Raw genomic sequence first — 58,957 nt, 5'->3', positions numbered from 1 at the left:
TGCTGGACAGGTGACAAAGAGGTTCCAGTTCTCCTGACGGCCTTGGCGGCAGAGGTTGTGGGAAGAGAAGGGCCCAGCCGAGGAGTAGGAGCCTGAAGTAGCCGGCGCGAGTTACGGACACCCCGTCTCCTTAGAGACGCGTCTCTAAAACGCTACCCGACTTTGTGGCGCGGCCGGTCTTCAGCCAGTTTCCGGCCATCAGACCCCCCTGAGGCCCAAAGCTCTCTTTAGAGCTCGGAGGTCGCCGTAACTGACCGAGGGAAGCGGGGCGGCGGGGAGCAGGGGTGCTGGCTCGCTAGGGGAAAGCGCGTCTTCTCAGGATTTGGCTTCTCTCGCTTCTTATCTCTTGGTTTTCTCGAAGAGGTGGTGAAGTAGCCAAAGTACTTGCAGAAGATTACACCCGTCTCATCTTGTTATCCACTTCACTTGGGGAATTAACGCTTATTATACCTTAAAAAATAAAACAACTTCTTGTGCTTCCGGAAAGTTTGTTTTGTATTTCAGTGGTAGCTTATTACCTGCTGCTTGAAATTGACCTTCAGAGGAGTTGCTGGAGAGAGAAACAGTAGTATCTAATCAAGCAAAATAGGCTCAGCCAATGAATGTCTCACCCATGGAAACTTATTTGTTATGTCACAGCGCTTAGGATAAGTGTTTCCTCCTATTCAACGATTAAAGTACATCAAGGAATACACTACTGTTTTCTTTCTATAAACGTGAATAATTTAATCACTGAGACATTTCAGATTTTTTGTGTAGTGAGAAAATCCACATATAATTTGCTCTAATTGACAAATAAAACATTATTTACTAAACAGTTTAAATCACTTTACAAAAATGTACAGGGTGCTTTAGTAGTTTATTTAATTCATACAATAGATGTAATAACTAGGGTTAAAAACCAAGGTTTAAATTCTGGCTCTACCACTTACCTTTGTATTCTCCACCACCACCCCTCCCCACCCCCTCCTGCAAGCCAAAGCCATTTAAACTTTGCTGAGCCACTGTTTCCCCATTTCATAATGAAGTAATAAATCTATCCAGAATTTTTTAAATTTAATTGAAGTATAATTGACACACAATGTTACATTAGTTTCAGGTGTATAACAGTGATTTCACAACTCTATTCATAATACTATGCTCACCACAAGTGTGGCTGCTGTCACCATACAATGCTATCACAGTACCGTTGACTCTATTCCTCGCTGTACCTTTTAGCCCAGAGACTTATTCATTCCATAGGTGGAATCTTGTACCTACTACTACCCTTCATCCATTGTGCCCATCCCCCCACCCTCCTTCCCTCTGGCAACGGTAAGTTCTCTGTATATGGGTCTCTTTCCGGTTTTGTTTGTTCCTTCATTTATTTTTTCGATTTCACGTATAAGTGAAATCATATTGTATTTGTCACTCTTTGATTTATTTCACATAGCATAATATTCTTTAGGCCCATCCGTGTTGCAAAGGGCAAGGTCTCATTCTTTTTTAGAGAGGAGTAATATTACATTACTGAATGATATTCTGCATGTTCTTTTTTTTATAACTTTTTAGTGTTATTTATTTTTGAGAGAGAGAGAGATGGAGTGTGAGCAGAGGAGGGACAGAGACAGAGAGGGAGACACAGAATCCGAAGCAGGCTCCAGGCTCTGAGCGGTTAGCACAGAGCCTGGCGCGGGGCTCAAACTCACAAACCGTGAGATAATGACCTGAGCCGAAGTTGGATGCTTAACCGACTGAGCCACTCAGGTGCCCCTACATATTCTTTATACATTCATCCATTGATGAATACTTGGGTTGCTTCCATACCTTGGCTGTTGTAAATATTGCTGCAGTAAACATAGAGGTGCATATATCTTTTCAAATTAGTGTTTTCATTTTCTGCAGCTAAATATCAGGTAGCAGAATTACTAGATGGTATAGTGTTTCCATTTTTAATTTTTGAAGAACCTGCATACTGTTTTTCACAATGCCTGCACCAATTTACATTCCCACCAACAGTGCAGAAGAGTTCCTTTTTCTTCACTTCCTTGCCAACACTTTTATTTCTTGTGTTTTTGAAACTAGCCATTCTGAGGGATGTGAAGTGATCTCCTTGTGGTTTTGATTTGCATTTCCTTGGTGATTATTGATTTTGAGGATCTTTTTATATGTCTGTTGGCCATCTGTGTGTTGTCTTTAAAAAAAATGCGAGTTCAGGTCCTCTGCCCATTTTTTAATCAGATTGTTTTTTGGTTATTGAAGTATGATTAACATACAATGTTATATTAGTTTCAGGTGTATAACATAATGATTCAACAGCTTTATACATTACTCAGTGCTCATCACAATCAGCATACTCACCATCTCTCACCAAACAATATTATCACAATATTATTGGCTGTATTCTTATGCTGTACTTTTTGTTTCCATGACTTATTTTATCACTGGAAGTTTGTACCTCTTAATTCCCTTTATTTCACTCATCTCCCTACTGTCCTCTGGCAACCATCAGTTTGTTCTTTGTATTTAAGGGTCTGGTGTTTTGCTCATTCATTTGTTTTTTAGGTTCCACATGTAAGTGAAATCATATGGTGATTGTCTCTCTCTGTCTGACTTATTTCACTTAGCCTAATACCTTCTAGTTCCATTCATGTTGTTGCAAAGGGCAAGACTACATTCTTCTTTATGGCTGAGTAGTATTCAATTGTTTATATAAACCACCTCTTCTTTATCCATTCATCTGTCAATGAACAGTTGGGTTGCTTCCATATCTTGGCTATTATAAAATAATACTGCAATAAACATAGGGGTGCATATATTTTTTGAATTCATGTTTTTGTTTTCTTTGAGCAAATACCCAGTAGTGGAATTACTGAATCATATGGTATTTCTGTTTTTAATTTTTGAGGAACCTGCATAGTGCTTTCCACAGTGGTTGCACCAACTTACATTCCTACCAACAGTGAATGAGGGATTCTTTTTCTCCACATCCTTGCCAACACTTGTTCGTGTCTTTTTGATTCTAGCCATTTATATATGTGTAAGGTAATAAATATCTCATTGTGGTTTTGATTTGCATTTCCCTGATGATTAGTGATGTTGAGCATCTTTTCATGTGTCTGTTGGACATCTATATGTCTTTTTTGGAAAAATGTCTATTCAGATCATCTGCCCGTTTTTTAATTTGATTATTTGTGGGTTTGGTGTAGAGTTGTAGGAGTTCTTTATATATTTTGCATATTAACTCCTTGTCAGATATGTCAATTACAAAAAAAAAAAAAAAAAAAAAGAGAAATCTTCTCCCATATAGTAGGTTGTCTTTTCATTTTGTTGATGGTTCTAATGCTGTGCAAAAGTTTTTTATTTTGGTGTAGTCTTAATAGTTGTGGTTTTTTTAATAATTTTTTTAAAAAGTTTATTAAATTTAAGAGAGAGAGAGTAAGCATGAGCAGCAGAGGGGCGGAGAAAGAGGGAAAGAGAGAATCCCAGGCAGCCTCTGCACTGTCAGCACAGAGCCCTGATGTGGGGTTCGAACTCTCAAAACCTCAAGATTATGACCTGAGCCAAAATCAAGAGTCAAGATGCTTAAGCAACTGAGCTACCCAGGTGCCCCAGAGCTTTTTGATTACCAACTGAATTTTGTTACTAGTAATCAGCCTGTTCAGATTTTTTATTTCTTTCTGATTCAATCTTGGAAGATTGTATGTTTTTCTATGAATTTATTCTAGGTTGTCCAATTTGTTTGCATATAATTTCTCATAGCAGCCTCTTATAATTCGTTGTATTTTTGTAATGAAGCTTGTTATTTCTCTTTCATTTCTGATTTTATTGAGGCCTCTCCCTTTTTTTCTTGATGAATCTGGCTACAGGTTTATTAATTTTGTGTATCTTTTCAGAGGACTCACTATTAGTTTCACTGATTTTTTTTTTCTTCTGTTTCATTTATTTCTGTTCTGATAGGATTTCCTTTCTTCTCTGGTTCCTTTAGGTGTAAGGTTAGATTGTTTGAGATTTTTCTTGTTTCTCAAGGCAGACCTATATCATTATAAACTTCCCTCTTAGAACTACTTTTGATACATCCCCAAAATTTTGAACCATGGTGTTTCCATTTTTATTTATCTCTTGGTTTTGATTTCCTATTTGATTTATGACTTATTGGTTGTTTAGTAACATGTTTTCAAATCTCCACATTTGTATTTTTTCCTTTTTTTTGTAATGATTTCTAGTTTCATATTCTTGTGTTCAGAAAAGATGCTTGATTTTATTTCAGTCTTCTTAAATTTATTGAGACTTGTTTAGTGGCCTAACATGATCAATCCTAGAGAATGTTCCATATGCACTTGAAAAGAATGTATATTCTGCTGTTTGGGGATGGAGTGTTCTGTATATATCTGTTAAGTTTATATGGTCTAATGCATAATTCAAAGCCAGTCTCTGTGTTGATTTTCTGTCTGGATGATCTATCCATTGATGTAAGTGTGGTGTTGTTAAAGTTCCCTACTATGATCATATAACTGTCAATTTCTGCCTTTATGTCTGTTCATATTCTTTTATATATATTGGTACTCCTATATTAGGTGCACAGATATTTACAATTGTTATATACTTTTGTTGTATTAATCACTTTATCATTACATAATGCCCTTCTTTGTCTCTTGTTACAGTCCTTGTTTAAAGTCTATTTTGTCTGATATAAGTATTTCTACCCTAGCTTTTTTTTTCCCACTTCATTTGTGTGAATATCTTTTTCTTTCCCTTTACTTTCAGTTTGTGTCTTTAGGTATGAAGTGAGTTTCTTGTAGGCAGCATTTGGAGGGGTTTTTTTTTTCTTTTTTTTTTTTTTTATATGCGTTTTGTCACCCTGTGTCTTACCTGGAGCATTTAGTCCATTTACATTTGAAGTAATTATTGATAGGTATGTACTTACTATAATTTTCTTCATTGTTTTCTGGTTGTTTTTATTGTTCTCTATTCCTTTCTTCTTCTCTTTTTTCCTAAAATTTTTTTTTTTCAACGTTTATTTATTTTTCGGACAGAGAGAGACAGAGCATGAACGGGGGAGGGGCAGAGAGAGAGGGAGACACAGAAACGGAAACAGGCTCCAGGCTCCGAGCCATCAGCCCAGAGCCTGATGCGGGGCTCGAACTCACGGACCGCGAGATCGTGACCTGGCTGAAGTCGGACGCTTAACCGGCTGCGCCACCCAGGCGCCCCCCTTTCTTCTTCTCTTGATCTCTTCCCTTGTGATGACTTTCTTTAATGTTCTCCTTTGTCTTTATATTTGTGTATCTGTTACAGGCTTTTGGTTTGTGGTTATGAAATTCATATACAACATCCTAAGTATATAGCCGTCTATGATAAGTTGATGGCTGCTTAAGCTTGAACACATTTTAGAAGCATGACATTTTTACTCTTTCCCCCTTCACGTTTTATGTATATGATATCACATTTTTCACCTTTTTATTTTGTGACTTCCTTAACTACTTTTTTTTTTTTTACATATAATTAATTTTACCACTTTTGATGTTTAACCTTCATACTAGCTTTGTAAGTGAATGATTGACTACCTTTACTATATGTTTGCTTTTATTAGTGAAATTATATCCTTTTATAATTTTCTTCTAGTTATGGCCTTTTCCACTTAAAGAAGTCCCTTTAACTTTTCTTGTAAGGTTAGTGGTGATGAACTCCTTTAATTTTTGTTTGGGAGACTCTATCTTTCCTTCAATTGTGAATGATAACCTGGCCGGATATAGTATTTTTGGTTGTATTTTTTTTTTTTTTCCTTTTAGTGCTTTGAATATATCATGCAACTCCCTCTGGCCTGCAAAGTTTCTGCTGAAAAATCAGGTGATAGGTAGCCTTATGGGGTTTTCCTTGTATGTAACTACTTGTTTTTCTCTTGTTATATTTGAAAGTCTCAATCTTTAGTTTTTGATGTTTTAATTATTAGGGGTTTGATGTGGACCTTTTTGGGTTTATCTTATTTGGGATTCTCTCTCTGCTTCCTGGGCCTACTTCTCTGTTTTCTTACCCAGGTCGAGGAAGTTTTCAGCTATTATTTATTCAAATAAATTTTCTGCCCCTTTCTCTTCTCTTTCTGGGATTACTACACTGCAAATGTTCGTATGTTTGATATTGTCCCAGAATTCTCTTAAGATTTCCTCATTTTTAAGAATTCTATTCTCTTGTGGCGCCTGGGTGGCTCAGTCAGTTACCAGGCTGATCACGGCTCAGGTCACGATCTTGCGGTTCCTGAGTTCAAGCCCTGCGTGGGCTCTGTGCTGACTTCTCCGAGCCTGGAACTTGCTTCAGATTCTGTAACTCTCTCTGCCCCTCTCCTGCCTACTCGCTTGCTTGCTTTCTCTCTCTCTCTGCCCCTCCCCCACTTGTGCTCTGTCTCTTAAAAATAAATAAACATTAAAAAAATTTTTTTTAACTCTTTATGAAATAGGTTTCTTATCTTCATTTCATTTAGTTCTTTCTGTGGTTTTGTTTTCATTTAAACAAATATTCCTCTCATTGAAACCATATTCCTCTGTCTTCTCATGTTGTTTCATTTTCTGTGTATGTTTCTATGAATTAGGTGAAACAGCAATCTATCCCAGTCTTGAAAGAATGGTGTTGTATAGGAACCATCCATGTGTAGACTGCATGTGCCTGGTGACTTTGGCTGGCTGGCTGGAGCTGGAGTGGGCACAGACTGGGAGTTTTGTAGCATGCTGCATCGGGGCCACCCCAGTGGGATGCCTAGAGCTGAAGTAGGCCAGGCTGGCAGTACCCTGGATTCTCAACACCAGATCATCAAGTGTCAGAAATTTTTAAGCTTGATTTTTAGTTCTGCTGCTTACTCCAAAATGATTTTTGGAGTAATGCAGAGAAAGTACGATAGGTCGTTCTCTTTAAAGTACAGACCAGATCAAAGATGACAGGTGATATATCTACCAGCACTTACTTCCTCTCAAACCCATAATTGACTAATGATAATCTATTTTTGAGAATTCTGAATCTTGAGTTCTCCCAGTTCTAATTTCTAAGGTCTCATCTTTATATGCAATGCCATTTTATTGTCCAGGATTTAGTCTTCAGCATTGATCCAGTCAGAAATGACAAAATGGAGGTATCATTCAAAATATGGCTTCTTTGCTATACCTTTAGAAGGGATAATGTAATGGGGCAGTTTACCTGAGGACAATATTAAAGCAGGTCTTGGTTAATGACTTGAGTTTGCTTAATTAAAAATTTGTTCTGAATGAAAATGTCAAGTTTTTTTTTAATGTTAATTTATTTTGAGAGAGAATGTGCACATGTGCACAGGCCCGTGCTGTCAGTGCAGAGCCCATCTTGGGTTCCATCTCATGAACCGTGAGATCATGACCTGAGCCAAAATCAAGAGTCAGAAGCTTAACCAACTGAGCCACCCAGGCACCCCAAAAATGACAAGCTTTTAATGCATGCACAGAAATTAACAATCCCAGCCTCCCAGTTTTCACATCAGTAGCAATTTGCATGCCCATGGACTGTAATTCTTATAGGTTATTACAAATAATTTTTATATAATAAAGACATTACCATATATGTATCTGAGTTGTGTTTAGGTTCATAATATAGGCTGATATTAGTACAATGGCAGAAAGAGCCTTTGGGTAGGTATAGAAATGGAAATATCTAAATAGTTAAAAAAAATACTAATGTAATTAAAATAATGTTTGAGATGGTTAAAATAACAAAACATTTTAAGTTTTAATTATTGTAAGAAATTTGCATAGGAAGTAATATGTGAAACTAACTTGATTTAAAAGATGTTATGTCCCAGGATATAATTTTTTAATTTTGATACCATTAGAATAATTAGTAGTCTCTGATATGATTTCATAGAGCTGTAATCAATACCAAATAACAGAAATTTTAAATTTTGTTGCACTTACTGTTTTAATATAAATCAAGATTGTACAATGCTTTGAAATCTTGAAAAGGCTTCTGTTCTGGTATTGGTATCACATCGTTTACTTAAGGATTGTCCTACTTTGATAATTCCTGTTTAGAGTAATTCAGCTACCTTACTTTTCAATTTTTATTATATAATTTAAATGTTATTGTGGATTCTTGTAAACTGTTTTAAATCCTCTGAGAACAATACAGGAAACAACACAAACATAGCTTAAAGTACTTAAAAACTGGCATTTTCATCTGGAATAATTATTCATGTTATATTTGAGATATCCAAGCCCAGGAAGAAATGTTTATGGTAAAACAGTTTTCATCATTCTATAGCCATTTGCACAAATTTAGTCTTTATACTTCCAGAAACATATTTCTACTTTATATAAAATACCATATATATTTAACTTTAATTTTCAACCTTGAGAAAATTAATTGTTTAGAATAGTAAAATATGCCCTGGTCGCAAGTCTTTTATAATGTAATTTAACAATTTATTTAGTTGTATTGAAAATATATATATATATGTATGTATACATATATAGATGTGTATATATATATATATGTATATACACACACACAGACTTACTAGTAATAGGTCTTTTTAAATTATGAGATTGTGTACATTCCTAAGTTTTCATTTTCAGTGTATTTTAAAGCCTTTTGTGTTTTTCTTTTCACTTTTTGAATGAATCAGAGACCAGAATTGAGTGGAATGCTATCTTAAACAAGTCAAAAATCTGTTATAACCTTTACATATACTACTTAAATGGAGAAAGGTAAAACACCCCACAGAATTCCAACTGATAATCACCCTATTCAGACACTGGTGAATATGTCCCTCAGTCCAAGCCGACCTTCTTCATCAGAGGTAAGAAAATCTTGTAAACTAAAATATAAGAAAATATAAGAAAAGCTTGCTTAATATTGTTTTTGAAAAGTTCTGAGAAAGCAAAATATGGATTATATAAAGTGTTAGATATTAACTCCACTGTGTATCCCATTGTCTGATTACAATTATTTTATCCCAGTTCTTTTATCTGTAGTTCATTTCCTCTAAGTGCTCTGATTTTATTGGGTTCCCAGTGCATTGATCCTATCACCTGTTTTTTGTTTTTGTTTGTCTGTTTGTCTTATTCATCAACTTTTGATGCCCTCCGCGGTTTAAATACCATAGAACGATCTGGATTACTCTCTTTCTGATACTTTTGACTCCTTGGCCCTCTCTCATTTCATTATACTGCTTGGCAAAACAAAAACCCTGGTTAATCTAATTCTTCACCTATGCTATACCTATGCCTACAGTGGAATGTGGCTGGAGAAAAATATACCAACATGAACATTGTTCTCACTTTAAATTCAGGACCATGAATCTCAACTGGAACCTTTTGCTGGTAGGCAGACTGTCTTCCACTCACTCATTTACTTTTCCACTGTTCTAGACAACTATTTCATACCTTCTCAAACCCCCAGTACCTTCTCTCCATTTTCTCTTTAAACCAGCTCCAATCAAGTTTTCACTCCACTACTGCACCAAAATTGCTCTTGTTAAATTCACCTCTACATTACTAAATCTGTTGTTTAATTCTTATCCTGCATATTTTTGGTCTGTGTGCAGCAGTTGACACTGTTGATCAATCATATTTAACATAATTAATTCACTTGGCTTCTAGCATACACATCTTGGTTTTCCTCCTGCTTTCCTTGTTCATTTTCAGTCTTCTTTGCTGGGTTTTCTTCTTCTTCCTGATCACTTAATAGTGGAGAATTTCAGGGGCCAGCTCTTTGTTTCTTCTCCATCTGCACTCATTCCTTGGTGGTCTCATTCTGTATAATAGCTTTAAATACCAACTTTATTTCCCAAATTTCCCAAATTTATATCCTCAATCTAGTCTTCTTTCCCAAACTGCAGATTCATATTTTCAGCTTCCATCCCACATGGATGGCCAATACACATCTTAAAATTAGCATATCTCAAACTGAACCATGGATCTTTTCTCCCTCCCCTAAACATGTTCTCCCCATGACATTCTCCATCTCAGGTGATAGCAAATCCATCCTTTGAGTATCTGTGGCCACATGCCTTAGAGTCATTTTTGTTTGTTTGTTTCTCAAACTTCATTTCCAATGGACTAACTATAGCTTCAAATTATATAAAAATCTGACCATTTCCCATCACTTCTGCTAGTACATTGGAATGAGCCACCATCATCTCACACTTTATTCAGATAGCATCATAACAGGTTCCATTTTCTTGTCCCTTACAGCCTGTTGTATTAACCCTTTAATAGTTATTGAATATAGTAAACTTTGGAAGTAGAACATTGTACGTGTCCTGTTGAAAGGCAAAATGAAATACAGGGCACCATTTATAAAGTATTCTTGCCCCCAGCTGACTAATTTGTGTCAGTTGAAGACTATACACAGTTAACTGTTTACAAGAGGGAAGTCTTTGTTTCAAAAACGCTTGTTGAACAAGGTTGGCTGGGAAGATGGTAGAGTAGGAGGACCCTAAGCCTGCTTCATCCAAGGATACAACTAGATAACACATCATTGTAAATAACCAAGAAAACTACCTAAGAAAGACTGGAAGAACAAACTCTACAACTAAGGTAGGGAAGAGGCCACATCGAAGGAGGTAGGAAGGGCAAAGACAGGGTCTAGGAGCAAAAGGGACTATGGCCATCTTTGGTGGAGAAGGAGAGGTGTAGAAAAAGGCAGAAAACAGACTTTCACACTGGGGCACCTACAAACAGGGAGGATGAATCCCCATAATATTTGCCTTTGAAAATGAGAGGGGCCAAATTTCTTGAGTTCTTACAACCAAAGGGACTTAAAGCCTGGAATTTTAAAAAATCAGCATACTCTACTCTGGAAGAGTATAGAGGGCTGTAGAAAGCCCCACCCATAAAGAGCACAACGAACAGTCCATGAAGACACAGGGTAGAACCAGCTGTTTGAGACATGTCAGGGGAAGTGGGAGGGTGAGTGATTTGTCATCACAGAGTGTGACCCAGAGAGACAGGGATTGCTGAGAGATGCCTCCAGGAAAAGGAGCAGACAGGCACCATTTCCCTTCCCTGTTCCCCCTCCTCTGGAATAAATACTGGCCACCTGTGGGAACCAGGGTGGTGCCTACACTCGTTACCTAACTTGCTTGCACTGAGTCCTGCCCCCTCATGCTTTGGCAGATCAGCCCTTCCCAGTCACACCTACCTCAGTCCCCACATTGCACATTCCTCCCCCAGAAGACTGGTGCAAACCCTGCCAACACCAAATCTGCTGACACATACATTTGGCAGGGCCTTATTTCTGGGAGCAGGAGGGGCAGATCCCATTTCACAAGCTGACTACTACACACCATGTTAAAATGTATGCCACTCCTGCTGAGGACCACAATAGGCAAAGAGAGCCTCTGCAGACAACTGGACTGAAGGAAATAAGATGCTAAGACTCAACAGCAGAGCACATGCAATGCACATAGGAAACATTCCCTGAAACACTAGGCCCTGAGGAACAGGGGACACTGTACTGCAAGGTACTATAGGACCTCTTCTTCATAAGACTGTTATTGTTAAGAGCAAGAGAAGTAGCTGACTTTCCTAATACAGAGAAATGGACACAGAAAGTCGGACAAATAGGGAGGCAGAGATATCTCCCAAATGAAAGAACAGGACCAAGCCACCAAAAGAGACCAAAGCAAAACCGTTAAAAATAATATGCCTGATAGAGAATGTAAAGTAATGATCATAAAGATACTTACCAAACTTGAGAAAAGATTGAAGACATCAGTGAGACCCTTGACAAAGAGATTAAAAAAAGAGAGAGAGAGACAGATAAAGAACACAGTAAATGAAATTGAAAATATATTTGATGGAATAAATACCAGGCTAGATGAAGCAGAGGAACAAATTAGTGACCTGGAAGACAAGTAATGAAAAGTAACCAAGCTGAGCAAAGGAGAGGAAAGAAAATTATGCAAATTGAGAATAGTGCAAGGGAACTCAGTGACTCCATCAAGCATAATAGTCATAAGGGATCTCAGAAGAAGAAGAAGAGGTTAGGGGGCAAAAAATTTACTTGAAGAAATAATAACTGAAAACTTCCCTATTCTGAAGAGGATAATAGATGTCCAGATCCAGGAGGCACAGAGAGCTTTCCAAATATTCAACCCAAGGAGTTCCACATGAAGACACATAGTAATTAAAATGGCAAAAAGTAGTGATAAAGAAAAAAGTTTTTAAGCAACAAGAGGGAAAAAAAAGACTGTTAAATACAAAGGAAACCCCATAAGGCCATCAGTGAATTTTTCAGCAGAAACTTTGCAGGCCAGAAGGGAGTGGCATGATATATTCAAAGTGGTGAAAGGAAAAATCTACAACCAAGAATATTCTATCCAGCAAGGCTATAATTCAGAATAAAAGGAGAGAGAAAGAGTTTCTCAGACAAAAACTAAAGGAGTTCATGAATACTAAACCAGCCCTACAAGAAATATTAAAGGGGACTCTTTGAGTGGAAAGGGAAGACCATAAGTGAGAGTATGGAAAGTAGAAAGCAGAAAAGCAGTAAAAATAAATATTTCTGTTTTATAATATTGATATCATAAATATCAAAGGACTCATAAAATAAAAAGATGTAAAGTATGATACCATATACCTAAAATGGGGTGAGGGGATAAACAATGGGTTTAGACTTAAACTGATCATCAACTTGATATACACTGCTATATGCAGAAGATGTTATATACAAAACTAATAATAACCACAAATCAAAAACCAGTAATACATATGCAAAGAATAAAGAGAAAGGAATCCAGTCCATCACTAAAGAATGCCAACACACTATAAAAGAGAACAAGAGAAGGATCAAAGAAAATCTGTAGAAATAGCCATAAAACAAATAACAATGGAAATAAATACATACCTATAAATAATTACTTTGAATGTAAATGGACTAAATGCTCTTATCAAAAGACATACAGTCACAGAGTGGATAAATTAACAAGACCCATCAATATGCTGCCTACAAGAGACCCATTTCAGACCAAAAGACACCTGCAGCTTGAAAGTGAGGGGCTGGAGAAATATTTATCATGAAAATGGATGTCAAAAGTAACCTGGGATAACAATACTTACATTGGACAAAATAAGACTTTAAAACAACTGTAACAAGACAAGAAAGGACACTATATAATAATATTTATGTACCCAACTTAGCACAGAAATACATAAAACAGTTAATAACAAGCATAAAGGAAATAATTGATAATAATACAATAATGGGGCACTTTAACACCCCACTTAAATCAACAGACAAATCATCCAAATAGAAAATCAACAAAGGTATAGTGGTTTTGAATAACATACTGGACCAGATGGATTTAACATATATTCAGAACATTCTATCCTAAAACAGTACACATTCTTTTCAAGTGCACACAGAACACTCTCCAGATAGATTAGGTCACAAAAGAAGTCTCAACAAATTTTAAAAAATCAAAGTCCTACTGTGCATCTTTTTTGACCGCAATGCTCTAAAACTAGAAAACCACAGGAAAAAAATCTGTAAAGAGCACAAATACATTGAGGTTAAAATAGTGTGCTACTAAACAATGAGTGGATCAACCAAGAAATTAAAGAAGGCAAAAATTACCTGGAAACAAATGAAAATTGAAAAGACAATAGTCCAAAATCTTTTCCTCAAGTGTGGTCCTAAGAGGGAAGTTTATAGGAATACGGGTCTACCTCAAGAAGCAAGAAAAATCTCAACCTTACACCTAAACAAGCTAGAAAAAGAACAAAACCCAAACTCCGCAAAAGCAAGGAAATAATAAAGATTAGAGCAGAAATAAATGATTTAAGCAGCCATTGCCACAACCATGATGTTGAAACAAAAGAAGCAGAATTAGCAGCAGCAGCCACCACTGCAGCAGCCTCTGCTGCCAGAGCGGAAAGAGACTGGAGACGAGGAGCATGGAAGTCCCATTGGACCACCCAGCCTTCTGGGCCTTACTCCCATGGCCACTGGAAAGCCTGGTGACTCTAAGTCAGCTCTTCACAGAGGTCTTCCAGGGTCAAGGGGATGAATGATTCAACCACTGCTGAGTCTCTCACCTCCTTCCTGGGGCAGAGGCCCAGTCTGGGGAGGCCTAGGCCCCAGGTGTGGCCCATGTAGTTGTGGTTGGTGGAGGGCCAATACTGAACCTTTTTCCTGGACCAAGCCATGGAGGTCCTTTCAGGGGAGGCTTTCACAAAGAGCAGAGAAGTCCTCGAAGGCTCAAAAGTTGGTCTCTTATCAAAAATACCTACCCACCCAAGTATGGCCCCCAAGTTATGGAAGACAAATCCTACCACCCTGTCTGCTGACATTTTGCCAAAAAGGACCACTGTCGATATGAGGACCTCTGTGCCTTCTGCCATCCAGGTGTCAATGGACCTCCTCTGTGAGACTGTGCCTTCCCATCGAGGCTGACGGGAGCCCTCTGTAACCTAATAGCCATATATTGCCTTGTGGCCCTGTGATGGCTACTGTGAGGCTGTTCCACCCACTGCCCTCAGACAGTGACACCCACCCCCATCTGTGACCTTCCCATTTGGGGTCCAGAGTTGTGTTTCATCACTGGTGCCCAGTGTGTGGTCTTTTGTCTGATTCAGCCTCTAGAGACTTGTCTTCAGGACCTCATCTTTGCTCACTTCAACTGCCTCCTAGATCCTCTTCCCCCTCACTAACTCACTGCTGAACAGGAAACCTCTTTGGTGCAGTTTCTTGTGCATCTGTCCACCCAGCCCCCGGTACTGCCCTCGATTCTTGAGAGCCCTGGAGCAGTTTCATACCATTGCCTTCCAGCTGCTTGAGTCCTTTTTATGTGACAACCCTTACCCCCAAAGTTGCCAGTTGCTCTGTGAAACTCACCAGGTTGACCTGGGGTCAAGTATGGATGACTGGTGCAGTTACTCCCTGAAAGGCCACTCTCCCTGCTTTTGGATTTTGTAGTTTCTGCATCAGTAGCATGATCCCCACTGCTCTGGTCTGGTCTGACCACAGTGCTTTGTGAAACTGTTCATCCCTTTGTATGTAGCCTCTCTCTGCCCGTGGCTTTGTGACTTCCCAACACTAGACTTAAGTTTTTCTGCCAAAATGAGTGAGACTTCATGCCCTCTAGACTTTCCGTACCTCCCAATGTGGGAGAATTGTGAAACTTTGTGCAAGACAGCCTCCCTGGTCTCCCCATTCTGGGGTTGGTTTTTCTGGGTTTGACACAAGCCCATGAGACATCTTCTAAAGCTTCTGAGGGGTTACCCTCTCCTCTCCAGCCCACTTTAGTTAGACTATGTCATTGTGAGGCCACCAGCCCTTTCATCTGAATTCTGTGAATCTCCACCCAGCCTACCTTTGGGTAGAACCTGGACAGTACCGTCACCCTCATCTAACTTTCTTCCCTCCATCCCTGGCACTGGTTGTTTTCTGTGAAAATGGCAGTGCACAGGCTCAGTTTTGAACTGGCCCTGAAGAAACGGATCAGGGATTGTGTGGGCAGGAGGGAAGGATGAGAGCCATTGGAGAACAGAGAATGATTTTTTTTTCTTTTTAACATTTTTTTTAATATTAGTAATAAACGCAGTGAACACAAGCAAAAAAAAATGATATAGAACAAAAATAAATAGATCAATGAAACCAGGAGCTTTTTCTTTGAAAAGATCAACAAAATTAATAAACCTCTAACAAGACTCATTAAAAAGGAGAGGACCCAAGTCAACAACATCACTAATGAAAAAGGAGAAATAGCAACCAACACCACAGAAGTACAAACAATTGTAACAGAATATTATGGAAGCCTGTACACCCAACAAATTGGATAAATTAAATTAATAAATTTCTAAAAACATATAACCTACCAAAACTAAAGCAGGAAAAAATAGAAAATTTGGCCAGACCAATTACCAGCAATGAAAGCAAATCAATAATCAAAAAACTCCCAAAAAACAAAGTCCAGGACTAGATGGCTTCACCAGCAAATTCTACCAAACATTTAAACAGTTAATACCTATTCTTCTCAAACTATTCCAAAAAATACAAGAAGGAATACTTCTAAATTCATTCTATGAAGCCAGTATTACCTTGATATCAAAAGGAAATAGATACCAGAAAAAAAGAACTGTAGGCCAATATATCTCATGAATATAGATGCAAAAATCCTCAACAAAATGTTAGCAAACCAAATCCAACAATACATTAAAAAAATCATACACCATAATCAAGTGGGATTTATTCCTGACATGAAAGGGTGATTCAATATTCACAAAACAGTAAACATGATACATCAATAAGAGAAAGGATAAAAACCATATCATTTCAATAGATGCAAAAAAAAAAAATCTGAAAAAGTACAAGATCCATTCATGACAAAAACTGTCTGCAAAGTGGGTCTAGAGGGAACATACTTCAACATAATGAAGACCTTATATGAAAAACCCATAGCCAACATCGTACTCAATGGTGAAAAACTGAGAGCGTTTCCCCTAAGGTCAGGAACAAGATAAGGATATCCACTGTCATCACTTCTATTCAACATAGTACTGGAAGTCCTAGCCACAATAACTAGACAACATAAATAAAAGGCATCCAAATTGGTAAGGAAGAAGCATAATTTTCACTATTTGCAAATGACATATATAGAAAACCCTAAAGACTCCATCAAAAAAAACTACTAGAAGTCATAAATGAATTCAAGCAAAGTCACAGGATACAAAATAAATGTATAGAAATCTGTTCCATTCCTACATACTAATAATGAAGCAGCAGAAAGTGAAATTAAGAGAACAATCCCATATACAACTGTACCAAAAACACTCCGATATCTAGGAATAAACTTAAGCAAAGAGGTGAAAGACCTGTACTGTGAGAATCACAAAACATTGATAAAAGAAATTCAGGAAGACACAAAGACATCCCATGCTCATGGATTAGAAGAGCAAATATTGTTAAAATGTCCAAACTACCCAAAGCAATCTACAGGTTTAATGCAGTCCCCATAAAAATACAAATAGCAATTTTTTATAAGCCCCTTTCAAATTTTTTTTTTATGTTTATTTATTTTGACAGTGCATGCGAGCGAGCAGGAGGGAGGGGCAAATAGAGGAGAGAGGATCCCAAGCAGTCTCTGCGCCACCAGTGCAGAGCCCAACACAGGGTTCAAACTCACAGATTGTGAGATCATGACCTGAGCCAAAACCAAGAGTCGGATGCACAATCAACTGAGGCACCTAGGTGCCCCACCCATAGCATTTTTCACAGAACTAGGACAAACAATCCTAAAATTTGTATGGAACCACAAAAGACCTCAAATAGCCAAAGCAATCTTGAGAAACAAAAACAAAATTGGAGGAATCACAATTCCAGATTTCAAGTCATATTATAAAGAAGTAGCAATTAAAACAGTATAGTACTGACATAAAAATAGACACATAGATCAGTGGAATAGAACAGGAAAGCCAGAAGTCCATTATTATATGGTTAATCTTCAACAAAGAAGAAATGAATATTCAATGGGAAAAAAAAAATCTTCAACAAATGGTGTTGGGAGAACTGGACAGCCTCATGCAAAAGAATGAACCTGGACCACTTTCTTTCACCACATAAAAAATAAACTCAAAATGGATTAAAGGCCTAAATGTGAGACCTGACCTGAAACCATAAAAATCCTAGAAGAGAACCTAGGCAGTAATTTCTCTGACATTGGCCATAGCAATATTTTTCTAGATATGTCTCCTCAGGCAAGGGAAACAAAAATGAACTATTGGGACTACATCAAAATAAAAAGCTTCTGCACAGTGAAGGAAACAATTCAACAAAACTAAAAGGCAACCTATGGAAGGGGAAAAGATATTTGCAGATGACATCTGGTAAAGGGTTAATATCCAAAATATATAAAGAACTGATATGACTCGATACCCCCCAAACAAATGATCTAATAAAAAATGGGCAGAAGACATCCAGATGGTCACCAGAGGCATGAAAAGTTGCTCAACATCACTCATCATCAGGGATATACAAGTCAAAACTGCAATGAGGTATTACCTGATGCCTGTCAGAATGGCTAAAATCGAAAACACAAGAAACAGCAAGTGTTGGAGAGGATGTGGAGAAGAAAACTTCTTGCAGTGCTAGTGGGAATGTAAATAGGTGCAGTCACTGTGCAGAATATTATGAAGATTCCTCAAAAAAATTAAAAATAAAATTATCCTTCAATCCAGTAATCTCACTACTGGGTATTTATCCAAAGAATACAAAAACACTAATTCAAAAGGATACATGCACCCCTGTGTTTATTACAGCATCAGTTACAATAGTCAAATTATGGAAGCAGCTCAGGTGATTGGATAAAGGAGTGATTTTACATATATAAAAAAAGTGATTATATGTGTGTGTATGTACACACACATATACAATGAGATATTATATAGCCATTAAAAAGAATGAAATCTTTCTATTTGCAACACTATGCATAGAGCTAGATAGTATAATGCTTAGCACAATAGGTCAAAGACAAATACCATGTGATCCTATTTGTATGTGGAATTTAATGAAACAAATGAGCAAAGGAAAAAAAGAAACCAAGAAACAGACTCTTAGCTATAGAAAACAAAAACTATAGAAACAAGGGGTGGAATGAGGAAAATAGGAGATGGAGATTACAGGATACACTTTTCATGATAAAAAAAAAAGATTAAAAAAAGAGACTATACTATGCTAAAAAAAAGAGAGGAATTGGAGAATTAAGTTAAATGTATCTTAAGGAGTTAATAAGGTAAATTCAGAATGCAAAACATTCTTTAAAACAACTACCCAGTCTCTTTAAAAAGTTAATGCCATTAAGAGGGGGTGGGGGAGAAGGTCTGGAAAACTTGCAGATTAAGATTTTTAAAGATGTGACAAACCCAATGCAGTGTGTTATCCTTGATTGGATTCTAGACTGAAAAACATTCTGAGAACAAATGGACAATTAAGGAAATTTGAATGTGGAATGGATATTATTTTACATTAAGGAACTGTTAATTTTCTTAAATGTGAAAATGTGAAAAATTAGACAAGTCCTTATTTTTAGGAGATGGATGCGAAAGTATTTAGGATTATATTTTCATGATGTCTGATTACTTTGAATGGTTTGTTAAGGGAGGGAGAGAGGATTGAGGACAATCTGGTTGTAACATCTGTCACCCCATTGATGACCAAGGTTGATTGGACTGATCTGGCTGGACAGGTGGGTGTCCCCTTTCTCTCTCACAACTCCATATGTGTCCCTCCAAAAGTTGTGTGCTGGGTTGAAGAGGACGACCTTCCCTATAGAGGAGGATCATTCTTCAGTCAAAGGGTATACAAGTAGTTCTGCTCCCCTGCTAGAACCTCCAAACAAGCTCTCAAGGTCCGATTGTAGAAGGCAGGGTAGTCAAGTTTCCAAGACTTCAGACACATCCAAATAAGGTGCTGCATGTGGCAGTCGCCTTTAAAAAAAGAGGTTGGCGGGGGGGGAGAAAAAGTAAATGTGGCATGATGTTTACTTTTGAATCTAAGTAGTAGGTATTTGGGTGTTTGTAGTATTCCTTTTATTTGTATGTATGTTTAGAATTTTTCATATTAAAATAATAAGAATCTAAAATGAATGTCAGATGTGCTTCTATTAAAACCCTGAATTGGCTTCTCATTTTCTGAGATAAAGAGCTTACAGTGGCCTGGAAGACCCTATTTAATTTGTTCCTTGTCCTCCTCATTTTTCTTACTTGATCTTTTACTACTCTCTCCCTCACTCTCTCTGCTTTAATCATACTAGCACTTTCTCACCTTAAGACCTTTGCTTTAATTCTTCTTGGAACTTTTTACTTCTACATCGTCACTCATCTAATTTCTTCTTCACCTGCAGTCTTTACTTAAATCTCACCTTTTCTGGGGCGCCTGGGTGGCTCAGTCAGTTGAGCGACCAACTCTTGATTTCGGCTCAGATCATGATCTCACAGTTCTGTGTTGGAGCCTGCTTGAGAGTCCCTCTCTTTCTCTCTCTCTCAAATTAAAACAAAACAAAACACTGAAACCTACTTCCTCTTTTATCTTCCCAGTTTTCCTCACCCTGCTCTACTTATTCTTTTTTTTCAGTACTGACCACTTTCTAATGTACTATATAATTTATCAGTGTTTTATATTTACTGTTTATTGTCTGTGTCCTCACAGACCTGGGTCTAGTCTGAGGCAAATGAGTCACTTGCCTGAGGTGCAAAATTTAAGCCCCCACACACACAAAAGACCCCTCCGTAATTAAGATAAATAATTCAATACAAGTTTTTTTAATGAAAAAATTGATGCAAAAGAAATCCTAATAGCATTTTAAAGAGAAACAGAATCTGATAGCCCATTTTGGAACCTGAGGCAAAAGGCAAAAATATGTGCCTATAAATATACCTTTTAATGTATTTTTTAATGGTTAGTAGTTTTGATGAAAATATTATTGATGAGCTGCTTCCATGAAAGCCATAAAAGTAAAATTATAATAAATTCATGTTTTGGTATAAATAGAATATTTAACCTTAAAATAATGTTGTGAGTTTTAGTAATGTACTTGTAAAATTCTCAGTATTTTTTCAACTACTTTGTTATTCTGGAAAAAGTTAACCATTAAGAATTTTTGTTTGTTTTTTGTTTTATTTACTTTTGAGAGAGAGAGAGCATGAGCAGGAGAAGGGCAGAGAGAGAGTGAGACACAGAATCTGAAGCAGGCTTCAGGCTCTGAGCTATCAGCACAGAGCCCAGTGTGGGGCTCAAACCCATGAACCATGAGATCATGACCTGAGCTGAAACCAAGAGTCAGACACTTAACCAACTGAGCCACCCAGGTGCCCCCAGAAATGTATTTCTTTTAAGAAACATGTATTGAGGTTCATATTTTTCCTTTTGCTTAAGGCTGTAATAGTAGTATTAATTTCTCTCTTTATTTAAATTTTTGATATTTTGCTTATCATGAAAGTTTTTACATTGAATAGGTTTTTTTTTTTTAATGTTGTATTTATCTTGATTACGGAGGTTTTGTTGCAGCCTTAAATTTTGCATCTGAGGTGAGTGCCTCACTTGCCTCACTCTTCTTCTTGTCCTGTTACCTCATTTGAAGGTAGAGTTATGCACAAGCAAGGATCTTTTTCTTACTCACTGCATATCTCTAATGCCTAGACCAGTGCTGGCACATGGTAGACATTCAGTAAATATTTGTTGAGGGAATAAATAAACACAAATCCACTATAAATTATTTTATATTACAAAATGTTTCAAAGTCCAAGAAATGTTTTAACTATATTTTCTCTGTATTGCCTACCCATTCAGTTATGGAATTAAATCTATACAGGCACTTTGATTTATAGTTCATGAATTATAGAAATATTGACAGAATTTACTTTGTTTATAAAAACAAAGTAAAAATGTTTAGTTCAATAAATATTTTTTCTCCTGTAAAATATTAATGCATTTATATAAAGGATAAGGTCATATTTACTAAAGGCTTCTGAAAGTTTTACAAATATTTAATCATGTAGCTATTAAATATTATAGTATTAATTGTATAGTGTAGGGGTGCCCAGTTAGCTCAGTCGTTAAGTGTCCGGCTCTTGATTCTGGTTCTGGTTATGATTTCACAGTTCGTGAATTCAAGCCCAACACTTGGGATTCTCTCCCTCCCTCTTTCTCTGTTCCTACACTGCTTGCGCTCTCTCTCTCTCAAAATAAATAAACTTAAAAAAAAATAGTATAGTGTAGTGTTAGCTGTGAATAGTACAGTATAGTTAGGAAATTATCTTTTAAATGCTCTGGTATTCAAAATACAGCATATGGCAAACTTCAAACTACAGCAGATCTATACACACATCAAATGTATAGAAGTAATTTACTTGGTCTATGAAAACAACTTGAGCAAAACATTCAGTTCAAGAACCAATTTTATCTCCTATAAAAATTACTAATATTAATGGTAGGTCATAATCAAATTTTTAAAGTTTTACTCAGGTATTTAATACTGTAAAGTATAATCATTTGAGTTTTAATATGCAATGAATAACAAACTTCATTAGACTAAAAGATAAGACTATATTTGCTCTAATTGTTTTGTTTCTGTTGTGGTAATCTAAATATTCATCTAAGTGGAAGGATTCTAATTGAGGTTTAACAAAACATTAATAGAAAAGAAAATGGTATTGGGGCACCTGGGTGGCTCAATCGGTTGGGTGTCTGACTTTGGCTTAGGTCATGAACTCATGGTTGATGAGTTCCAGCCCCATGTCGGGCTGTGTGCTGACAGCTTGGAGCCTGGGGCCTGCTTCAGATTCTTTGTCTCCCTCTCTCTTTGCCCTTCCCCTGCTTGTGCTCTGTTTCTCTCAAAAATAAATAAACATTAAAAATAGCTTCTTAATGTTTAAAAAAAAAAGAAAATAGTATTAATTTTTTAAAGTTTATTTTATTTGGAGAGAGAGCACGAGAAAGGGGCAGAGAGAGAGAGAGAGGGAGAGGGAGAGAATCCTAAGCACACCCTGCACTGTTAATGTGGGGCCAGATGTGGGGCTCAAACCCAGGAACCCATGAGATCATGACCTGAGTCCAAACCAAGAGTCGGACGCTTAATCCACTGTGCCACCCAGGTGCCCCCAAGAAAATGGTATTAAAAGTACAGATAAGCTAAGCTGGCAGACATGCCCTACACAAGAACAACCATTTCTTCCCCCATCACTGTCAGGAATAGGTTCTTCCTAGAATTCTGGGAAACAAAATTATTTCCCAGACCACAGTTGAGAATTGCACAGTTGCAGTTGCTGAGAACTAGCAATCATCACAACAATGTTAGGGAGACAATATGTAAAGTGTAAGGATTCCACAAGATCACTATAACAGAACTGAGTAGGTGGGGATCAAGGGAGAGGGAAAGGTTGGTAATCAGAAAACTGATCTTGGGGGCGCCTGGGTGGCGCAGTCGGTTAAGGGTCCGACTTCGGCCAGGTCACGATCTCGCGGTCTGTGAGTTCGAGCCCCGCGTCGGGCTCTGGGCTGATGGCTCAGAGCCTGGAGCCTGTTTCCGATTCTGTGTCTCCCTCTCTCTCTGCCCCTCCCCCGTTCATGCTCTGTCTCTCTCTGTCCCAAAAATAAATAAACGTTGAAAAAAAAAAAAAAAAAAGAAAACTGATCTTGGTGGTCTGCAACTCTTACTTCAAGCCACAGAAAGAACACTGTATGTCAGGGATGTTATGGTACCTTAAGACCACATCTATGACATTGTTTCTAGGGAGAAGATGTGCTGTAAGTGCCAAGTAGCCAACTTAAAATTTTGGCTCTTCATTTTCTTTTTTGTGTTTGTTCAGAAGGATACATGTATTCCATCTTTATTTCAATTATGATTATTAACTTTAAAATTCTAGAGGACATCAGTTGATTTTTTCCATTTTAAAAATATTTTAACTGATGTCTTCTCAATTTATTCAGTTGGTGGAACTTCATGTTTTCTATGTCCCTGAAGGATCATGGAACTATAAGCTAAATACCATTTCAATAGAAGTTGTTAACAAATTCATTTCAGCTGGATTTATAAGGCAAGTATTTTGTGGTCATGTTATGATGTGCCTGAAAAAGCAATCTCTTTTTTTTTTTCTGCAGAGAAAAATGGGTTGTTTTTTTTTGGTTTTTTGTTTGTTTGTTTGTTTGTTTTTTGGAAATTTAGGTTATAAGTGAAAAATTCTGGTCCATGTTATGGATCCAGTTTCTAACTTAATACTATCAACAAATAATGTTATATAACAGTTAATATGTACTGGAGGAACAGATGTCACTTAACCATAATACTGCCACCCAGAAAAGGTATAACTGGTATATTACTGTGGTTACACACAAAAAGAATATAGAGAGAAATTATCTGAAATTAGAAACCTGTTGAAAGCTGTGAATAGTGGTTAAACCAGCGTATCCACAATGACTTTTTCAAAAAGAAACAATATAAGTACATGTGTGTGTACATTTACATGTATGTGTATTTTCACATTCACAGAAGCATACATGACATTATTCCTTATCTTCCCCATCACTTCAAGCATACCAGTCTCTTTTCTGTTCTGGAACACATCAGACATGGACCTCAGGACACTTGTACTTGCTGTTCTCTTAATCTAGAATGCTCTTTCAGCCCTTATGTATCCTATCTCACTCATCTTCAGGTCTTTACTCCAATATTACTTTTTTGTTTAGATCTCTGATCACTATATTTTAAATTGTAGCTATGCTTCCTTCTCTGCTTTACTTTTCTCCATAGTACTTAGCAATGTCTTATAATTTATATGTTTTTCTTATTTTGTTAATTTTTTCTTTCCCATCATTAGATTGTAAAGTCTGTAAGGGCAGAGATTTTTGTCTCTCTTGTTGATTGCCGTATTCCCATTCCTTAGAACAATGCCTGACACATACTGGGTGCTCAGTAAATACTTGTTGGTTGAATGAATTAGTTATATAATGTTTCCCATAAGATCCTAGAATAACAAGAACTCAAAAAAATAGCATAAATGATGGCTTTAAATTTTAGATTTTGAGTGATGAAGTATCCCTAAATGAGCAAAAGTGTAGAGTCTGACAACATTTGATCATCAAAGAAATTTTTAAGCACCAGCTAATCTTGTCAAACTTCCAAAATAATTATCTGTGGGTAAATCATTCTTTAATATATGTGTAAAAAATATGTAAGTTCCATAACAAAGATTTTTAAAAAATAATACCATTTAGATGTGGATGAGAAAAATAGGCAAGCATTTTCCTTTCAGTACAGAAAGGCCTTTTTTTTTTTTCCAACGTTTTTATTTATTTTTTGGGGGACAGAGAGAGACAGAGCATGAACGGGGGAGGGGCAGAGAGAGAGGGAGACACAGAATCAGAAACAGGCTCCAGGCTCTGAGCCATCAGCCCAGAGCCCAACGGCGGGGGCTCGAACTCACGGACCGCGAGATCGTGACCTGGCTGAAGTCGGACGCTTAACCGACTGCGCCACCCAGGCGCCCCTGAGAAGGGGCTTTTATAAACAGTATTTATTTGTATAATCATTTTTTAAAATTTCCTGAAGTTTTACAAAGTGCCAGGCAATATAAAACCACAATATATTAAGTCATATATGATATATTAAATTAGTATTTATTTTTGAGATAGCTGACTAATGTTATCAAATGTGTAGTATAGCTGAAACCTATTTCATTTTACATTATAAAGCAATGTCATATTTCAGAGTATCTCCTCACCTTACTTTACAAGCCCTGAGAGAGCGTCTCGGTGAGTTCCTTGGTGAAGATGCTGTTGCAGAAAAATTTTTATTTCTGAAATGCATTGGAAATAATCTAGCTGTGGTAAGTTTTCTTATTTTTTCTTTTTGATTAAAGAAAGCATGCCTTAAGAAATTATGTTTCTTAAATGCTTATCAACTCAGCTTCTTAATATGAGATAAGTAATATCAATCATAATGAAATGACAGTATAACTAAATACATAGATCATTAAGAAAAGATGGGTTGTGGGGCACCTGTGTGGCTCAGTTGGTTGAGCAACCAACTAGGGCTAAGGTGATGATCTTAAGGTTCCTGAGTTCAGAACGAGCCCTGCGTCTGGCTCACTACTGTCAGCTCAGAGCCCTTTTTGGAACCTCTGTTCCCTCTCTCTCTACCCCTTCCCCACTCGTTCTCTCTCTCTCTCTCTCTCTCTCTCTCTCTCTCTCTCTCAAAAATAAACATTAAAAAAAAAAGATGGGTCTTATTAGCATATTATTGGACACTAAAATGATGGGGATATTTTCAGGTGTGCGTTTCCTTGGGAAGAAAAGGAAGACAAAGTTAAAATGTGATTGTATAAGTAATATGTATTTTTAAATTTAAATGATAGGTTTAAAGACATTTTAAATAAGTACTTGTGTTCTGGACAGAAATGGATCCTCATTGTTTGGGCTACAGCTAGCTTCATTTGGTGTGAAATGATAGGACTCCAGCATATGTACATATATTTTGGAGGGTTTCAGCTATTATCTGTTGAACAATCCTATTTGTAGTTTCTGTGATTTAATGGCAGGCTTTTCTCAGTTTCTCCAGCTGAAATTCTTAATTCTTAAGCCATTGGATCTCAAAAGTTTCTGGTTTCTCATATCAACATGAGGTTTCTTTCTTTAATCAAGACTTTCCATGTTTAAACAAAAGTCAGTATATTCCTATTCCACTCTGGTTAACATATTATGTCACTATTATGTATTTATGTGATTATTTATTTAACATCTGACTCTGCCATTAGACTATAGCTTCCTGTGAGCAGGGACTTTATTTTATTCATTATTGTATTTATACAGTGCCTAGCAAGGTGTTTAGCTCTTAAAGACATCTAAATGTTTATTGGACAAATAATGAATGATAATGGAAAAAAAATAAACATTTCCCTCCAAAGTAGTACTATTAAGGAATTTTCTATGTGGAATTCTCAGGATCAGCAGCTAGATTTGAAGTTTTTGTCACTTGAGTTCTATTCAGTATGGTAGATTCTTAATTTACTCATTAAGTTTTTCTCAAAGAAGAATAAGAACAGTTCTCATAACTTTTTATTCTTTTTCATGATATCTAAAATTACACAATATCAATCACAGAATCCTAGGTTGGAAGGTAATTTAAGTGAACTTCCAAAATTCTTCTAATATTTTACTGTTTTCAACAAATATTTATTGATGTTTTTCTACAAACAAAATGAGAAAAAAGAATTGGATATGGATCCTTCCCTTAAAGAGTATTCAGTGTAGTGGTGGAGAGAAATTAAATTAGCATATTTTGTATATTCAGAAGAAAAAGGGATTACTTCCAGCAGGAGAAGAGGGGAGATGGAGAACTTTGACAAAGAAGAGATATATTCAGTTTGGAGTTTGTAAGATAAATACTTGATCTTGCAAAGATGTTGGGTGGGGAAAGCTTTCTGAGAAGAGAAAATAGAATGAGCAGCAAAGTGGAAAAAGCAGGCAGCTAAGAAAGAGTGGAGTTTTTCTTTTTTTTAATTGGAACATGGTGTGAAAAGAAATAGTAGAGAGCAAGTTGTAAAGTCATTTGTTGAAGTTCTTGAATGCCAGATTAATGAGTTTTGTTTGTTTCTGAAGCATTGGAGTTTTTGATCAAAAGGTGACATGATGAGAGCCTTAAGAGACTAGAGGCAGGGTTTATAACTAGGAGATTTGCCGTGGTTAGGCCAGAGATGTGGAGGGCCTAAAGAATAAGCTGCTTCTTAGATTTCATCTACTGCTATTTTTCTCCTTGATTTTCCATTTTAACCACAAAAATCTTTGTGTGGTCCTCAAATATAGCAAACTCTGTTCTGATTTATTACTTCCCCTTGATTTTCAAATAGCTTGCTTCATCTTTTCATAATTCAAGTCTCAAGCTCAAGTATTATCTTTTCCAAAGGGCCTTCTCTGACCACCTACTTTTTAGATATTCTTACTCTTAAATTACTCTGTATTCCATCACTCTTTTGTTTTCATAAATCACATATCACTGTTCTAAATCATGTTTCTTTAACATCTGTTCTCGTAAGTAGAATAGAAGCTACATGAAAGCAAGAACTCTGCGTTGTTTACTGTTGTATCTCCTACCATAGAGAATACTGCCTGACCCATAGTATGCCCTCAATATTTGTTGAATGAATGAATGGATGGATGGATGAATAACAGATGAACTCCATGGGTTATATATTTAGGAAATAAAGTATACAGCTTTGGACTCTGAAGCCAGATTTCCTGGTTTTGAGTCCCAACTTGGAAACTTCCTGGTTATAACATCATGGACAAGTTATTTAACTTCTCTTTGCCTCACTCTTGTTGTCTGTGAACTAAAACATGTGCCCATCACATGAAACTGTAGAGATTAACTGAGCTATTACATGTAGGGCACTTAGAATAGTGCTTAGCATATAGTGAGTCCATGCAAGTGATAGCCATAGTCATTATGACTAAATGACATGGAATTTCTTTTATGTTTTGTACAGTGAATAGAAATAGGATTATATTCTACATTTTCTAGACTCTAACCTCAGTTATCAGCTTTTAAGTTTGATTTGTATGTCACAGATATGTGCCTTCTGCAAAAAAAAAAGTGGACTAAAAATAATTGAAAACATACAAAAGCTTAATTTTTTTCCTCATTTATTTGTTTCTAGGTGAAGGCAAAGCAAGAATCAGAACTGAAACTCAAGTCATTTGTTCCTCCATATGTATGTAATGTGACATTTTAAACTTATGCTAATTTTTTAACTTAACTGTTTTTTAAATTACAAGCTAATTTTTTTAATTTCCTATGTGTTTTAGGCTCTTCAGCCAGAATTGTATTTGCTTCCTATAATGGATCACTTAGGAAATATTTATTCAGCATCAACAGTTTCTTTAGATGAGCGGCAGACTAATACCGGTGTTGCTGAGGCTGATGGAATAATCCACAGACCAGTTAGTGTAACTTTGGTGAAGGAAGAACCTGGAACAGATCCCAGTTTTTTAGTAAACACTTTGAAAGAGCTTCTTAACAAGAATCGAGAAGAAGGTGATTTCAACTGGAATGGGAAAAACAAAGAGGTTATTATAGTACATTTTAGTAGTCAGGTCGGTGAGCAAATTCTGGGCAAATCTAGCCTTACAAATGTGGCAGTATAAAAGGAAAGCTACAAGTCCATTGGGGGATTTTTAAAAATAGTTTCACCAAGTGAGAGAAAAAAACGCAATTTAAGTACTATGTTAAAAATCAAGTCAAAATACTTATAGCACATAAATAAACTCCATTACCTTCTTTTATAATAGTTTCAGATAGTTAAGGCTGAAGGAGAAAGGAAGTGATTACTGCATAGAACCCTGGTATTATTACTATAAGTGAGAAGGATCTTAGCCACGAAAATAGTATCAAACAGAAGCAAAACAATTTTAATGCTGGGCGACATTTGTATTTCAAAGAATTGTAAATTTTTATCTGATTACTTTCATCAATTTACTGATAATTCAGTTCTTAAAAAGTGGTAGATAATTAAACAAATATATAAAGGTGGAACTATTGTCTAAGAACCTATTGAAAAAAATAATGCCTATGGGAAATAAACTGTGATGGAAAAGCATATATATTAAATATTTATAACTGATATGACCCCCACCCCCCAGTTAATGGCAGCATCCGTTACAGCTGCAAAATACAGATGTTCTTAACCACTAACATTTTTCTCCATCTTCAATTATAACCATTCTTATATTCTAAGTTTATGCTATATCCAATGATAACTCAAACTTAACTCCTTCTTTAATCATAGGTCCACTTAGTATTTACTTTTCTGATGTGTTTTACTATTTCTGATGAGAAATGTGGATGAGATCCACCTACTTTATTATTTGATGTCAGCAAGATGCTCAGTGAGAATCTTTACTTCCTTCTTGATCGAGTCTTCTCTCTACTACAGTGTTAAATATTGCTTTCCAGTCATAATATCACTTAAAAGGTTAAAGGGAAAAAATACCTGGGAAAAAAGTTCAGAGTGGAATCCCAGTATTCCTGAAAGTACAAGGTCAAGTGATTGATGAAGTAGGCGATTGCCCCACATAAAGCTGTGAGTAGTGTCATATTTCATATCCTGGGCTACTGGCCAGATTCTTGAATTATGATATTTGCACAAAACCCAAAACAATCTTTGGTGAGAATATTTAACCTTTGAATTTTGTGAAAGTGTAGTTTTTAAATGGTATTAATATCTTGGTGCTTCACTTCAAAAAGTTTAATTATACTTTATAAGAGGCCAGCATATGCTCATTTTAAAAAGTTCTAGATATAACAGTAACTATAAAGAAGATAACAATAATTTCACCATCCAGAGATGGCTTCTGTTGGTGTTCTGGCATATATTCTTTCAGTTATTTTTTTTTCAGTTCTTGTATATAATAAATATTTTTTGGCTTTTAAAAATGAGGGCACATATGAACCCTTAAAGCCTCTTCTTGTATTTTAGAATATGTCATAAACATTTCATATCAATAAATATAGATCTACATCATTATAGAATTCCTTGTGGTATAATTGATGTATCCAACCCTGTGTTAGTGTTTTTGCTATTATGAATACTGCTGCGAGCAACATTTTTTTAAGTACTTCGTGCATTTGTCCTGTTATTTTTTAGAAGTTTAATGGCTGTTTCTAAGGCTGTATTTTTTGTTGTTCTTTTTCTTACAAGCACTTTCCAACCTTGTGTGTCTTTCTCTGTCACATCTTATTTCTTCCCCAATAACCTATGACTTTGATTTTTTGAGATAATTGTTTTCTTGCTTTTATTTATAGTTTTACCAACTGAATATGTATTTATTTTTTTAAAAAATTGTCTTCATTTACTCATTTTTGAGAGACAGAGACAGAGTGTGAGTGGAGGAGGGGCAGAGAGAGAGGGAGATACAGATCTGAAGCAGGCTCCAGGCTCTGAGCTTTCAACACAGAGTCCAACATGGGGCTCGAACTCACAGACTGAAAGATTATGAGCTGAGCCGAAATAGGACTCTTAACCAACTGAGACACCCAGGCGCCCCTAAATATGTATTTCTTAACAACAGTTTAGTTTTGAATGTTTTTAATTTAATTTAGATGGACTCATATTGAAAGTATTTTATTTTTGACTTGTTTCTTTTGCTCAACATTATAAGATTCAGTCATGTTTCACATATAATACTATTTTTTTCATTGTTGTGTAATATTCCATTATAAGACTATACCATAATTTATTTGTTCTGATGATAGACATTTGGTTTATTGCCAGTTTAGGGATATTACAAATGTGTACATTCTTCTACATGACTCTTAAATGTATAGGTCCATGAGGATCTCAGAGAATGTAACTAGCGTTGGCATTGTTTGCACATATTCAGCTTTACAAATAATGCCCATGTGTTTTCCAGAGTGGTTGTACCCATTGGCAATGTCTGAAAGTTCCTATTGAACCATAACTTGTCATCCTATCAGATATTTTCGGTCTCCTGTTTCTCTGCTTTAAGTTGTAGATAATTTCTGCAGATTTTTCTTCCAAATCTATTTTACTGATTCTCTCTTTAGTTGTATCTTATCTGCTATTAAATCCTTACACTGAATTTTTAATTCCAAATATTTTACTTTTCTTTTCTAATGGTTCTCTTTGGTTGAACATGTTTTCATATGTTTATGGCCATTTGGATTTGCCCATTTTCTTTCTTTTAAATGTAGCTCCATTTTATATACATATATGTTTTTTCCACCATATGTGTGCGTGCATGTGTGTGTGTGTGTGTGTGTGTGTGTGTGTGTGTGTGTGTTTGTATGTTTGTATATAATTCATTGTAGATTTTAGTTTGTGGCTTCTTTTTATTCTCTTTATGATTCTTTTGATGAAAGGAATTCTTAAATTTTGTCAACATGCTCTAAAATTACAAAGAAATGTGTTGACATCAACTCTTCATCAGTTTTGCTTTATATATTTGAAGCTGTTATTAGATGAGTGACATTTAGGATTATTATGTCTTCTTGATAAACGGACCCCAATGTAATTATACAATGTTTCTCTTTATTTCTGGTAATAGTTTTTATTTTAAAGGTTAATTGCTCTAATATTAATATAATTATTCTAGCTTTTATTTTTTAAGTTTATTTATTTTGAGAGAGAAAAGGCATGTGCATGTGATCGAGGGAGGGGCAGAGAGAGAGGGAAAAAGAGAATCCCAAGCAGACTCTGTACTGATGGGGTGATCCCATGAACTGTGAAATCATGACCTGAGCCAAGATCAAGAGTCAGAGGCTTGACTAAGCCACCCAGGCACCCCTCTAGCTTTTTTTTGATTGCTGTTTGCATGGTATATCTTTCTCCATTGTTTTATCTGTTACTGAATATCCAAAGTGGGTTTCTTATAGACAGCATGTATTTAGATCTTACTTTTTAGTCCAATTTGGCAATCTATATCTTTTACTAGGGGTATTTAGACCATTTACATTCATTGTAATTATTATTGATGTGGTTTGTCTTAAATCTACCATCTTGCTATTTATTTTCTATTTGTCTCATTTCTTCCATCTTCTGTTTTTCCATTTTCTTGCCTCTTTCTTGATTGAGAAGTTTTTTGTGATTCAATTTTATCTCCACTATTGTCTCATTAGTTATTTCTCATTTTAGAAAACTTTTAGGTGCATCTGGGTGGCTCAGTTTAACTGTCTGACTTAAGCTCAGATCATGATCTCGTGGTTCATGGGTTCAAGCCCCGTGTTGGGCTTTGTGCTGACAGCTCAGGGCCTGGAGCCTGCTTTGGATTCTGTGTGTGTGTCTCTCTCTCTGTCCCTCCCCAGCTCATGCTCTGTCTGTCTCTCTCTCAAAAATAAACATTAAAAAAATTTTTTTTTAAAAAAGAAAACTTTTAGTGGTTGCTATAAGGTAGAGGTCATCAAACATCTATATTTATACTTATTTTTTTAAGATTTAAACTTTTTAATCTCTATTAATAATATATTAATATTATAATATCAATATGGAGCTCAAACTCAAAACCCCAAGATCAAGAGTTTCATGCTCCACTGATTAAGCCAACCAGGCACCCCTATTTTATTTATTTTAATCCATGCCTTATGGATTGTTTTTTATAAACTTTTATTGGAACACAGCCATACCGTTGTTTACATATTTTCAGTGACTGTTTTTGTACTACAATGACAGATTTGAGGAGATGTGACAAAGACTCAGTGGTCCATAAGCCTGAAAAATTTATTATATGGCCTTTTAAGGAAAAGTTTACTACTCTTGCTCTAAACTATATACAGGGCGCCTTTAAATTTGAAGTTTACTTTCAAATTGTATACAACTTCATGTATAATTTAAGAACCTTACAGCAGTATTACTTCTGTTTTCTCCCCCAATTCCTTTGTGCCGTTGTCATATATTTTACTTCTGTATATAACTCCACAATACATTTTTACCATTTTTATTTTACACTGTTATCTTTTAAAGAATTTTAAAGTAAGGGAAAAATGAATTTTTATATTTAGGAGAGAGTTTCTTCCCCCTCCCCCAACCCAGTGGCAGTAAACCAATGCTTTGTATCAGTGCATGATCCTGGGGCCAAGATAATCCTTACAGCTTTTGCTTCTACCCTTCCTTCAGGCTTTGCCTGGGACTGGTGATGAGGTTTTCCACTCCTTCCTCAGTGGTAAGACTTCTCAAAGCTAATATTGTTGAAAGGGGAGTCACTTACTCTTCCTCCAAAGCAGATGGCTTTTGTCTCTGTTCCTCCTTGAGAACCAATACATTTTTGCCTGGGTCCTGAGATGGAAGAGTTTCCAGTTCCTCCCCAATTGGCTTAAGGCTTTTGCTTTGTGTGAAAGAAGAGTGTTGAGAAGGATGGAATGTCATACTTTTTTGCCACTGATGGCTCTCCTGCCAGGTCTCCTGCCCTGCCCCTAGTCTTTCATGTGAGCATATGATACACGCACCTGGAAGGGAATTTGCTATTAAGTATTGACTTCCCTTTGTGTCTGAAGATCCCAGAGATTCCAAACTATCCTCGTAGCCCACACTGGCCTTTAGAATTCCTTAAAATTTTAGCTGTTTTCTTATTTCTTTTAATAGCAGTTACCACTTCCTCCTGTGCTCTGCCAAAGATGAAACCATTTTCTCCTAGGAGGGAATTGGAATTCAATTCCCTGCAACCATAATTCTCTGATGAATTCAAGAAAAGTTATTATTTTATTGATTATTTACCTTTTCTTCTTGTTCCAGTGGGAGCATTGTTTCATCTTTCTATAATCCTGAGCACAAATGGAACTGCAGTTCTTACATTTTAATATAGTCAAGTTTATTGATATTTTCATCTATGGATAGTGTTATTTATGTCTTTTTTTTTAATCCCTTTTCTACCCTGAGGTCATGTATTGTCTTTCAAACATGTTTTGGTTTGCTTTTCCAATTCAGTTTATTAATCTACCTGGAACAAATTTTTATGTGTGATGTGAATAAAGTTCCTTAATTTTTTTCCCATATGTACACTTCCATTTGTTGATGGTAGTTGTATAGTTTCTTTAAAATACCAAATTACTCTTTAGTGGTGCATGAGAATGCAAAATATCTGAACTCTAACATTACGTTATCAAATATAGACAGTTACAATGCTCATAGTGGGGCACCTGGGTGGCTCAATCTGTTAAGCACCCAACTTTGGCTCAGGTCATGATCTCACAGCTCGTGAGTTCAAGCCCCGCGTCAGGCTCTGTACTGACAGCTCAGAGCCTGGAGCCAGCTTCAGATTCTGGGTTTCCCTCTCTCTCTGTCTCTCTCTGTCTCTCTCTCTTTCCCAAAAATAAACATTAAAAAAAGTTTTTTAAAATAATGTGCATAGTATGTTTTACAAGTCCTTTAATGAAGGAGGAAAGAGTAATGCTTTACTCATTTTCATATTGAAGTGGGTATTTCTTTCCATTAGTTGTCTTCTGTTCTTTCCCATGGGTCTGTGCTACACACCTCTACATTTTTGACATACCTCAACTTTAACATATTTAATACTTGACTCCACTGTTGCCCCCAAACTAGTGTACTTTCTTGACTTCTTTGGTTTCATCACTCTTCCAGTTGTTTAAGCTTTGAAATAATCCTTACTGTAGACTAATATATATATATATATATACACACACACACACATATATAAAGGAACCTTAAAAACCGTATTGTAGCCCCCTTGCTTATAATCTGCTTTCCAGTCTATTCTGCAGAGTGCAGTCAGCATCATTCTTGTTGTTACAAGCTGGATTATTTATCTCTCTGCTTAAAAACCTTTGGAAGACTCGTTGGTTACTACTAAAGGCCCAAGTTCTTTAAGATGGCATTGAGAACCCTTTATATTCAGACTTCAAACCCAGGGTTGCAAATGTTTGGCCATGCAGATTGTTCACTGCCTAATTCCAGAGGGCTTCCTTCACATAGATCATGATATGAATGGGGCTTTCAGGATTTGCTTAATGTGGTAATTGGTTCAGTAACTTTTAGCTATTATTAGTAGTAATACTATTCTTCTTATTATTATTATAATTATTATAGTTTATGGATAAAGGGGAGGAAGAAGTACCATGAAGTACAACTGAAGAAGTAGGTAGAAACTTGAACTGCAAGAGTCTTGGTTCCAAAACTAAGGAATGTTTAAGCAATGGGAAGCCATATTAACTTTGTTTGTTTCAAGTTTTTATTTAAATTCTAGTTAATTAATATATAGTGTAATTATTAGTTTCAGGAGTAGAATTTAGTGATTCATCACTTACATATAACATCCAGTGCTCATCACAACAAGTGCCTTCCTTAATGGCCATCACCCTTTTAGCCCATTTCCCACCCAACACCCCTCCAGTAACCCTCAGTTTGTTCTCCATAGTTAAGAGTTTTATGGTTTGCCTCTCTCTTTTTCCCCCCGTGTTTATCTGTTTCATTTTTTAAATTCCACATATGAGTGAGATCATACAGTATTTGTCTTTCTCTGACTTATTTCTCTTAGCATAATACACTCCAGCTCCAACCACATCATCACAAATAGCAAAATTTCATTCTTTTTTATGGCTGAGTAATATTTCATTGTATATATATACCACAACATCTTTCTCTATTCATCAGTTGATGGACATTTGGGCTCTTTCCATAATTTGGCTATTGTTGATAATTCAGCAGTAAACATTGAGGTGCATGTGTCCTTTGGGTAAATACCTAGTGGTGCAATTGCTGGATCATAGGGCAGTTCTATTTTTAACTTTTTGAGGAACCTCTATACCACCTTCCAGAGTGGCTGCACCAATTTGCATTCCCATCAACAGGGTCAGAGTATTCCCCTTTTTCTGCATCCTCGAAAACATCTGTTGTTTCTGTGTTGTTAATTTTAGGCATTCTGACAAGTGTGAGGTGATGTCTCACTGTAGTTTTGATTTGTATTTCCCTGATAATGAGCGATGTTGAACATCTTTTCATGTGTCTGTTACCCATCTGTCTTCTTTGGAAAAATGTCTGTCCATGTCTTCTGCCCATTTCTTAACTGGATTATTTGTTTTTTGAGTGTTGAATTTGATAAGTTCTTTACAGACTTTGGATACTAACCCTTCATCAGATATGTCATCTGCAGGGGCACCTGGGTGGCTCAGTCGCGTAAGCATCTGACTTCAGGTCATGATCCTGTGGTTTGTGGGTTTGAGCCCTGCTTCACATTCTGTGTCTCCCTCTCCCTGCTCCTCCCGCACTCATGCTCGCTCTCTCTCTCTCTCAAAAATAAAGCTTAAAAACATTTTTTAATTAAAAAAAGATATGTCATTTGCAAATATCTTCTCCCATTCTGTTGGCTGCCTTTTAGTTTTGTTGATTGTTTCCTTCGCTGTGCAGAAACTTTTTATCTTCATGAAGTCCCAATAGTTCATTTTTCCCTTGCCTCCAGAGATGTATCTAGTAAGTTACTGCTGTGGCTCATGTCGGAAGAAGTTGCTACCTGTGTTCTCCTCTAGGGTTTGTTTCTCTTGTCTCACATTTAGGTCTTTCATCCAATTTGAATTGATTTTTGTGTATGGTGTAAGAAAGTGGTCCAGTTTCATTCTTTTGCATGTTACCATGTACCATGTTACATCTTTTGCATGTTCCCGACACCATTTGTTGCAGAGACTGTCTTTTCTCCAGTGGGTATTCTTTCCTGCTTTGTTTTAATAGGAGTAACATGATTGGATTTCAATTCTAGCAAAACCACTTAGGTGACACTATGGAGAATAGATTGAGGTGATAAAGATCTGAAATATGAAATGCAGTGGAACAGAAATCAGAACTTGAAGTCAAGACACTCCTAAGGATTGGGTACTGTGCTGCGTGCTTTCCATGCACCGTGCCATTTTAGAGATAAGGAAACGTAGGTTAAAAAAATAACTTAGCTGAGGTCACACCTGCTGTGACAGTGCCAAGACTTGAACTCCTGTGTGTTTGACTAAAGCCCATGCTTTATTTACAACACCATGCAAAGTCACACTGAACTTTTCACTATTGCCAAAAATGCTGCATATATTTGTACTGTGTATTTTGCAAATGCCATTTTCTTTGCTTAAATTCTTCTTGCTCTCTTCTTTGCCAGGCAAACATCTCGTAGTTCAAAACATAGTTTCACAGTTATCATATCCCTTTCTGTGAATCTATAACATTTTATGCATATATTACTGTAGCTCTCAAGACACTATTATGATTTTTTTCAAAAGTGAATAGGCCTGCTTTCTTTATTTTATTAAACTGCATAGGTATGAATGGTGCGGTGCATCATGCTCTAGACTGTTACTATGAATGAGATACATGTGCCAGATCCCTATCAAAATTACTTAGAATCTAATGAATTTTTCATTGTTTTTTCTTTCTTTGGTGGGGGGGGAGTAGTATTTTATTATTAACCTTTAAGCATCTGATACATCTGGTTTTTGTTCATTTTGCATTGAATATATCCTTTAGAAAATCCCTGTTTATTGTCTTTAAAAGACTATTTCAAATATACCAGCTGGGAAATATAGCAGCTAGACTAAAATTAAACCAGTACAGGCTTCAGGTTGCAAAATTCTGTGGCAACTCCTGTAAAATGGTTTTTCAAATATTAACATGACTCATTAATTTTTTCAAAATTAAAAAATTTGATTTATCCAAAGGAAAAATATCTGCATTAATATTGTGAGGTTCGTGGATCTTTTGTTCATACAGATCATGTAGAACATTAATGTTAACATTTTAAAGACATTGTATAGTTTTCCTATATAGGGAAATTCTGTTAAAATGAAGGGAGGTTTTATAAATAGAAATGTATGTGAAATAACAAATGACATTATATGCTCTGTATTTACACCAGCCTTTTCCAGAGAAGTTTCCTCAATACAATTTCAAAAGATGCTTTTGGCCAAAGCTTTCTAAAGACAATTAAGTTTAAGTAAAACCTAACTTACCCCCATCTTGTAGATTCACATTGCACATAAAAACAGAGAAATCCTACAAGGGGGTGTGTGATTGTTTTCCTGGTAGGGTTTCTTAATCCTTTCTTTTCCTCAAACTGAATTGACACAAAGAATTCTCCTTTCACATAAACTGTTTTATGAAATTTACTTTGTAAACTGTTGCCTTATATCATGTGTAGTAGAGTTCATGGAAACGGACACAGGACAAGATAAGAGTATGTCCATATATATACATATTTGTATAAAATTTTATTTTACTATTTTCTTAATATTATTAACTTTATTTGCCATGGATGAACATGAACATCAGCAGGGGGAAAAGCCACTCCAAAAGGAAACCAAACTGGAAAAAACCAAATTGGAAATTCTGAAGTGCCAGGATCATCAGAAGAATCAAATAGTGATTTAAGAAACAAAAAAAGGTAACTAGTATAGATGTTGATTCTACATGTCATAATCTAAACTATAATGAGATAACCAGGGTACTGTTACAAGGACTTCTAATTACAACAAATATATGAGTGAAATTAGTGATTTTCAATTAAAATTACCTTGATTCTAATCTTTAATAATGAGGAATAATTATTGTTTAAATTTATTTCTGTTATAATTCTTATGTCATCAGGGGCAGCCTACTGACAGAAAATTTTGTCTTTGCCTTTCTTAGAATTAGTTGTTCTACCTCACTTAGATTCTTGGTTATGGGGAAACTAATCAGTATGCTTGAGTTTCACATGGTATCATTTCATGGAGAATTACAGTACTTAAGGCAACAGTTTTTCATACAGTCTTTTGAAATTAATAGAAGGGATTTTATAAACAATCATTCACAAAAGAATTACAAACAAAATGTGTTTCCAAAATTTTTATTTTACTTTGCTATAGATATTATAATGTGATTTGAGTTTAGCTAGTATTCATACTAAATGTAGTTTATGAGCTTGAAATATAATGTTCTCAGGCTTTTTGAGGCTTTAATGTTACATTTGTGTTTACAGAATGTCAAATAAGATAAAATGTGAAAAGCTAATATTCATGGAATCATTTTTTAATATGACTTTCAAATCTGTCATTCCCTTTAAGTCTGTTTCTTTGGAAAAATGAAGATGATAGAGTTAATACCATTAGAACAGAGAACAATCAGGTATGATTTAAATATTTTTTGTTTAAATGGGGTATTGCAACATAATATTTATACTGAAATTGAAACAAAACTGCAGCTTAAAATGTCTAAGTTTTCTAACCTTAGAGGTGAGAGGATGGGAGATAAGCCTCAAAAAAATTCAGGAGCCTACCAATTCAGTGAAATCTTTGGGTATACTGTGGTATGGATAGGACATATTGAGGTATGTCCTAAAGTGAAAGCCAGGTTTTTATATCTTGCCCCATTTATCACTGAGAATGAGTCACTTGATGGACCTCTTTGGAATTTGGAGAGAGATTTGCCACATTTTGATGTACTGCTCCAGTCTTTTTTTTTTTTTTTTTTGAATCAAGCAATCCAAAAGACCGCCAACTTTGGGCCCAAAGGAAGTGAAGGCTCACAAGGTGATCTGAGAGACATTGCAAACAATGTTGCCACTTGTGTTTTAATGTCCAGCTGATCAAGTGCTGGAGTACTGAGTGTAGTCTGAGTCATGTCCTGTAGGCGAATCACAGCTCAGAGCTCTTGGGTTTCAGAGCAAAAGGCACACCATCTTCAGCAATAATTGTCCTATCGTAATAGGACAATTAGATATTAATAAAATATGCTAGATTTTAATAAAATCTAGATATTAATAAAATATGCTATCTTCATGCTTTAAAATTTTTGTCAGTCTAGTGGATGCTTACTGCTATTTGTGGTTTGAATTTTAATTTCCCAGGTTACCCATAAAGTTGATCATGTTTTAATATTTTTATGGACTTCAGTTTGGTAACTTTTTTTGGAAGTGCATTTTCAAGTGTTTCTTTTGGGTTGTCATATGTTTCTGATTTGTATAAGTTTTTAATATACTCTAGAGATATTTCTTTGATGCTTATTTATGTTGCAAGTATCTTCCCCTACTCTGTGCCTATAGTCTACCTTGCTGAATACCTTGCTTAGTATTTCTTATCCTTATTTTTTCCCACATTCTCTTGCTAGGTAGCTGCGTAGACTGAGAATGGTATATTGGCATCTCCTATTATTAGTGTGTTACTGTTTATCCCTGTATCTCCTGTGGTTTCTGGTTTGTTTAGATTTCTATGTGTTACTTGGCGCAAAGTTGTTCTTATGTGAATACTAATATCACTTTTGTTCTCTGAAGTATCCTTTTTTTGACTCCTTAAGTGCTCTTTTTGGTCTGAATTCTCCTTTATTGCATATCAAGATACTAACCTGTACTTTGTTTTTGCATACATTTATTTGGTATACCCTCATCTTCCTTCACACTTTTTCCCCCCAGCCTTTCTGAATTGCTTTGTTTTAGATATGTCTTTTACATATAGCCCAGATAGAGTTGGGTTTTGTTTTGTGAGAGTGTGTGAAAATATTTTTTATTTAGTAGATGAATTATGTCAACTTGTGTTATTGATAGGACTGATGTGTTTGACTTAAGATTTGTCATTTTATGTTACAGTTACTGTGAGTTACTATGTGGTTTATTTGTACTTTTCCCCTCTCCTCGTGTTTTAGGAAGGTTGTATTTTTGTTCTAGTGTTTACACTAATACATTTATGTTAGTATACTAGTGTTCTTTTCCCATTTTTTAAAATTTATGCTTCTGCTTTTCATTTGTTACCTCTAAAACTATCCACTGATCTGTCCTATTCAGGGTAATCAAAAAGATCTTTCTTCTCTAATGTATTTTAAGTTGTGTTACTTCTATTTTGTCAGAGCATATAACATTTATATGCCATACTTCTAGACTTAACCTCTCACCTTTGTTTTAGTCTCAGATCTGTAATTAAATATGTTCAACACACTGCCAGTTCTTTTACAGAAGACTTTTCAATCATCTCTTGGTTGGATTAAGTTCAATTTAGAAAAAGCACCTAGCTACAATATTCTCTTCTTCCACATTTAAAACTTTGTCTAGAGCAGAGATCAGCAAACTAGGGCCTGCAGACTATTTTGTAAGGCCTTGGACCTACAAATATTTTTTAATTTTATTTTGTTTATTTTTGAGAGAGAGAAAGCACAAGTGGGGGAGGGGCAGAGAGAGAGGGAGACACAGAATCTGAAGCAGGTTCCAGGCTCTGAGCTGTCAGCGCAGAGCCTGATGCAGGGCTCGAACCCACCAACTGTGAGATTATGACCTGTGCTGAAGTCAGATGCTTAACTGACTAAGCCACCCAGGTGCCCTGGTTTTTTACATTTTTAAGGAATTTAAGGAAAAGAATCATGACAGAGACAATATGTGGCCCACAAAGCCTAAATTATTTACTCTCTGGCCCTTTACAAAATTTGTTCATCATTGTCTAAAGTTTTGATACCTGAAGGATAGCTTGATTGGATGTCACATCCGTGGCTTACATCTTTTTTTCCCTTGAGTTTCTTTAAAATGTTGCTCTACTGATGTTGTATATGTTACTGTTAAAAAGTGTGATGCCAGGTTTTCTTTTCTTTGTAAACTAGCTTGGGTATATTTGTCTGGAAGGCCAGAGGATTCATTTAACGTGTACTAGTTTTACCGGGCTGAATCTTAGCTCAGAATTCTAGATCAGGTTTTTCTGGATACACAGTGGATCCTTGCAGTATGAAAATCCAGACATATTTCAAGAGCATTTCCTAAAATTATAATTTCAGAAAATAATTTAGGTAGCAGATCTATTGTTTCATTTTTTCTTTACCTTTTATATACGTTATTTTTTCTCTGATCTATTTCACTTTTTTTTTTATGTTTCATTTCCTTTGCATCTTTTATTTGTATTCTCCACTATCCTTACTGTATTTTTGGTCATATTTGTTGCTTCTTGGGTACTTGCTAATTTATTCATTTCTGAGACAATTTTGTTTTTTAATTTCTTTCTTCACTTTAGCCAACTTCCATTTCACATCTTCCTGTTTTTCCATTTTTATTCTGAGTTTTAAAATTCTTGATTTATTGTGTCTGTGGTATCTGCAAATGTTTATTTATATTTAATCTGTGTTGGAAGTATTGTTTAAGTTTTTCTCTGCTTCATGGCTGTCTGGTTTTAGTTCTCAATTGTGAAGGTTTTTTTAAAATGTAAATTTGTGTGGATGCTTGAATAATTTGTAGATATTGTTCATGTTTATTTGTGTTAATTTTTCTGTTTAAGTAATAACTTATTTTTATATATTTTTTATTTTTATTTTTATAGAGGAACAGGGAGCCCTGTGTTGGTGGTTTCTTTTGCTTCTTAGGTTGGGTGCTCCCTCTTCTGTTCATATAGTTAAATGCAGTTATTTATTTATTTTTAAATAAATGGGGCTTTTGGGATCTGTTTTCTTTGAATTCTTTTCTACTAACTTAATTCAGCAGAGCTGTTATCTTGGCCACTTTCTTCTTTTCTCTTACCAGCTATCCCTGAGGGAATATCTCTTCCAAAGTATTTTCCTCTCTTCAAAGCTGTCTTCCCATGATTACCACTCAGGCCCCCTACATTTTATAATCCCCTTTCATTTGGCCTCCTCATCAAAAGTGCTCTGATTTACAAGATTTTATCCTTACTCTCAGGATTTCTCCTATGCATGTGGAGCCCCCTCCTTCCAGACTAAATCATGGTTGATGTTTATTGTGTTATCTTTGTATAGTGGCCTCTAATGCTTAAGCAGTCCACATCTGCTTGGAGGTGGGCTCCTGAGCACACTCTGCTGGTCTAGGGTGTTTATTTCCCCAGTTATATGCAAATTAAAGTATATGTAAATTAACGGATTTTGTGTCCTAGTTATGCTGTAGACATAAGTTATGGGTATTATTTGCTCTCTTTTTATAGCAATTGGAAGGATATGTGGAGAGATTGTAATTTAGGTGGTTGCCATTATTCTGTAGGAGACTGAACTTATAAGTTAATAATGTAACATAACATTAAAAACCAGAAAAAGAACAGTAAAACAAAGGAGTAAGGGCTTAATGAAGATAGAAGGAGACACTAATAACTTAGAGGTAAAAAACTAGCAGAATTGAAAACAACTCAAGATCTATGAAGTGATGGTGGGAGAGACATCCACATTGGTAAGGCTCGAGGTAGTTTATCATAAAAGGGTAGAAACACAAAAGTTAAGAAAGATAAAAGTGACACAAACACAAATACAGAGCCAATAAAATATATGCTAAATTTTGAAAATGCAATAAATTTTCTTATTTTCTAAGCAGACATAAGTTATCAAAATTGGCTCAAGATAAAAAAAAATCAATAGTCATCTTAGAAAAATGTTAAAGTTATAAGAAATCTTGGAAAGAAATCATGTTTACAAAGTAATAATGGATTTTTTTTTCTTTTAAGTTTGAAGTACCTGTGTATAATGTCCAAGTAATAGTGGAATAGAGAAGTTGAAGCACAAGAGAGAACCTATAGTTATAAATACAGATTTGGGATTTTGTCACCATATAAGTAAAAAAAAAAATGCATTGCTGTTGTACATTATTACATGCTTACAGACAGGTGAAAATGTGTTATTCTACCAGATCTTACTGGTTTTCATGTTTGCTTACAGATAGGTAAGAAAGAGTGCATCACCCTACCAGATCTTATTGATTTTCCTTCACTTCCTTGTCAACCTACTCTTTCTCCAGTAATAACTGATATCTCTTTATTACAGATTGAAAGTAAGTATGATGATACCGTAAGTACAAATAACTCTGTGAGGTAAAGTTAAATATTAATGGAGGGGCACCTGGGTGGCTCAGTCGGTTGAGCATCCGACTTCGGCTCAGGTCATGATCTCACAGTTCGTGAGTTCGAGCCCTGTGTCGGGCTCTGTGCTGCCAGCTCAGGGCCTGGAGCCTGCTTCAGGTTCTGTGTCTCGCTGTGTCTCTGCTCCTCCCCTGCTCGCACTCTGTCTCTCAAAAGTGAATGAAGATTTAAAAAAAAAAATTTTTTTAATAAAAAAATATTAATGGGGAATTATTGTCTAATAGGTACAGAGTTTTAATTTCGGAAGATAAAAAAGTTCTAGAGATGGACAGTGGTGATGGTTGTACAGCATCATAAAAGTACATAATGCCACTGAACTGTACATTTAAAAGAGGTTAAAACTGTAAATTTTATTATGTGTATTTTACCACAAAAAATGTTAAATTATTTTAAAGTATGTGAATTATATGTTAATTACTGCATATATTTAATCAGTAATATTATTTGCGGGTAAAATTTATTCTTGCTATTTTAAGCACTTTTAAGTTTTACACTCCCAACTTTTAGCTTTTGGACATTGACGGGTTATAATCTTTTAGGAGAGAAGATTATTGAACAACTGAAACAAGTAAAGAAAGAAAGAAGATATCTGGAAAGAATTAGAGAAGAACTAATTAAAAAAGCTGAAAAACTATTTGAACAAAGCAAGTTGAAGCAATGTCACGGTAAAATTTATTACATCTTTTATCACTATTTTATTAATTAACATACTTTACATAAGGTTTTTTAAAATTTAAGTTCAAATTTTTTTATAACATTCCTTTATTCATTTACTAAATAAGTATGTATTGTCTACTGAACTTAGCCACTGTTCTAGGGGCTGAGGAGATAATAGGCAGACACAATTTTGTCTCTGCCCTCAAAGAGCTTATAGTCCATTGGGGAAATGATAAGAAAACAGTAACAATACATCCTGATGATGCTATGATAAAGGAATTACAGAATTGTATGCACAGGAGTACAGAAGAAGAACACCTAAATTAGATGCAAGAGATCAAGAAAGGCTTCCCAGAAAACTGTTAAATATGCTTAAATCTGAAGTGTGCCTCCTCTTGGCTGTAGGCTTTCAGACATGCTTTCCCTCTGCCATCTACATCTCCTTTTCCTTCTACCCACCCCTTCCCAGTTTACCTGGCTAGTTCCTACTAATCATTCAATCTCAGCTTAGATATTACTCTAGAATCATCCCCTGAATCCCTTAGTCTTCTCTACATGCTTAATTTTATGGTATGTGTGTCTGTTTTGCCAAACTAAATGAATGAATGAATGAATAAGAGAAATTAAGTAGAAAAATAGGTAGTTTTCCTGCAACAGAATTAGAAACAAGTGTTACTAGGACTAGGTAGAAATGGAAAAACAAGCCAGGGTAGAGAGATGTTAAAGGATTTGAGAAGACTGCATTTTGGGTGGTATTGGAGGATTATATGAATAAAAGGTATATATGGAATTAACTGGTTGTAGGATTCTCAATTTACAGCAAAATTATTACTTCAGTGTTAGAACTGACTGAATGTTATAGGCAACGTCAGGAGGTATTTCTGCAGGTTCTACCTTATTAAGTGGTATCCTGGAAATGATGGCAATGACTAAGTTTTGTCGTACTGTTAAAAGTGATTTTATCAAATTTGAGTAATGGACTAGAAATCACAGGACCAGGATTCTAATACCAGATCAGTGATTTATGTAGACAAGTTATTTCTCCTCTTTGTGTCTTCCTTTTTCTGTTTATAAAATGAGAATATCAGGGGGCCTAGGTGGCTCAGTTGGTTAAGTGTCAAACTTTGGCTTAGGTCATGATCTCATGGCTCATGGGTTCAAATCCCCGCGTCAGACTCTGTGCTGGCAGCTCAGAGCCTGGAGCCTGCTTCAGATTCTGTATCTCTTTCTCTTTTTGCCCCCTCCCCTGCTTATGTGCTCTCTTGCTCTCTCTCAAAAATAAACATTTAAAATGAGAATGATTACTTTCTATTTCAACAGGAATGTTTCAAGATAAAAGGCATGTATCAGCTATCAAATACGTAGGGAGCCTACTATGTGCATCAATTCCTTGCATTGTTTTAAATGCTGAGGATACAGTAAACAAGATGAACATGGCCCTGCCCTTAAGGAGCTTTCTTCTAATGAAAGGAGATAGATGTAAACAAATAAGACAATATCAGCTCCTGATTAGAGCTCAAAAGTCCCTTTAAAAGAGCAAAGAGTGATGGGGCAGAAAAAAATGTTTTAGCTTGAATTTTCAAAGAAGGCATCACTGAGGAGATATCATTAAGATGTGATTAATAAGGAGGCAGGCATCTAAAGAGATAAGAGAAAAAAAAAAAAACCAGTCCAAAGAGAAGGAACACTAAAATGTCAAGGTCCAGAGATGGAAGTGAACTTGCAGTATTAAGGAGCTGAAATAAGGCCAGTGTGGCTGGAACTTAATATGGAGGAATGTAGAGGAAGATAAAATCAAAAGCTAACCAAGGAACAGACAGGCCAATTTAAGGAGTTTAGATTCTATTCTAAGATGAGAAGCCATTGGAGGATTTTTAGAGATGTATAGGACTTTAAAAATATTTTTAGAACATCAGAATGACTGCTGTATGGAATAGCCCATAGAGGGGCAGGAATGGAAGCAGAGAGACCAGTTAGAAACATAATCCACTTTCAAAAGATGATTGTGCACTGACTAGGGACATAGCATTGAAGAAGACAGAATGTGCCAGATGCTGGAAGTATTTTACAGTAGTACCAATAGAACTTGCTGAGGGATTAGATATAGGACATGAGGGAAATAAATAGTTAAAATCTTGAGTTAAAATCCCATAAAGTTGTAGAATTTTAATGAAATCAACTTTTATATCTGGGGTTTTCATTTCTTTGATAATTTTTTAAAAGAGAAGCATAAGCATATTCTGATATAGTAGCATGGAGTTTGTGTTCCTGTTAAGTTTGTATTTAGAATCTCATTGGGTCAAAATGATTCCCTAAATTGGCAGTATTTGATTTCTAATTTTCTCAACTACAGGGCTCAGGCTTAAATTCTGCCCTACATACATTTGGGGATATATCTGGAATAATTCTAATAAGTGATAAATCAGAATCAGCTTATTTTAGAAAACATAAGTCATTTAAGGGGATGAAAAAATATTATGCCTTTCTCTTCATTGTTTTAATTATGATTTGAAATCAGACTATGGAAAAAGTAATCAAAATAAATATACACATTTTTCTATAGGTAGTATTTTTAATCAAGATTTTTCAGAAATAATTACAAGCTTAAAGAACTTGGTTTGGTTCCTGGATTCATCACTATTTTCTATATTTGTAGGCCAATCCTTTTATTATCTAATAAACATTTCAGTCTTTGCTTTAATTTCCTCAGCATATGAGGAAGGAAGAGTGGGGGAGTAGAAGGGTTTAAATTAACTCAAGGGTCCTTTCCGAGTTGAAAAATTTAATCCTTTAGTCAGACTCACATTATAGTCCTTGCTTTTTTTGTAGCCTGTGATGATTGGAAGAAAAAATACTTTGAAACAAAGAAAATCACAGCATCGTTGGAGGAGGTTTTAACAAAACTTCGAGAAGATTTAGAACTTTACTATAAAAAACTGCTCATGCAGCTTGAAGCCAGGGACATTAAGATGAGACCAAAGAATTTGGCAAACATCACAGACTCTAAGGTACTTATTACTAAATGTGTTCACATTCTATTAGAGAAGTTCTACTCAAAATACATGTTTTATCATTGCTAGTATTATCATAGGTAGAATGCTTTGGGCTACGGGTAACAAAAACTTGACTTAACCAATAAGAAAATTTATGATCTCATGTAATGGGTGCTGAGAGGATACAATTAGGAGCTTAATGAGATCTTTAAGGGACTATGTGCTTCTGGCATTCCTTACCTATTATTTTCAGCATTGGCTTCATTATAAGACTGCTTGTCCTCATGGTACCAATAGAGTTGCCAATGGCAAGTAGGGCTATCTGCCTCCTAAAGAAGAATATATAAAACTTTTCTCTAGTCTTACACTAATATTATACACCAATTATATCTCAGTAAGGTATATAACATAATTATTTATGTATGTATTATGAAATGATTACCATAATAAATTTAGTTAACATCCATCATCTCACAGTTACAGATGATTTTTCTTGTAATGAGAACTTTTAAGGTCTATTTCCTAAGCAATTTTCAAATATAGAATACTGTTAATTGTAGTTATCATGCTGTACGTTACATTCTCAGAACTTATTTTCACTACAAGTTTGTGCCTTTTGACCATTTTCACCCATTTCCCTTCATTTTCTACCCTCTGGCAACCACCAATCTGTTCTCTGTTTCTATGAGTAAAAGTTTACCATTTTAGATAAATCTAATGTAAAACTCAAATAGGCTCAAGTTATGGATTATCCATCTTAGCTGATACTAATTATCTTGCATAGCTGTTTTTTTTCACAGAGGCAGCTTAAAATTTTAAATAGTTTTTGTTGACCATTATACCTCATAAACTTTTCTGAACAAAAATAACTAAAAAAGCTTCTTATATTAAATAGGTTTTCTTATATATAGTATTTAATTATTAAATATTTTAAAGTAATACTATCCAATTCAGCTGATAAATTGTTATGACAATTTCAAAAGCCTTGCTAGTATCTTAAACCTAGTATATTCCTTTTATAGTAATATTTCTTACCATTAAATTGGCACCACAAAGGCAACTTGCACAAATATTTACTTATTTTTATAAAACATGAATAAATGTAATACAACAGAAGGGAATGTGGTCCCTAAGACATAAGAAAAAGGTCAATTCTAATTTACTCCAAAGCAATGAGTTTATTTTATGCAATAGGTTATTCTTATGATTTGCTTTTTTGGTATTTGTTATCACTTGATAGTTTGCAAGGCAATTAAAAATAAAAATAAATAGGGGCACCTGGGTGGCTTAGTTGGTTAAGTATCTGATTCTTGGTTTTGGCTCAAGTCATGATCTTACAGTTTGTGAGTTCGAGCCCCACATCAGGCTCTACATTAACAGCGTGGAGCATGCTTGAGATTCTCTCTCAAAGTAAAGAAACAAACTTAAAAAAATAAAAATAAATAAAAATGAATTTACTAAATGTCTTTGTTTCATACAGAATTACCTTATAATCCAGATCACTGAGGTACAGCATGCTATTGACCAACTTAAGAGAAAACTGGATACTGACAAAATGAAACTCATAATGGAAGCTAAGGTAATTTGCATTTCTCCTAATCAGACATTTATCTTGAAATAAATTGTTTTAATTTTGGGTATCAAAAGCCTAAAGATAGTACGGATTGTCTTAAAGTCATTACCTTAACCAAGAGCATGAGTGAGAAAAATGCAAGAAGTAAATCCTGTGAAAAGATGCCTGTTATAACAAGGCCAAAGTAAAATTTCACTAAGAATTAAAGCAAAAGGACCTTGTGAATCAGTAGAGTCTCAATATTTTAAAAGTAATTTATTTATGGATGACTCTATGAAAGTCTGACAAACCACTTAGCTCTCTGAGCTCAATTTTTTTTTAAACCCATTCTAAGGTAAGTCTCTCATTCTGATTATTTTCATGTATATATAATTAATGCTCTAAATTCATTTCTTTATCAGAAATAGCTCTATGACATGAATAATGACCCCTTTCTAGAATGAGCACTGTCCATTGTTCTACAGTGATGGAAATGTTCCATATCTGCACTGTCAGATACAGCAACCACTAGCCACATAAGGATATTGAGCACTTGAAAGGTAGCTTGTTGTGTGACTGAGGAACTGATTTTCAATCTTCATATAATTTGTTAATTTATATAGCTATATGTGGCAAGTAGCTACTGTATTGAATAGCCCAGTTCTAGATTCTTTTCACTAGCAGCATTCAATTAGGACTCTCTGAATTTTAGAACAGTAAAATGAAAGCTAATTTTTGAAAGGTAATTGTTTTTGTAGGTGAGGAAACAAGCAGTTTCAGATTTATGCATGCTGAAAACTGAACTGGCACGGAAGAAAAATAACACATCTGTACAGCCTCAATTGGGTATGTTAATTTAAAACTTATTTGCCAAAAAAATGTAACCATTGTTTTCCTTGGTGCGATACTTTATATAAATCATAAGTTATATATTTTTTTCGCTTTTCATGTGGGTTTCAAAAAATGTTTCAGGAACTATTAGATGTAAAAAAGCAAAACACTAGCTATTTGCTTATTTTTGAAGTTTTTAAGTCTATTACACATTTTACAGTACTATATTTTATAAAATAGTCTTAAAGTTTAATAGCAATATTTCATATTTATTAAAATATGATTTAAAGAATCTATCTGCATTTAAATAGAGACCATTTATTCATTGTATTTGATTAAAAGCAATCTAGAAATTATAGTTTATAAATAGGGATATTGAATTTACATCCAGAGCTATGATAGAGATTAGTATCTAAGAATTCAAATTTTAGAAATACAAAGACAATAGTAATTCAACAAATACTATGGAAAATGGTTGGTTTCACTCTGTCATAAATAATTGGATAAATAGGAAGTATTCTCAATAACAGGTGACTGAATCATCATTTATTCCAAATGAGGGAAGAGGGTGAAATGTACAGAGAAGACAGGATTTATGTTAAGTCCAGAGTTCAAGGATGCAGATTTTTAATAAGTGTAACACAATTGCCCTGAGGAAAAGAACAGAGACCTCTTTACATTTTGTGCAGAGAAAAAAGTTGAAAAACCAATGTCTTTAAATAATTAAAGGAAAAATGCACATATAGAAAAAAATTTAACAATGGGAAGAAATTATAGATGTTCATAAATGAAGGAATATTAATAGAATCAACACTAAGTTTTTCCTGAAAGTTTCTGCTATAACCTCATAAAAATAATTTAGGTAAAAAATATTAGGTAGTTCTAACATACTGATTCAAAATATGACTTATATTTTATTTTTTCCTCTGGAGACTTTCAGAGAATTTGAGTACTATATGAAATCAGGAAGCAGAAAAATTTTCGAAACAAAAAGTACAGAGCTAACTGCTTCTCAAAGACTAGGTTTTAAAAAATCTAGTCTAAGCAAATAATTTCCAATTCAAATTATACGTATTTTAAAAATCAGCAATAAAATTCTGAAAACAATTTTTCCTAATTATAGTATTAAACACAGAAGAATAAATATAGCAAGTTGACTTCTTACCTTTGTTTTTAGATAACCAAAGCATTTATCTGCTTTTAATTGCTTTTAAATATAACTAAATTATATGACAAAAATGTATACATTTTCATCTCTTCAAGAAACGGATCTATTTATACAGATCATTTTTCTAAATCTTAGTTTGACAAAAGATGCTCATCTGTCACAGCTTTGGGTTTAAGACTTTCCACATTTCTTCGGTTTGCTGTTTGGCTACAGCATCTCCAGAGTAGTCAAGACAATTTGCGTGCCACATGCCAATGCCTCGTAAGCCATGCTTTTGTATGTATGCTGCCTTTAAAGAAATGCTCTGAGGGTTATCATACCACACTTGATGCAGATGGCCAGAAGAATCCTAGAAGAAGAAATTAAACTATTCAGCACAATATTAAATCCAATGACTCAAAATGATACAATGAAATAAAGATTTTAGGGCACAGTATTTCCTGCTTCCATGATTCTGTATGTGATACACTTTCTAGATATGATTGTGGTGAGTTCACAACAGAAGAGAACAAATGAACTTCATAATATATTCTATATGAAGTCCTTCTCATGCCCTAAGATTCCTTCCTTGGTCTGATCTGATGATTATCAACCAAGATGTATATCTGAAACACTTGTGTGGCTTTAAAAAATACAAACTACTGGGACCCACACCACATGAAAAAATCTTCAGGGCTGATGACAGGGCATACATTTGTTTTGTGTTATGCAGACACAGTTAAGGAGGATCACTGCTCGGGTCCTCTAAGTCAGTTTATGTATTTTTTTTTTCTTCTACAGTTCCTGGAAATGGGCCTAATTAAGAACTCAGCAGATGACTTCATCTGTGATGAATCAGTCATATCAAAAGGTAATGGGTGAGGAAAATATCTCCTTTTCCAGGTCTTACAGAATTGATTTTAAGAGCCTGTCGGGTGTGGATTCCATGGGTAACTTACGCACACACATTTTTGTAGATGAGAAAATCTGAAAATGGTCTTATGCTCACCTTCCACCCTTTAAAGTCCTCCTCAGCATCAACTGCCTCTAGTACTAACACAGTCTCTCCTAGAAGGTAGATAAGCTATTGGATAAAAGAAAGAGAAAAGGAACAGAAAAACTAGGCAAAGGGTAAAGGAAAGGGGGAAAAGATAGGAAATAAAAAATAGAATCAACTGTGATTTTAAATAATTATACTGATTTTTATAGACATCTGGGAAACTTTTAAAGGCAATTCTCAATGGATGCCAGTAATTTTATTTATGGTAGCACCACTGGAATTAGGACTACTTTGCAGGACATTAGTCACTTGGTAAATGAATAAACTGGCATATTTAAGTATAGTAGGCTCATTTACTACAAGCATATTTTATATTCTATTTAAAATTTTAAATTGTGATTCACTATTAAAAGGCAACCTCTATGTAAATATAGAAATATTTATTTTTGCAGGTTCAGGGATGAATCCAAAGACACATATCTCTTTGCCATTATTTAGTGAGTACTTTGAGCCCTTTTGATACTGTTAAGAAATTTCAAATGCCTCAAAGTAGTGAAGGATGAAAGGATGAAAAACTGAGCATATGTAAAATTGATCTATTCATGATTAAGGCATACATATGATATGCTTTTGGGAATATCGAGTGCATGATGAGGCTGCTATGGCTCAAACAGCATAAGAAAGCAAAAACGATTCTCTTCAATCACAACAAGAAACTTGATTTTGGTTGCTATGGAATTTTACAATGAATGAAAAAGAGGAACAAAACAGTTTTATAGCTAAACTGTTGTCTAAAGTGCCATTAAATAAATGGCTTTCAAAAGGTTTATCAAAAGGCTTCCTGAATTGTAAAACCTTAAAGAATTTGTCGTATTCATTAAGGAAAAAAATAAGTCAGGGACTACAAAAAATAGTACCCCAGAGTGTAAAATATTACACTGTTTGGCAAAGACAAGATTATAATATACCCTAGTTTAATGGGTATATAAAGGTATAGAAATCTCTACACCAAAGCTTTCTATATAATTGATACATATGTACATGCCTGTATAGCAAAATTTATTAAATATTTTTCATAAATTGGGACCAGGCCATTATTAAGGAATATAAATTCCTACTGGAATCAACTTACATCATATTTTAGGGCTCCTTTTACAGTAACAGAATCCAAAGTAAATTCAAAGATGGCTTGTAATTGAGGTATGTGGAAAAGTTTGTATTATATTAAAGGTAAATTATAAAAAATATTACTTTTGCCTCTTTGTATGGCAATTACTATTTATCAAACACTACCTGACAGAATTGCTCTGGTCATTTCCTCTACTTCTTCAAGTTTCTGTTTGTAATATAATTTGTCTAATGTCACATAGTTTATACCATTTTCCACTGATTCCATGATGATGCATTCTTTATTCTCAGCCTCATGCCTCCCTATAAAAAACAGCCTCATCAGAACCTTTAGGCTACCTTGAAATGAAGGCTTACTGAGTGGTAACCTATTTTGGCCCAAAGCCACAGTTATACATAGCTGTCAATTATTACAGGAGATCCTGTTTGTGATATGCATGTTTTTATAACCTTATCTAACATGACAAGTGGCCCATGCAAAGAAGTTATATTATTAGCATAAGTTGAACTGCTCAGCTGGAAAGTAAAGTACCTGATTACAAGTTTACTCATCTAAACTCTATGTTGTACCCTAAAAGAAAACTTATAGAAATTCTTAATATCAAATATGTAATTATGAAAACATGCAGTTATGAAAATAGAATGTTCATAACTTGTGAAAAGTCTTACTTTATAGTTATAGTAAGAGGCCTGCTGATTTTTATCCCAGTGGCTTCCAGAAATAGAACTATTTACGTGCTTCATAATTATTTTATAGGGCACCTGCTGTCCTGAAGCAATACCACAAGAGGCCCTCCAGGAAGGGACTTTTGGAATGGTACAAACACGATCCTAGAAATATAAAATGTTCATGTTATACATTTATCAGTTAAGCAAGTCTTAGAAACCCAATCAGAAAATGTAGTCAAAAACTATTAGAAATAAAATATGTACTATAAATAACCTGACTATACCTAATAAAAGTAAAAAGAAAATATGTAACATTCAGAAACTTCCATGGGATTAAATAATTAAATGCTACCTTTTAGTCTCAAACTATGTTCATATACAAAACAAAACAGGCTCCAAAAATATAATAGAGAAAAAAATCATATAGGAAATAATCTGTTCTTACCTCCAATAGCTTTAGACAGGTATAGTCATAACCATACCAGGGGATACCCATTACAAGTTTCTCAGGGTTAATGCCGATCTTGATGTAGTCATCATACCCTAATCAAGTTGGGACGGAAAAGGCATATTTTTTCACATTATATTCTACTAATGGGTTTATACAAGCTATTCAACCATTCGGAAGCTAAGTTTGAAAAAACAAGTACATTTATGCAAAATACCAATAGAGTGTTTCTCTAATATGACATAAGTGATTTGTTTTGAATATTAGAACACATTTAAAACAAGATCAAATTGAAGCAAAAAACTCATAAAATTTATTTCTAGGAAGAATGACACATTTCAGGAAAGCATGTTAATTGTGTATTAACTGCTAAGACATGATATAACTCTCTGGCAGGGATGGCCTCAGAATTTCATATAGCATATTTCTATAACATGGAACAATTGTGCTTTCTATAAGTATGAATTACAGCTAGGGACAAGAAATGTCCCCCAATTACTCTGTATTCAATCTATAGTTAGGAAACAAAGAAATATGAACAGATTCCTGGTCAGTCCCTGCTGTGCCCAATGCTGCAAAATGTTTTCCCACCCAAAGATGTTCCAAGATTATCAGAAAGTTGAATTAAGTAAATTTGCTGTTTTTAAGAGCCTTTATTGTGTACTGTTAAATATCCAAGAGAGGGGTACAGTATGCCTTATTTCACAAACATATTTGATAATGAGCCTAATATTGTTAGGACACAATTATCTCCTTTATGAAACAGTTTGGAAAAATGAATTACTTTGTAGTTTTAACAGTTATTTTCCAAATTATAAGTGGCATATGCATATGATCAGATTATTAATTTGGACATGATGAGGCTAGGTTCTAAGATTTTTCTCTCTAAATTGAAAAATATTTTTTTATTAATCAATACTTAAAGCAGGGCCAATTATCTCAGAAAATTTCACTTGAGTCCAAAAGATAGCAAGAAATCTTTTATTGAATTGGCTGATGTGATATGAATGATAGATCAGAAGTACTCTTAATTCTAATAGTGATATAGCATGGGTGCTAATAATAAATGCCAAATAAGACAGTCCTCTATCAATCATGCACAGTAGCTACTCACATTATAACTATCTTTGCTATTAGCTAACATTGGTTATTTCAACAAAAATATCATGTCAAATTCTAGATAAGCAAATATCTCCTTTATGTAACTTTGGGAGAAAAGTTTTGACTTGAAGTTAGAACACCTGCTTGAGCCCCAACTAAATAATACTTAGTAGCAATACAAAGAGAACTTAACACTCATCATCCCATCTATAATAGAGGATTAATAATATATCTATCCCACAAAATTTTTAGAAGAATTAAGTGAAAACTTTATGTAAACTTGAAAGCTCCCCAAATTAAGTGATATTCATGTTTCAAGAAACCTTTACGAATGGAAAAGGTATACAAATGATTTAGAAATACTAAAATAACCTTAATGTTAAAGTGATCATTTTGTGGACTCTTACCAGTTAATGTCTCCTTATAGGGAGCATTGGCTGCTGCAATACATTCTGACAAGGCCGGACTTTGTTCATCATAAGACATCACAAAGAGAAAGTCACAAGCATCTGCAATTCCAGTGTAATTATAGCACCTGTCTTTGCACTTTGGAGACCAAGTTACATCAAAGGTTACCTGTGGAAAAACACGTACCATTTTATGTAACATGATCAAATATGCTTATTATGTCAGTTTTTTATTATATATATTTGCTTCATACTACCCAAGAAAAAAAGATCTATTTACGTATATGAACATAGGGTTCTATATGCTTATAGAAGTAGAACAGTTCTAAGATATTTTTACCCAGATGGGTTAACCCAGACATATATTTGGACAGATACAATGACCAGGAGCAGGGCACTGTGTAGAAGAGGAATTTTAAATGTCTTTAGAGGCTAGACTGGTACCTCAACTGATTGAAAGAAATAGACGTAATGACAATAGGGTGTAGATGGGTCACTAAGCAACTAAAGAGTAAGCACAACTAAAATAATTCAAGTACAGAAGTTTTTAAAAATATTGTGTGGGCTAGATAGGTCATCTCTTGGTACAAGTTGACTGTCCTGGGTTGGGAGTCTAATATTCAATTATGTTACATGATAGGTTTAATCCAACATTACAGTTAAAGAAAGTGGTTTATGGCTATAGGGATAAACTAATCAACTCAAAATGTTGAACAAATCACTTAAATGTTATTTTATGGGAATATTCAAATAAAACCTGAATGATGAATTACCTTTCATTTTTGTAAGCCAGTCTTCAACAAAGATGAGTCTCTTTAAAATATTTATTGCCTTAACCAGATATTAATTTGCCTTATTTTATATATGGGCAAATGTTCTAAAACATCATTAAAGGTTTCTTTTTCCTTTAGATACTCATTAAACACATTAATTATTACAAAAATTAAGATAATGCAATTAAAATTTTTACACTTTGGCCAATTTATTGTCATAGAATTTTGACAAAGTCCTAAAAAGAGTTGTAATTCTCTATTAACACTAACAGAATCTCAGCTTTATAAGTACAAGCTTTCCTCAATAGCACTACAGCAAAATAGGTTATAAAGTGAATTTTTTACACATCCAATCCCATTTTATCACTGCTTCCTATTATAAAATGGAGCTATACTATAGTAACAGAGAAACCAAATGATCACCTCTAAAAAGGAAAATTTCAAATCCACTGTAGAAGTCCTTACCTCTCCTGAGCATTAGTACTTTTACCTGGGGCACCTGGGTGGCTTAGTCGGTTACACATCTGATTCTTGATTTCGGCTCAGGTCATGACCTCACAGTTAGTGAGTTCGAACCCCACATCCAGTGAGCTTGAGCCCTGCTTCGTGTGAGCCTCACTTCTCTGTCTCTCCCTTTCTGTTTCTCTGCCCCTCATGGGATTCTCTCTTTGCCCTCATTCACTTGCACCCTCTCTCCCCCTCAGAAAAAAGAAAGACTATTTTTACCTGGATTTCCTGTCATGGTTAATCTCCTATTTTTGAGAAAGCAGCATTCGTATATTAGACAAATCAAAATGATTTTGGTTCTAGTTTTGGCTCTGTTATAACTAGGTCTGTGTCTCTAAAAACATCTGAATTGGTTTTCCTATCTGTAAAAAAATCATTGTGTGGAAAGAAATCTTCTGGCATATTTCTAGCTCTTTAATTCTAGGACCATAATTCTGTAATCTTTTTTTTATATATAGGCAAAATGAATTTTTTTTAAATATAAAATTTATTGTCAAATTGGTTTCCATACAACACCCAGTGCTCATCCCAATAGGTGCCCTCCTCAATACCCATCACTCATCCTCCCCCTCCCTCCCTCCCCCTCCTTAACCTTCAGTTTGTTCTCAGTTTTTAAGAGTCTCTTATGTTTTGGCTCCCTCCCTAACATTTTTTTTTTCCCTTCCCCTCCTCCATGGTCTTCTGTTAAGTTTCTCAGGATCCACATAAGAGTGAAACCATATGGTATCTGTCTTTCTCTGTATGACTTATTTCACTTAGCATAACACTCTCCAGTTCCATCCACGTTGCTACAAAAGGCCATATTTCATTCTTTCTCATTGCCACATAGTATTCCATTGCGTATATAAACCACAATTTCTTTATCCATTCTCAAATCAATGTGATACATCACATTAATAAAAGAGCATAATTCTGTAATCTTAATCATCATTTCCCGAAACCTCATTTCTCCTTCCAGACTCTATTTGTCTTTTTTCTTTTTTTTTTTTGGTGGCCAGTTTAAGAACTTTAGAGCTATTATCTGACTTCTCTCACACCCATAACTAATCTCCCATTTTCCTTTGGGTGGCTTCTCATAACTGGTTCTGCTTCTTTCTTTCCATTAATTAATTCAATATTTATTGAACACTTCCTGAGTGTTAGGGTTATGCCATCATCCTAATCCAAACTATAAATCTCAAGTTATTAGACTTGGATTAGTATTTACTGGTTTCCATTTCTCCTCTAGACTATTATACATACTACTATGGAATAACCTTCCCCACTTTCTACCATGTAACACACCACATACAGAATAAAATGCACATGCTTCAGTCTGACATTCTGGACCTTCCACAATCTGGCATGCTTTAGCAACTGTACCTTCCACTAATTTTGATACATGAATTTGACATAATAGGCCAAATTGTTCTACTTGCCCCTCAAAATTGGAAATAGATACTCCTGTTGCAAAGTCTGCTCAATTTCTTCCTCCCTGCCCTTCCACTGTAGCATAATCTGGGCTAGCAAAGAGGTTGTTTCCCTTACACTAACTCTAATCTCTTAGTAACAGCAGTCTAGAAAATGAAGGAAATGTTTTCTGAGAACAAAATTTGTGAGGAGAGGAGTATGTTGGCCTGTGTACCAGGTATTTGCTATTCTTTTTTTTTTTTTCTTTCAACGTTTATTTATTTTGGGGACAGAGAGAGACAGAGCATGAACGGGGGAGGGGCAGAGAGAGAGGGAGACACAGAATCGGAAACTGGCTCCAGGCTCCGAGCCATCAGCCCAGAGCCCGACGCGGGGCTCGAACTCACGGACCGCGAGATCGTGACCTGGCTGAAGTCGGACGCTTAACCGACTGCGCCACCCAGGTGCCCCGGTATTTGCTATTCTTGATCTAAACTGTATTCGTCTGAGGAGGGAAGGTCCAAGATGGTGATGTAGGAAAACCCAGAAACCACCTGCTCCACAGACATACT

At 35.2% G+C, this 58,957-nt stretch overlaps 1 protein-coding gene and 1 pseudogene across 1 annotated transcript; both read left to right on the top strand.

Annotated features, from left to right (window-relative positions):
• Nucleotides 1-13,801: 13,801 nt before the first annotated feature.
• On the top strand, nt 13,802-14,366 carry LOC124514587 (proline-rich protein 3-like; annotated as a pseudogene).
• Nucleotides 14,367-19,144: 4,778 nt separating this feature from the next.
• On the top strand, nt 19,145-55,838 carry SPATA1 (spermatogenesis associated 1). Its single transcript, XM_047082337.1, has 13 exons — nt 19,145-19,180; nt 23,422-23,528; nt 25,199-25,316; nt 28,143-28,196; nt 28,291-28,519; nt 38,253-38,364; nt 39,026-39,086; nt 43,584-43,695; nt 44,323-44,448; nt 47,270-47,448; nt 48,914-49,012; nt 51,765-51,834; nt 55,737-55,838. The coding sequence occupies exons 1-13, from the start codon at nt 19,145-19,147 to the stop codon at nt 55,763-55,765; spliced, it is 1,332 nt and encodes a 443-aa protein (XP_046938293.1). The 3' UTR covers nt 55,766-55,838.
• The last annotated feature ends 3,119 nt before the right edge of the window (nt 55,839-58,957 follow it).

Source organism: Lynx rufus, unplaced genomic scaffold (assembly GCF_022079265.1).
Source record: "Lynx rufus isolate CCGP_SWC_20201006 ecotype Redwood Valley unplaced genomic scaffold, mLynRuf1.p SCAF_2, whole genome shotgun sequence".
Classification (NCBI taxonomy): domain Eukaryota; kingdom Metazoa; phylum Chordata; class Mammalia; order Carnivora; family Felidae; genus Lynx; species Lynx rufus.
Note: the sequence above shows the minus strand (reverse complement) of the source record. Positions and strands in the feature narration are given on the sequence as shown.

What these genes read in the sequence shown, in the direction of transcription:
- SPATA1 (XM_047082337.1), top strand. Translation starts at nt 19,145, where the DNA reads ATGACCAAGGTTGATTGGACTGATCTGGCTGGACAG. An exon ending in AGTCATTTGTTCCTCCATAT is followed by an intron (nt 28,197 to 28,290) that starts GTATGTAATGTG and finishes TATGTGTTTTAG; the next exon opens with GCTCTTCAGCCAGAATTGTA. An exon ending in TAACAAGAATCGAGAAGAAG is followed by an intron (nt 28,520 to 38,252) that starts GTGATTTCAACT and finishes CATGAACATCAG; the next exon opens with CAGGGGGAAAAGCCACTCCA.